The sequence below is a fragment of the Scyliorhinus canicula genome, chromosome 4, assembly GCF_902713615.1.
Source record: "Scyliorhinus canicula chromosome 4, sScyCan1.1, whole genome shotgun sequence".
NCBI classification, from domain to species: Eukaryota; Metazoa; Chordata; class Chondrichthyes; order Carcharhiniformes; family Scyliorhinidae; genus Scyliorhinus; species Scyliorhinus canicula.
The window spans coordinates 159,313,244-159,385,332 of record NC_052149.1 but is presented as its reverse complement, the minus strand read 5'-3'; the positions used below and the strand labels follow the sequence as shown (position 1 = coordinate 159,385,332).

At 48.4% G+C, this 72,089-nt stretch overlaps 1 long non-coding RNA gene across 2 annotated transcripts; it reads left to right on the top strand.

Moving 5' to 3' along the window:
- Window positions 1-34,405: 34,405 nt before the first annotated feature.
- Window positions 34,406-69,133, top strand: LOC119964170. 2 transcript variants are annotated; one of them, XR_005460267.1, is made up of 4 exons: window positions 34,406-34,538; window positions 38,327-38,399; window positions 68,649-68,802; window positions 68,911-69,133. It is a non-coding gene; the product is annotated as an uncharacterized LOC119964170 (long non-coding RNA). The 2 variants fall into 2 exon arrangements; XR_005460266.1 differs by having other exon boundaries at window positions 68,649-69,133.
- The last annotated feature ends 2,956 nt before the right edge of the window (window positions 69,134-72,089 follow it).

The window sequence follows — 72,089 nt, the reverse complement described above, 5'->3', positions numbered from 1 at the left end:
GTTGGTGGCACAAATCATCGTAAATGACTATGATTTAGTGGCCATTACTGAAACATGGTTAAAGGATGGTCACGACTGGGAGTTAAATATCCGAGGGTATCAAACTATTCGGAAGGACAGAGTGGATGGTAAGGGAGGTGGTGTTGCTCTGTTATTTAAGGATGACATCCGGGCAATAGTAAGGGATGACATCGGTGCTATGGAGGATAAGGTTGAATCCATTTGGGTGGAAATCAGGAATAGTAAGGCGAAAAAGTCACTGATAGGAGTAGTCTATCGGCCACCAAATAGTAACAAGATGGTGGGGCAGGCAATAAACAAAGAAATAACTGATGCATGTAGAAATGGTACAGCAGTTATCATGGGGGATTTTAATCTACATGTCGATTGGTTTAACCAGGTCGGTCAAGGAAACCGTGAGGAGGATTTTATAGAATGTATCCGCGATAGTTTCCTAGAACAGTATGTAATGGAACCTACGAGGGAACAAGCGGTCCTAGATCTTGTCCTGTGTAATGAGACAGGATTGATTCATGATCTCATAGTTAGGGATCCTCTCGGAAGGAGCGATCACAATATGGTGGAATTTAAAATACAGATGGAGGGTGAGAAAGTAAAATCAAATACTAGTGTTTTGTGTTTAAACAAAGGAGATTACAAGGGGATGAGAGAAGAACTAGCTAAGGTAGACTGGGAGCTAAGACTTTATGGTGGAACAGTTGAGGAACAGTGGAGAACCTTCCAAGCGATTTTTCACAGTGCTCAGCAAAGGTTTATACCAACAAAAAGGAAGGACGGAAGAAAGAGGGAAAATCGACCGTGGATATCTAAGGAAATAAGGGAGAGTATCAAATTGAAGGAAAAAGCATATAAAGTGGCAAAGATTGCTGGGAGATTAGAGGACTGGGAAATCTTTAGGGGGCAACAGAAAGCTACTAAAAAAGCTATAAAGAAGAGTAAGATAGAGTATGAGAGTAAACTTGCTCAGAATATAAAAACAGACAGTAAAAGTTTTTACAAATATATAAGACAAAAAAGAGTGGCTAAGGTAAATATTGGTCCTTTAGAGGATGAGAAGGGAGTTTTAATAATGGGAAATGAGGAAATGGCTGAGGAACTGAACAGGTTTTTGGGTCGGTCTTCACAGTGGAAGACACAAATAACATGCCAGCGACTGATAGAAATGAGGCTATGACAGGTGAGGACCTTGAGATGATTGTTATCACTAAGGAGGGAGTGATGGGCAAGCTAATGGGGCTAAAGGTAGACAAGTCTCCTGGCCCTGATGGAATGCATCCCAGAGTGCTAAAAGAGATGGCTAGGGAAATTGCAGATGCACTAGTGATAATTTACCGAAATTCACTAGACTCTGGGGTGGTCCCGGTGGATTGGAAATTAGCAAATGTGACGCCACTGTTTAAAAAAGGAGGTAGGCAGAAAGCAGGAAATTATAGGCCAGTGAGTTTAACTTCGGTAATAGGGAAGATGCTGGAATCTATCATCAAGGAAGAAATTGCGAGGCATCTGGATAGAAATTGTCCCATTGGGCAGACGCAGCATGGGTTCGTAAAAGGCAGGTCATGCCTAACTAATTTAGTGGAATTTTTTGAGGACATTACCAGTGCAGTAGATAATGGGGAGCCGATGGATGTGGTATATCTGGATTTCCAGAAAGCCTTTGACAAGGTGCCACACAAAAGGTTGCTGCATAAGATAAAGATGCATGGCATTAAGGGTAAAGTAGTAGCATGGATAGAGGATTGGTTAATTAATAGAAAGCAAAGAGTTGGGATAAATGGGTGTTTCTCTGGTTGGCAATCAGTAGCTAGTGGTGTCCCTCAGGGATCCGTGTTGGGCCCACAATTGTTCACAATTTACATTGATGATTTGGAGTTGGGGACCAAGGGCAATGTGTCCAAGTTTGCAGATGACACTAAGATGAGTGGTAAAGCGAAAAGTGCAGAGGATACTGGAAGTCTGCAGAGGGATTTGGATAGGTTAAGTGAATGGGCTCGGGTCTGGCAGATGGAATACAATGTTGACAAATGTGAGGTTATCCATTTTGGTAGGAATAACAGCAAACGGGATTATTATTTAAACGATAAAATATTAAAGCATGCCGCTGTGCAGAGAGACTTGGGTGTGCTAGTGCATGAGTCACAGAAAGTTGGTTTACAAGTGCAACAGGTGATTAAGAAGGCAAATGGAATTTTGTCCTTCATTGCTAGAGGGATGGAGTTTAAGACTAGGGAGGTTATGCTGCAAATGTATAAGGTGTTAGTGCGGCCACACCTGGAGTATTCCACCAGTGCAGAGACACACACCAGTCAACATTCTTGGTCAGGCTTTGCAGAAACTACCTGGTGAGCATCACTCATCTGCCGATGCACATCAGATGGAGGCAAAAACATCCAATGGAGACAGCAGTTGGAGTTCTGCTGGATCCCAGGACTCAGCCTGGTCCCAGCCAGATATCTGCAGATGATAGGACACTGCCATGACATTCAGGAGGGGATGCCATTGACATTCCAGCAACTGCAAGGCCGATTAAGGGAGTCCCAAAGCCTTCAGGCACAGGAGATGATGCCAGAATTACATGGCAACCCAGTCAACACTGCTAGGGTGGTGACGGCAGTGGAAAACCTGGAGCACAATGTCTGCGACTTGATTGGTGGTGTCCAAGGCATGCCTCAGTTTGTGATGACCGTGGCTGAGGGCCCCAATATCATGCCTCAGTCAATGAGGGAAATGTCCCGAGGCATTCCAGAGCGTGACCCAGGCACTGAGGACCATTGCTGAGCACGTCAACACCATGGTGCAGACAGACAATGGGATGCTTCCAGGACTGGCAGTACGGGATGACTGATGCTTCTGGAGCTCGCTCCAGCTGCTCCTTCATCCCATGGAGCGACCTGGGACCCCACGGGCACCCCTAGGGAGGATGAAGTGCTGAAGCCCATCCCATGGCCATCCACCAAAGTGAATAAGGTGCTCTCGAAGCTCTTCTAAATCCCTCCCTCCTGACACCGGTGCATCTCAAGGGCAGCGGCCAGGATTAGGGTGGCACGGTAATGCCTGTGACACTGGTAAGTCGGCTGAGGTCTTCCACCTCCAGGCTCTCCAGAGGGCGACCACTCAGGGCATCAAAGGTAACAGGGCACAGAAAGCAGCAGACTGCCTCTACTTCTGATGTGCATCCTGGGGACACACGTACGCTAAACAGTAAACCGCAAAAGATAAAGAAGTGGGAGGAGCACTGGTGACATCACTATCCATTGCTCGGAGAAATACAAATCTGTCACATAGAAATGTGAGGGTTGTGGAGGCTGCATCATTAGAAGTATGTTAAGTGGAGATGGATAAATATTTGATAGATAGAGGAATAGAGGGCGATGGGAAAATGGCTCAGACAAGGAGTTGAGGCCAGCATTGATCAGCCATGGCTGTATTAAATGGCGGGGCAGGCTTGAAGGGCCCAGTGGCCTACTCCTGCTTCTATATATTGTATGCTTGTGTTCATTAAAACATTTCACACTTGATACATGTGAAGCCTCTGTCACATCTTCAGTCTTCACAGCGGACCACCATATTCCCCACACCCTGTTCCTCCCGCTCCCCCTTTCCTGCCCCCCACCCCCACCCCACCCCCACCGTGGTCCAAGATCAAAAGCCCACGAAGCAGACTCTGTCATGAGGATGGGTGTGAGCGCACTCTCAGCAAAAAGACAGGAGTCAGACTTAATCAGACATTGAAGATCACCAGAGCTTTCCTCACAGCAAGTGGTCATCATTCTCCTGCCTTGTATAGTGACCTGTCGACAGTCCCATCAAAAACCCATCACCCTGGAGTGATGTTACCTAGACCCTTATAGAGGAGGAACAGAGTGGCCGGGGTCGGGGTGGGGGAGGGGTGGTTGTTGAAGTGACGGACACAGCCTCGTCTCAGGAGAATCTGGAGATGATGAGTCCTCTGGCTTCTTCTCGGGAGGGCTCCCCAGCCCCTCCTGGTCTTTCTCCTACGAGGCCGCATGTTCCTTCTCCTCTTTGTTACGCATGGGTTGGTTTTGCTCAGTTGCCTGGACAACTGGTTTATGATGTGGAGTGAGGCCAAACGCTGATTCAATCCCTGTACTGGCTGAGGTTATTCATGAAGGCGCCGCCGTCTCAACTTTGCCCATCACCTGAGATGCGATGACCCTCAGTTTAAATTACCATCAGTCAGCTCTCCCCCTCAAAGGATAAAGCAGCCAATGGTCATTTGGGAGGATGCCAATTTTACCTATGAGGGCAGAACGGTAGCACAGTGGTTAACAATGTAGCTTCACAGCGCCAAGGTCCCAGGTTCGATTCCCGGCTGGTTCACTGTCTTTGTGGAGTCTCCACGTTCTTCCCGTGTCTGCATGGATTTCCTCCAGGCGCTCCGGTTTCCTCCCACTAGTCCTGAAAGACATGCTGCTAGGTAATTTGGCCATTTTGTATTCTCCCTCAGTACACCTGAACAAGGGCTGGAATATGGTGACTAGGGGATTTTCACAGTAACTTCATTGCAGTGTTAATGTATGGCAACTTGTGACAATAAAGATTATTAAAGTTCTGTCACTCCACTGCTGTGCCTGATTGTGGAGGGCACAGCAGACCAGTACTAAGCAGGAGACCCTCTGGGGCTGTACAGAATGGTCAATGCAACGTAACTGCATTTTGAGCAGTCCGACACATCACTCAATGACCGCACGGGTGACGATGTGGGCCTCATTGTAATGGGTCTCCGCCTTGGTCACAGACCTCCGCACTGGCGTTAACCATGACATCCTTGTCACCCAGGAGCCAACCTGTCATCCTGGGGTGGTCCTCGAAGACACCAGGGATCAGAGTGCCCCAGGATGTAGCTGCCATGCATGCTCCCAGGGTAATGTTGGCACATGTGCGACCATTGCCTCTGGAAACTGTGCAAAATCTGAACTTTCAGGTAGTGAAACCCCTTCCTGTTAATACAGGGCACTCCCTGATGCTCCACTGTTCGCAGGGTGATATGCGTGCCATCGATGGCCCCCTGAACTCAATGGTGGCAAATCTGCAGCCCTGGCATCTTAGTGGGCCTGGCCCATGTCAAAGGTGATATAGTCTGATGCCCAGGCATAGCGAGCATCTGTCATCTCCCAGATGATAACTGAGAAATGCCACATAGGTCCCTCCCGAGCCCCAGAATGACCTGGTGGCATAGAAATTTAGGGATGCAGTGACCTTCACGGCCACTGGGAGTGGGAGTGCTCCTCCTCCACTGGGTGCCATTTCCCAAGAGCGTGTCACTGGTGCTGCACTGTCTCTGTTCAAACGCAGTCCTTTGCAACATCTGTTGTCCGTCAACTCAAGGACCAACAACTCCTGCACACCCTAGCACTTTGCTGGCCTCCTCTTCTGGCCCCTCCTCAGCCTGATAGGTAGCTGGGTCTTCAGCTACCTGTCTCCCACACACATGTGTTGCCACCTCCAGCCTACGTTGGCCTTGCTGCCTGCTTCGACGTCTGGCTGCCTCAGCTGCAACAAGCACAGTGAGGGCACTGTCCCGTGTGATCCACACTACCAATCATTTTTGTATCTGGAAGGAATTGGAGAATGAGGCCAACAATCAGTTATGTCTTCCATCCTCAAACCCTTATATCTCCCAAGCCTCCCCCACCCTTACCGCAACTGTCCCACCTTCTTTCAGAATGCCATCCAGTGAGCCAGTTGTGCTGGCAAACCTCGCTCTGTACATTTACCACTGGCCAGGTCAGGACCCCTTAGATCCCAGACATCTGTAAGCAACATAGACACTTGTCTTTGGCCACAAGGCATTTCTCAGTAGTGAAGCCCTGCTCTTTTGTTTATGATTGTTGGCAGCTGTCTCTATGGTGCTTATGCAGGCACACCTTTCAGGCATCAAAGGTTGCAGGACATCTCGTCCACTAATAAAAGCAATTACTGTAGATGCTGGAATCTGAAACCAAAAGAGAAAATGCTGGAAAACCTCAGCAGGTCTGGCAGCATCTGTAAGGAGAGAAAAGAGCTAATGTTTTGAGTCCAGATGACCCTTTGTCAAAGCTAAAAGTATTGATATAGAGGAGACCACATTGGCAGCAGCAAATGCATGAGACCAAATTGAAAGACGTGCAAGTGAAACGCTGCTTAACCTGGAATGAGTGTTTTGGACCTGGGATGTTAAGCATGTAACATGTAACATGAAGGTGTTGCCCCTGCTCCAATTGCATGGGAAGGTGCCATGTGTGATGGGGGAGTTGTGTATGGTGGAGGAGTAGACTAGATTATCTTGGAGGGAACGGTCTCTGCGGAATGCTGAAAGAGGGAGTGAAGGGAAGATGTGTTTGGTGGTGGCATCATGCTGGATATGGCGAAAATGGCAGAGGATTATGCTTTGCATATGGAGGTTGGTGGTGAAATGTGAGAATGCGGGGACTCAAACCTTGTTCTGGGAGGGAGGGGTGGAGGCGAGGGCAGTGGCACGGGAGATGCACCGCAAGCTGTTGAGGATCCTGTCAACAAGTCTAGGTGGGAAATCACAGTTGAGGGAGAAGGAACACGTTTTCGAAGCACCACTTTGCAAAGTGGCATCATCAGAACAAATGTGACGGAGGCAAAGGAGCTGTGAGAAAGATATGGAGTCCTTACAGTATGTAGGGTGCGAAGAGCTGTAGTCCAGATAGCTGTCGGTATCAGTGAGCTTGTAATGGATATTAGTAGATGGTCTATTGTCGGAAATTGAGACAGAAAGGTCAAGCAAGGGAAGTGTCTGGGATGGACCAGGTGAAAGTGATGGAGGGGTGGAAACTGGAAGCGAAGTTCATTACTTTTTTCAGTTCCGGACGAGAGCATGAAGCGGCACCAAAGTAGTCATCGATGCACCAGCAAAGGTGTTGTGGGAGGGGACCCAGATACGCCTGTAGCAAGGAATTTTCCACATACCCCATATAAAGGCAAGCGTAGCTGAGACTCATGTGGGTAACCATTGCTACACCTTTGATTTGGAGAAAGTGGGATGAGTTAAAAGAGAAGTTGTTGAGAGATAAAACAAGTTTCGCCAGGCGGAAGAGAGTGGTCATGGAGGGGAATTGGCCAGGCCTCTTTTTGAGAAAGAAGTGAAGAGCTCTCAGGTCATCCTGGTGTGGGATGGAGGTGTAGAGAGATTGCACATCCATGGTGAACAGGAGGTGGTTAGGGCCCGCAAACTGGAAGACGTTAATATGATGCAGTGCATCAGAGGGATCCCGGATGTAGGTGGGGAGGGAATGGACCAGGGGAGTGAGGATGGAGTCAAGATAAGAGGAAATAAGTTTGGTGAGGCAGGAGCAAGGAGCATGCTGACACAATGGGCCTGCCGGGACATGCTTTTTTGTGGATTTTGGGAAGTAGGTAAAAGCGGGCTGTCTGGGGTTGGGAGACTATGAGTTTGGAAGCCGTAGGGGGAAGGCATCCAGAGGAAATAAGGTCATTAATGATGTTGGAGATAATAGCTTGATTTTCAGTGGTCTGGTCATGGTCCAGGGGGAGGCAGGAGGAAGTATCTGAGAGTTGGTGCTCAGCCTCTGCGAGGTAGAGGTCAGTACATCAGATGATAACAGAACCCCCTTTGTCGGCAGGTTTGATGATAAAGTTGGGGTTTGATCTGATGGAGTGAAGAGCGGAAAGTTTGGATGGAGAGAGGTTGGAATGGTTGAGGGGGCAGAAAAATTGAGGCAGCAAATGTCCTGTCGGCAGTTCTCAATGAAAAGATCGAGGGCAGGTAATTGTCCCAGCCCGGGGTTCCAATTGGAAGCAGAATGAGGAGGCACATGAAAGGAGCTGTGGAACGGGGGCAGAACTTTTGTTCAAAGAAGTGGGCACAGAGACGAAGGCGGTGAAAGAAGAGTTCAACGTCACGTCGAGCCCAGAATTCATTGAGGTGGGGACGTAAGGGTACAAACCTGAGTCCTTTGCGGAGAACAACACACTCAGCCTCATAGAGAGAAAGGTTGGAGGGTATGGTGAACACGTGGCAAGTGCTGGGGCTAGAGGAAATGTGGTACGAGGGATTGGGACTAGTGGAGGGCCGAGGATGGGCAGTGGTGTTGATAGGTTGTTGAAGCTTGCGTTCCTTAACATCTGCAAGAAACAGGAAAAGTTTCATGTTAAGGCGTCAAATGACATGAAGGATGAAAGGAAACTGGGGACAGGGACAACTTTGAGAGAGAGTATGACGGTGCTGCTGGTGAGAGATGTCGAGTTTCTTCATGAGGCGCCGCATGGCACTGAGTATGGCTTTCAGGATGTGGCGAGAGCAGCAGTTGGAAGAATGTTATATATCCTGAAGGTACCTGTGATCCAGGATGTTACATGCAAGGTGGAATTTAAGTTGAAATCTCCATGGGGTAAATCGGAGACAAAGACAGTCACTGAGGAAGGAAATATGGCTGTGGAGGCAAGTCTTGGTAAATGCCTTGTCCAACACAAAGAGAGAAATGGAAAGCAGTGAAGGTGGATAGCAGGGGAGGGACATAAGGACATCCCGTCAGAGAGAAGAGCAGTATTTCTTCTTCAGGGTAGCCATTCCTGGAATAGAAATGGCAGTGAGTTAAACACTGGATAAAAGCAATTACTGCGGATGCTGGAATCTGAAGTTAAAAGAGAAAATGCTGGAAAACCTCAGCAGGTCTGGCAGCATCGATAAGGGGAGAAAAGAGCTAATGTTTTGAGTCCAGATGACCCTTTATCAAAGTTCAATTTGGTCCACTGCATTCGCTGCTCCCAATGTGGTCTCCTCTATATCGGAGAGACCAAACGCAGACTGGGTGATAGCTCTGCTGAGCACTTTCGGTCTGTGTGCATTCAGGACCCTGACCTTCCTGTTGCTTGCCATTTTAACACAAGACCCTGCTCTCATGCCCACATGTCTGTCCTTGGCCTGCTACAATGTTTCAGTGAAGCTCAACGCAAACTGGAGGAACAACATCTCATCTTCAAGTTAGGCACGCAACAGCCTTCCGGTCTCAACATCGAATTCAACAACTTCAGATGATTAGCTCTACCCCCACCTCAACCCCTTTGTTTTCATTCCATTTCATTTTAACTGTCTTTTACCTTTTGTTTCTTTCTGGCATTTCTTTATATATATTTTTCCCCCTACTCTTTCCCCCTATCTTATCCCCCTTTCCTTACATTTTCTCCCCTTTGCTTCTCCTTTCACCCTCCACTTTTTCTTATTTTACCTCAAAATTACACCTTTAGCTTTGACAAAGGGTCGTCTGGATTCGAAACATTAGCTCTTTTCCCTACCTACAGATATTCCCAGGCCTGCTGAGATTTTCCAGCACTTCCTCTTTTGGTTCCGGTCCACTGTTCCTTCAATGAGGCACTTGCGAGTTTAAGAGTGTGAAGTGCGACCACTACTAACAAGACTAATCTCTCCTTTGAGATAGCCTTCAGTTGTGGGGCCCGCCGATCCGTGGGCGGGCCTGTGCCGTGGGGGCACTCTTTTACTACGCGTCGGCCGTGTCAGCCTCAGCGATGGCCGACACGGAGGTGACCCCCGCCCTGCACATGCGCGGGGATGACGTCAGCGCACCCACGCATGCGCGGACTCTCGGCGGCCGGTGGAGTTGGTAGGGGCTGGTTTAGCTGGTTAGGGGCTGGTTAGGGGCTGGTTTAGCTCACCAGGCTAAATCGCTGGCTTTTAAAGCAGACCAAGGCAGACCAGCAGCACGGTTCGATTCCTGTACCAGCCTCCCCAGACAGGCGCCGGAATGTGGCGACTAGGGGCTTTTCACAGTAACTTCATTGAAGCCTACTCGTGACAATAAGCGATTTTCATTTTTCCCTTCGGCCCCGACTGGCACAGCGCCAAAGGCCTTCCACGCCGGCCGGCCGGTCGCAAACCACTCCGGCGCCAGCCTAGTCCCTGAAGGTGCAGAGGATTCCGCACCTTTGGGGCGGGCCACTGCCGGAGTGGTTCACGCCACTACATCCGGCCGGGAACCCCGCCCCGCCGGGTATGGGAGAATCCCACCCAAGATGCTTGCTCAGTGTTAAAACCACAAGATTACATGTGTTTTGAACAAACACAAACTTTACTATGCAAGTTCTGAAAGATGAAAACAATTTGCAATCCTTCTACCCTAGCAGTCAGAGTATGTTTAAAGTACATGTGAATTAACAGGCATACTGTAGTCAGATACGCCATACTACAGAATAAATGGTAGATGTTACCAAACTTGATTCCATGGATTACTCAACAACCTGCCCAGGCATTTGTCACATCTCACTGAAACTTAATCTTTCTCAAATAGGTTTCCCAGCCAATGAATGAAAGGTAAGTAGGTGAGTTTTTTAACATGATAATAAGAAATCCAATTGATTTAACAGAAAGATTTTTTTTTTCCCCCTGGATAGCAAACACTTCTAGGGTCAGCTGATAATTTGATTTTTCTTTCAAATTAATGTAAAATCAATACTGAACTCCTGGTCATTTGAGCCACACGAGAAAACATTGATCAATCTCTCTCCTTGTGCTTTGATTGACCTTTTTTGTTGTTTGGTTGAACTTGCCTTGCGATTTTGTAGTTACATCCACTGGCGTTTCCCAGAGCAACCATGTCACTTCCAATCAGGTCACAGAATCAAATAAACTTCATGCCCTCCAGCATTTCTATGGATTTCATTGGGCCAGCAAAGCACTGAAGGGAAGAGGTGATACAGCGGCGACATTATAATCTCCAACATCTAAGACCTTCAAGTTTATCCAAGAGATGGGATAAAATAATCAGTTGATTTTACTACTTAAGCTAATTGGCAAACCCTGTTTCTATTTGCAACCCCCTGTATGTCAATGACAAAAGAATAATGTTCAGTTCAATGAAAATCATCATAGTCAGGGAATATGCAAAATACTCAAATTTAGCAATATCTAAATTGTGCATGATGACAAAATAAAGGTTAGTTCAAGGAGGATGGAGAAAGAGTGTAATCTTAATTTCAGATTATGGCGTAAAATGGATGATATATGATGAGATGCCCATTAGACTTCAGCGATTGTTGAAGGGAAGATCTGACTATTCGTTTTGAGTTTTGGAAGATGCACTGACATTCCAGTTATTATTGAAAGATAACTCCTGCAGTTTGCAATGAGATGCTTGGAAAGTACATTCGCTGTGGATTGACAGAAAAATATTTTAAAACACCTGATGCAACACAACTTCGACAAGCATCATAGAAATGAGGCCAAGTGTGTGTTCATGTGGGGGCTGGAGCTATATGTTTACTTATTTGTAGAGTCACGCCTTCAAATATGGACCCATTTCCCTTCTTTCATCTCAACCTTGAGTAAATATATAAGATGCAAACTTTTTCAGTGGCCAAGATACCAGTGAAGCTCTCCAGCAGTAAATGTAGATGTGTGTTTGCCACTCGCTGTAACATTTTCCCTTATTTAACTTGAAGGTAATAGCATCGCTGCTAGTTCTCAGAAATTCCTCCTGGAATTGAGAATCATGACTCAACACTTGGCACAATGGTAGCATGGTCAGATCTCATTCCAGTAAAATTATTGGGCTGCCATGTACTAAACACTTGCTGATAGATGGATCACCAAGGTGGAGGAGCGGGCATAGAAAATGGTGTTCCACCCAAAGTACTGAGCCAGCAGTTCTAATCTTAGTCACAGTATCACTTGCAGTAGCTTCTCTTCTCACTGTGACCTCTGGTATCCCACAAAGATGTACCCACCTAATTCTCATTTACACGTTGCCCCTGGAGTCATTTTAGATTGCATAGCTTCCATGATAACTGACTTTCGTGCCAGGATCATCAACATGGAAGGCAGAGAGCATGGCAGAAGAAAACAAGAAGAGGGCCGCACTAGCACACTGGCCTGTTTAACTGCAGTAATGGCCGAGAATGGGTGAGACCCTTCATCCAGGACTTGCGTGGGCATGACATCATGGAATTGTCAGCCGAATTTCTCTATTATTGCCCATAGGTACTCACAGCTGGCTGTGTCAAAAGCTTTGGTCAGGTCAACAGGCAGAATATCCTGATTGAAATATTGCAAGGTGATTCAGAAACATCCTGGTGAAGGTTTTTGCCAATGATGGACTTACTATCGAGACGGTTATGTCTTATGGTCTTACAGGAGAATGGGGATGAGAAAAATATCAGCCATGATTGAATGGCGGAGCAGACTCGATGGGCCGAGTGCCTAATTCTGCTCCTATGTCTTGTGGTCTTATGATTCATTGTAGTAGAGCCTGTGCCAGCTTCGTGCCTCTCTTCATTTGTACAGCCACTCCAAAAGGCAGGGTAATCGGCTTTGATTTCCTTGAGCTGACCTCCTCAGGTAGACGAGTCTCTCTGAGGGTTGCACAGGGCATTGAACTTAGCCAACTCTCTACCAACAAGACCAGTTCTTCTCTCAGGTCTCTAGGCTGGAGTAAGGCTGTGGCTTTCTCTATGACCCTGCACATGTTTCCTGCATGGATTGTTTCACCATTCATCTATTTTTTGAGATTGACGTATGATCACGTTGATGGAACCCCTGACAGCTGCAACTCGCTGGCCAGGGAGATGAAGCAGACGATACTTAGGGCACCTTTTCTAGCCCTTTCCTCATACCAAGGAGAGGTATGGTTCTGAAAAATGCTGTTCAGTCGCTGAGGGGCTACCAAGTTCCACTTCTGCTTTGTTTACTATGTCTTGTCAAGTCCTATGTGCTTCACAACACTATGCTGGCTCACATTCAAGACCGTTGGACCTTAGAATACTTCTGTTAGCCCAGTCCACAGGAACTGGTCTTCACATGTTAGGGTAGACAAATCATCAAGTCTCTCAGGGTAGGAGAGACGACAACTGACCTCACCTGGATTTTCCTGCCCAAAGTGATTTATCAGGGTGTCGCTGCTATCATATGTTAACTACTTGGAGCCACAGGTGAATACGAATATGGGATAAACCATTCCAAAGAGTGCGAAAATCCTGCCTGTAAAAGGGGCTACCACTTCCTTACACCCCTGTCTTAACATGATAAGGCAGTTTAAAAAAACAACTCCATCTTGGTTGTGTAAACATCAGAACCACACTTCAGAACTCAGCTTATGCACGGACATGGTCATTTAAAACAAATTAATTTAGAGCACCCAATTAATTTTTCCCCAATTAAGGGACAATTTAGTGTGGATCCACCTACCCTGCACATCTTTTGGGTTGTGGGAGCGAAACCCAAGCAAAGACTGTGCTAACTCCACCCTGACAGTGACCCAGGACCGGGATCGAACTTGGGACCTCGGTGCCATGAGGCAGCAGTGATAATCATAGTGCCACCGTGCTGCCCACACAGATAGTCATAAAGGAATAACTTGAGTGGACGGTGCTGCACAGACCTACAAACCAAAGTTACCATTTTTCCTCTTCAAATGAATTTTAGATGATTATATTCTTTATGATGGAACTAATTGAAAGCTAAGTATATATCCAAGGAAACAGATGCTCATGTCACCTGACTCATGCATTAAGGTTGTAGGTTTGGGGCCCAGGTCTGACACAGTAATTAATAGAATCGCAGCAGTCAATATGTTTGCTAACATTAGATGCATTATAACAACACTGCCATTATATCAAGAAAGCACTGAAAGTGTTAATTAAACATTCGAGGAGCATTACCTTGTGGTTAGAAATGATTGATGTTGTATCATACAAAATACGTTTAAACAGAGCACCTAATGTATATTCTTCTATAGCTTTAGGCTAGAAGTTCTGCTTCAAATGAGAAAGAAGTCCACTGTACCATGTAACAAAGTAAGCATGAATGGAGTCTGTCGACCGAGGTATCGATAAAAGTTGAAGGCACACACTGTGCTAACAGATGGGACTAAAATACTTCCTCCCACCTGATCCTCACTGTTACCTCTTACAATCAAATGGTCCCTTCAACCAGAAGCATCCATGAAGAGCCTATCAGCATCGTTCTATAATCAGTGGATGAATCAATCCTGCCAAGTTATTTTTCCTATTTCCATTGTTTAACTCAATGTTCCATATGGCAGCACTTCAGCAGGACAGCTGAAACTCAACCAATGAAAGCAAATGACTGTATGTAAAAAGGAAGACTAAATTTATTTGCGGGATAATTTTTAAAAAAAAATTTACCCAACTTCACCATTGTTTCTCTAAAATAATTTTACACAGTCTTTATTACGGGAAATAGAATAAAATATGTTTCGGGTACACAAAAGAAAATTGTAAGTGGGGTAAAAAGACGTTTCAACAGGCCACAGAGGATGAATGCAACTGTTAAAGTAGTAACTAAAGTTTGGACCTGGAGGGATAAATACAATAGGCACGATTTTCCATTTGCCGATGCCGAAATCGCGTTTGGCGATTGGCCGGAGAATCCGTTTTAGCGCTGAAATCGGGGGGCGGCGCCGTTTATCGGATGCTCCATCCCTTCAAAAACGACGTGTCCTCTCAATTTTCGGAGACCTCATGTGGCAGTTGTGGACTGTGTCCAGCGCCGACACAGTTGGCTGGGGGGGAGCTGTTTTGCTGACAGTGAGGCTTTGGCGGGGGCTGGGAGGACTGGTGAGGGGTCATCCGGAGATGGCGAAGAGGTTACAGGGGGCACTATCTGGCAGATCGAGTCCGCACTCGGCCGGTGCTATGGCGTATGGTGCAGTCACCGTAAATCGCTGGCATGCGCATCGGCGGCCACGGACACGGCCATTCTGCGTCCGTATCTGCAGGTAAAGTCGGGGCTTCATGTGGCGCGGCTGCTAACTCCCCACTGGGCCGAGCATCGGTGTGGGGGTGGCGCCGACCTTTTGGCCGAAAGACCCGAGGCTACCTCCAGGCATAGCTGCAAAATCGAAGAATCTAGCCCAATGTTTTTTGTAAGTTGGTGAAAATATTTGTTTTTATGTCAGCTCTAACTGGGCAACAACATTCCCCTGATTAACAGGTGAATGGACTTTCTAAGCTTCAGTTGTGCATTTGTCATTCCACTGGTAACACTCCCAGTGTCTCAAGGTTAATGCTTGCTTGCAAAATTATCTCTTCAATCAATTTCTTCACGAACACAGACTTACTTACAAATCTTTCCATGCAACTTGCATAGACCTGAAACTGAAGTTCCCAGATCCAGTCAGAAATCTAGGAAATTATAAAAATGTTGATAGATTTTTCTGAAAGAAAATGTATGACGATTATAATTGTATTTTTTGCATATATTGACAGTAAGTTTCAGGACTCATATACCATTTTTAAAACTGGCATATTGGTCATTTTCCTCCCATTAAATTCCACCATATCTACATCAGAACATAAGAGCAGTAAAAGGCCAATCGGCCCTGTGAGCATGATTTACCATTCAATAATATAATTTTTGATCTGGCTGTAGCCTTGACTCCACTTTCCTGCCTCCGTCTCATAACTCTTGACTCCCTTGTTGATCAAAAATCTGTCTTAGTCAGCCTCAAACATATTCAATGATCCCGCCTCCAGTGTTCTATGGGAAGGGGGAAGATTCTAAAGATTGACTACCCTTAGAGAAAAAATTGCTCCTAATTTCTGTCTCAGATAAGAGGCCTCTTGAAACCGGCCCCTAGTTCTAGGTTCCCCCCGTGAGTGGGAACATTCTCTCAGCATGAGAAAATAAAACTGTATGAGAGCAGAAGGAGAAACCATTGTGGAGGCTACCCTGGTTACAACTGAATAGATAAGAATGAAATTTTAGAGATGTGGATTCAAGGCTAGGGCAGTGGGGAATTTAGAGAACGTTTGACATATTGGCCAGGAGGAAGTGATAGTGATAACTGTACAGGTGGTCTTGAACTTAGACATCCATGAGCTCCTTACTTCTCATTTTAGTTGATGGTGAAGGAGAGAGAGGAGAAGGGTTCAGGAAGACAGGTTTCAGTAGGAAAAATAAATTTGCAGTTACTTGTACATTCCAGGGTGACTGTGGCATAACGAACAGTTTTGAAAGACAAAGGCAGGACCTGTTAGCATTTGTATTCCAGCCAAATCAGAAAACGAATGGTTAAACCATGTTGTTTGTAGGCACTCCTTGGACCAGAGGGAATGGATAGGTCAGACATACCATACTGAGTGGCCAAGGTGAGAAAGAGGAATGGTTTTAATGGAGACTAGAACATCAAAAGATGGAGGTTACAATGCGGACTAAAAGATTAGATGCTGCAGAAATGTGATGTCAAATGGAGGGCCAAAGTTGGAAACATGGGATGCAATCAACGCTCAATGTTGGGCCAAAATATGGCAGATGGAGTTTAGCATGGATAAATGTGAGGGCATCCATTTTGGCTGGAAAAATGGAAAGGCAACTTATTATCGAAATGCGGAGAACCTTTGGAGGGCTCCTGTGCAGAGGGATCTGGGTGTCCTCATGCATGAGTCGCAGAAAACCAACGTGCAGGTACAGCAGGTAATCAAGAAAGTAAATAGAATGTTGGCATTTATAGCTATAGGAACAGAGTATTAAGGTAAGGCAGTGTTATTGAAACTGTAGAAGGCATTAGTAAGACCGCACCTGGAGTATTGTGCACAGTTTTGAGGAAAGATGTAGTGGCATTGGAGGCAGTTCAGAGGAAGTTCACTAGATTGATTCCAGAGATGAAGGGCTGGATTCGCTCAAAATGGGACAATGTCCCCACGCCGGCATAAAAACTCTGACGTTTCACTCCCGAGTTTCCGATAAAAAAAATCATCTAATTTACTCACCTGCAGGGGGCTAGCAGGGATCCAGAGTGATTCACGCAGCTTTAGCTGCGGATTTGGGCCCACACTCTTCCAGTTTCGAGTCCGTGCTTGTGCACGGTGGCAGCCTCCAGTGGCTGCAAAATGTAGCCCCCCCCCCCGATCGGCACGCCCGAAGATCTGACCGGCCCGATCCATCCCCCAGCCGCTCATAAGGTGCCTCCCGGTGCACAATCACTCCGCCCCCCACCAGGGCGGCCATGGCCATGCGAGCTTCCCGAACAGTGATAGGTGATTAGAACCATGCATTCGGTAACTCGGCCGGTTGGGAGCGGAAGATCGCTGGGCGGGCCTCTGGCAATGGCTCGCCAGCCGCGCGGAGTACTCCGCGAACAGTGTTGCCAATCGGCACCAATAATGTTGCCAATTAATAATTATGTACTTTAGAGTCGCCAAGTATCAAATGATAGCACCACAAGGCTTTACCGGATATCAATCAAAGGACCACACAACCAGCTAGTCAGTTCAAGTTCAAAGATGGTTTATTTACACACAAGGATTACTTCGACAGGCAACACAAAACACGACAAGTTAAATTACACCTAACAACTACAATAACCTATACTTAACTTCAGGGCAACCGGCTTTATGCAAATGGATAAGGATCTTGTCCAGATCTTGCGTGGCTGGGTGGAAGAAGTGGCTCTGTTTCTGCTGGGCTCATCCATCTGGTAGCGATCGTTGGTCTTGAACTTGTCTGTTCTGGTCGTTATGCTACACTTGGGCTGGCATAGGCCGGTTCCAAGAGAGAACGACACATGGCTGTGTCTCTTTTTATCCCTCTGGGATTTCGTGCTGTTTGGGGCAGTCATTAGCTTTGCACCTAATAATTTGACAGGCTTCAATCACTGCCTTCAATTTTGGCCAATAATGGGGCAGGTGCCTTGATGGCTGTGCGTGTCCTGAGCAGTCATTGACCATGGCTGTTTGGGCTTTCTTAGCAAAGGGAGTGGCGAAGGTTAGTCTGCATCTGTATCGGTTACCTGAGTACAATCCTTTTGTTCTGGGGAAATGGGCCATTAGAATGCAAACGAGCGGAGGTTTCAATCGCATCTAGCTATCTGGGTTGCAAATACACACACAAGCTCTGAGTGTGTCTGAGTTCTGGGTTGGCAATAATTCCCATGGTCCTTTGCAGGTGGCCTTCTGAGATGGCTACAACATGCCGATTCCCGGGTCCCGGAGAATCGGCGAACTGGCGCTGGGTCCGATTTCGACGTGAAATTGGATTCACCGTCCCAGCGCTGTGCTAGTCAACACTAACTGTATATTATATGTAGTACAATAAGGCTCCTGTACTAGAGGTACATGGGTAAATCTCTGCCTGCTGGCTCCGCGCAGTAGTTGGCGTATGATGCACTATCAATTACTACAAGACGAGAGTAGAGAATAATCGAGGCTTTATCAAGCAGAGATGTGTGGCCTCCTGCAGCTACGACCAGAATGGGAGCAGCTCCATTGTGCACACACATTTGTATGCCACCTACTTGGCGTAGTGGTGACTATCACAGCGTATAAATGTGTGTGCTCACCGGAGCTTCTCCCATTCTGGGAGCAGCTACAGGAGGCCACACATCCTTGCTCAATAAAGCCTTGACTATTTACTACTCTTGTCTTTGTAGTAATTGATAGTGCATCAATTTATTGAGCAAAGATTATAAAATGATGGAACTTCGCATCAAGCCTGAGCGCCTACAGCTGCACCCTCAAACAGCCAATGCCACGTCGGCCTTTGACCACTGGCGAGCCTGCTTCGAAAGCTACCTCTGAAAATTGGCTGAACAGCCCTCGGACGCACAGAAGCTCTAGGTCCTTTATTCATGGTGAGCCCCGACATTTTCCTCTCATCCGGGATGCGCCCACTCACTCAGAGGTAATGGAGCTCCTGAAAGGACATTACATTCGGCCGGTTAACAAATTCTATGCCAGGCACCTCCTGTCCACGAGACAGCAACTCTCCAGTGAGTCCCTCGACGATTTCTGGCGTGCCCTGCAGATCCTGGCGAGGAACTGTGACTGCCAGGCTGTTTCGGCAGTCGAGCATACAAAACTTTTAATCAGAGTCTCTTTTGTTACGGGCATGGGGTCGACGTACATTCGGCAGCGCCTATTGGAAGTGGGTACACTTGACCTTGAGGGAACCAGGATCGAGCTCTCCACCTATAATTACGAGATTTTGTACCGTCTGGGAAGCTTAACGAACCCCCCCGATGTCCTATCCCGAGGTACATGTGCCAGCGCACAAGTGGACAGGCTCCGGGCCCTACACGATGGTCTCTGTCACCCGGGGGTCACCCAGTTCTTCCACTTCATCAAGGCCCGCAACCTGCCCTACTCGATTGCGGAGGTCAAGGCTGCCACCAGAGACAGCCAGGTCTGTGCGGAGTGCAAACCGCACTTCTACCGGCCAGATCTAGCACACCTGGTGAAGGCCTCCCGCCCCTTTGAGCACCTCAGCATGGACTTCAATGGACTTCCCTCCACCAACCGAAACACGTACTTCCTGAATGCGATTCCCCTTTGCCATCCCATACCCTGATATGACTTCTGACACGGTCATTAAAGCATTCAACAGTATCTTCGCCCTGTCCGGTTTCCCTGGTTACGTCCACAGCGACCGGGGATCCTCATTTATGAGCGATGAACTGCATCAGTTGCTGCTCAGCAAGGGCATTGCCTCAAGCAGGATGACCAGCTACACCCTCCGGGGAAACAGGCAGGTGGAGAGGGAGAATGAGACGGTCTGGAAGACTGTCCTGCTGGCCCTACAGTCTAAAAATCTCCTAGTCTTCCACTGGCAGGATGTCCTCCCCGACGCGCTCCACTCCATCCGATCACTCCTCTGCACTGCAACTAACAAAACCTCCCATGAATGTCTCCTTGCCTTCCCCAGGTAGTCCACCTCTGGGCTTTCACTCCCAATATGGCTGGCAGCTCCTGGACCCGTCCTCCTTCGTTAACACGCACGGACCCATAAGGCAGACCCGTTGGCCGAAAGAGTACAACTACTGCAAGCAAACCCACAGTACGCCTACCTGGTGCACCCCGATGGGCGCCAGGACTACCTCCGGAACCTGGCACCCGCTGGATCGCCACCCACGTCCCACCAACCAACACCCCTCCCTCCAGTTGTCCCGGCGCCACTCACCCTCCCCCCAGCACACCTCACCACAGCTCCCGCCCCAGGAAGATCCATCCTCCCACTGGTTCCACTCGGGGGCGATGAAGATGAGGACAACACGCTTCCAGAGTCACAGGTGACCAAGTTGATGCCCGCATCACCACCGAGACCGAGGCAATCACAACGAAGGATCAAGGCACCCGACCGACTTAACTTGTAAATTTTGCCTGAACTTGTAAATTTTGCCTGAACATGTAAATTTTTCCACCACCCCCGCTGGACTCTTTTTTAACAGGGGGTGAATGTGGTAGTCACCACTAACTGTATATTAGATGTAGTACGGTAAGGCTCCTGTACTAGAGGTACATGGGTAAATCTCTGCCTGCTGGCTCTGCCCAGTAGGCGACGTATAAATGTGTGTGCTCACCGGAGCTGCTCCCATTCTGGTAGCAGCTACACGAGGCCACACATCTTTGCTCAATAAAGCCTCGATTATTCACTACTCTCGTCTTTGTAGTCACGCGCCAAATGCAATTTCGGCAATGGACTGTGGAGAATCCACCCCAAAGGGTTTGTCTTATGAGGGCAGATTAAACAGTTTAGGCCTCTACTCTCCAAAGTTTAGAAGAGTGAGGGGAGATCAAATTGAGGTGTATAAGACAATAAAAGGTATGGATTAAGTAGATGTGGAGCGGATGCTTCCTTTTGAGGGGTATTCTAGAACGAGAGGTCATAGTCTCAGGATAAGGGGTAGCAAATTTTAAACAGGGTTGAGGAGAAATTAGTTCTCCCAAAGGGTCGTGAATCTGTGGAATTCATTACCCAGAGTGCAGTGGATTCTGGGACAGTGAGTATATTTAAGGATGAGTTAGACAGATTTTGAATTAGTAGTGTGTTGAAGGGTTACGGAGAACGGGCAGGTGGAGATGAGGCCATGATGAGATCATCCACTGCCGTATTGAATGGTGGAGCAGGCTCGAGAGGCTAAATTGCTGACTCCTGCTCCTAGTTCTTATGTTCTAAGAAAGAACTATTCTGTCCAATTCCACCTTTCAGCTCTTGGTCTGTAGCCCTGTAGGCAACAGCACCTCAAGCACAAATCTGGTATTCTTGATTAATAAGGGGATCAGGGGTTGTGGGGAGAAGACAGGAGAATGAGGATGAGAAACGTATCTCATGATTGAATGGCGGAGTAGATTCGAAGGGCTGAATGGCCTAATTCTGCTCTATCTTATGGCCTTATAAGAGAAGCCTCCCATGGGCTTTCCAGCGGCCAGTACGCCTCGCAAGATCTACTGGATCTTGTGAGATGTGGTGTTCAGGATCCCACCCACAATAGGCGTGATCAAACCTCATGTGCCAGAGTCAATTTTAAACCCATTTAGACATGCTCATCTGGGATCTACTGGGATCCCAGCAACTAACGGCCTACCAGGGAGTCCCCAGCTGGGCACCGTTCAATACTGCTCTCCACAAACATGGACCAGGCAGAATGACATTCGACCATCAGAGGCCCCTGGGTTGACAGGGACAGGGCAGGGTGGCTTCCTGGCCCTCCCCTTTGAACACATGCACCTTGGCCCTGCCAGTATAGCACCAAGTGGCAATGCAAAGCCGGCAGGAGAACTGCCAGGGGGTGAAACTCGCCATGGCCCAAAAAGGTGACTAAGTGTCGTTAGATAGCAGTGGGGAAATCGCTGGTGGGAATCTCCCAGCACAAATCCCAGGGAGCGATTAAGAGCAGATAAGAGTTCAGTGAACTCAGAGGAGGGAGGTTTCTGTTACTGAGGATGAGAAGCTAAAAAGCAATGAAGAATCTCTGTGAGAAAAATGTTTAAATTATACTTGGCAGGGTAGTAGAAAATAAGAACATTTAATGAGAGATGAGAGTAATGGAGAAGATGCCTGATTAATTATAGGCCATTTGACCCAACTGATCTGACCTGTGACTGTAAATAGCTGTACTTTCTCTGTAATTCCATATCCTGGCACCTTGTCCGTGCAAGCTCCAGCAGACAGAAAACCATCACATGGGATTATTTAAAAAGCTAGAAGTACTGCCATTGGTTAAGTCACTAAACACTATTGTCAATGGGACCCAGAGACTGGGGAAGAGGAAGACTGCTATTCCATCAGAGTGGAAGAAAATATTTCCTTCAGCAGAGAACTCAGATCTCAGGAACCCGGTCTCCGAAAGAAGGACTGGCCTAAATTTTCCAAGATCGGGGGCTGGATTCTCCATTTTTGGGACTACGTCCCGACACCGTCAGGAAAACTGTGGTCTTTTATGCCAGGAAAACTGGCGGCAAAAGGCCACAGATTCACCATCTTGCAGGGGACTCGCAAGCAGCTGTTGTAGAGCTCGCAGCTCCAGCTGCCAATACGGCCCCCCGCACCTCCGGGTCAGAGGCCGGGCATGCGCACGGTGGCGACCTCCAGCGGCCACGCCATGCTCCATGACGGACTCAGCCTGCGGACCTGGACTGCCGAAATAGTGCCCCGCATCAGCCACTCTCCTGCCCCGGACCGCCGGCACACATAGCCTTCAGTCCCGAATGAAGCACCCCCTGCCCTCTTATCGGCCCTCCCCCGACTGTGGTGGCCCCGTATTGAGTCCGCAGCCGCCACGCGAGGTTGCTGAATGGCAGGACAATGTTAGAACTACGCCGTTGAGAATTCAGCCAGTTGGGGATGGAGAATAGCGGGGCCGGCCTCAGGCAATGGGCTGAGGCGAAGGATACTCGGCGATTTTGAGGGGGGGGCGGAGAATTGCGAAACCGGCGCAACTCCCAATTTCATGCGCGAAAAGCGATTCTCCGCCCCATCGCTGAATGCGATTCGGCGTTGGGCTGCACAGAATCCAGCCCCATATTTATATAAAGGTTATGTAAAAATTCTCACCAATTTTTGTGCCAATCTTCCACTGAAGAAATTTTCAAGCGGTCTCATTTTCCGACAATAAGATAAAGCCTGGTTAAAAAGAAGCTTCAATAACTTTTGTATCTGGGAATACATCCTTGCTGGTTCTGCGTCACGGGATGTGTAATGACATCAGCAGAGTGTTTGCATAGTCTTTGAGCAGATCACATCTGGATTGTATGAGCAACATCCTTACTAAACCTCTCATCGGGTTTTACAAGGACCCAGAGCGTGGGCACCTCCTTATATTTTCTTTTTGGGCAACAAAGAAATATAACAATGTGGCTGTTCTATTCTGCAGAGGTCTCTCACTTTCGGAGCGTCTTTTGCCTTTGTTGCTCCTCTCAATTAATATGCAGAATAGGGGTATGCAGCTAGTAAAGGCTATTTAATCCCTCTGACTGCATAAAGAAGGAATCCAAAACTGACAGCATTTTGATTAAATATAGGACAGGTCTCAATAAGTAAAATGCAAAAACAAACTTCATAAAATGGCTGATACCTAGGTGATCTTGAGCAGCTTCTCCTGCTCTTCCTTTTAGACAGCCCCTTGGGATTCAGGGTAATATCCTCCCACTCAGATTTGGTGGGTTCTGAAATGGCTCAGCCCCGTGTGTATTCAGTCGGCTCTGCCATGTGTGGGGTAGGTGGTGCTTGAAATTTTGAGCAGGTTGCTTGTTGGAGGTTTGTGGGCTTCCTCCAACACCTCACCTTTACCTTTGTAGGTTCTGGTTTAGCACAATGGGCTAAACATCTGGCTTGTAAGGCAAAACAAGGCCAGCAGCGTGGGTTCAATTCCAATACCGGCTTCCCTGAACAGGTGCTGAAATGTGGTGACCAGGGTCTTTTCACAGTAACTTCATTGAAGCCGACTTGTGACAATGCATGATTATTATTATTATTACGTTCCTGCCAAATCCTCTCGTTATGCCCAATGACTTCCCAAACATACCTTCTCCATTTTGGTCAGTCTCAAGCCAGGATCGCCCAGCAGTCAAGTTCATCTTGCATTTTCGCTTTGGATCTGTATGATCTCGCATTTTCACTTTGGATTGAATCTATATGATCAGTGACAAAGGCTGATACTGACAGGAACAGTGCATAACGTTAAGATTTTACCTGTTGGCTTTAAGCCTGCTGTGACTCAGGTGGTTTTAAACATCCTGTGAACTTTTATCATGGACAAAGAACATTCAGTTGCCATTGCTATGACCAACCCAGCTTGGGGTTCCCCAAAAGTTATTGATCCATGCGAGACCCCTCGATTTGTCACTGTCCAGTTGAGGTACCCCCAAACTGTTACAAATCTTGTTGAGGAAGGAAGATTTTTTGTATTCATTCATTCATTCCCGTACCAGCCTCCCCGAACAGCCGCCGGAATGTGGCGACTAGGGGCTTTTCACAGTAACTTCATTTGAAGCTGACTTGTGACAATAAGTGATTTTCATTTCATTTTTCATGGAATGTGGCCGTCATTGGCTGTGCCAGCATTTATTGCCCAGCCCCAATTGCCCTTGAACTAAGTGGCTCCAAAGGGGATGGTTTAGCACACTGGGCTAAATCGCTGGCTTTGAAAGCAGACAAAGGCAGGGCAGCAGCATGCTTCAATTCCTGTACCAGCCTCCCCGAACAGGCTCCGGAATGTGGCGACGAGGGGCTTTTCACAATAACTTCATTTGAAGCCTACTTGTGAAAATAAGCGATTTTCATTTCATTTAATTTCATTTCACAGAGCATATTTAAGAGTCAACCACATTACCATGGATCTGGAGTCACATTTAGGCCACAGCAGGTCAGAATGGCAGATTTCCTTCACCAAAGGACATTAGTGAACTTAGATTTTTACAAGGTTTTTACAACAATCAACAATAGTTTCATGGGTCATCGTAAGACTTTTAATTCCAGATTTGTATTGAACTTAAAAAAACTCGGACGCCATTCAACGTTAAAAATTTCTACATTTCATTTTGGGTGTGTTTAGCGGGGTGTTCCTTGGCGGCCTCGTTGGTAAGATTGCAGCCCGTAGTCAACAACACTTAGTGCCAAAAATGAGCCCCCATGTGAATCTCGCCATTACTGGCTGTCTTGCCATCTGATTTGCCAGTCAGCCTCTTGCCGGTAACAAGAGGAAGCTTCCTCACCACTCACTCCCAGTCAACACACAAGGGCGGCACTGCGCAGACCTACTCCTTGCTTTGGCGATGCCAAACTGGCCTGGCTTCTCAATGTCGCTGATGAGAGACGGGTCATCCTGTTCCCCCGAGGGGGTCGGACACGCAGCAGCAGGGCCAGCAATGCCGCCTGGGAGGCAGTGGCAGTGGCTGTCGGTGCACGTAGCATGACCAAGAGGACCGCCATCCAACGTCGGAAGAAGACAAAGACCTCAACTGTGTTGCGAGGGTACGTTATGACCCCTCCCCTGACATCAGTTCTGTCTGCCACCCCTCTAATTCCCAAACACCCCCCACAGAGGCTGACACCTCACATCCTCCTCACACCAATCTTCGTGCATGTTCCTCAGGCCCCCTGGCACCCATAGCACAATCCCTTCATGTTTAAGTGCGGTACCCACACATGCCACCTGCTGTAGACTCCCCGACCCATCAAGCATGTGGCTCACAATTCCCCCTCTTTGTTCCCACAGGAGAAGCCCATAATAAATGGGAAAGGGATAAGATGAAGGGGCCAGGAGAGGCGGAGTAATAGAGGCCTGAGTCTCCACCCCTTATGAGGAATGGGCTCTGGAAATCGCGGGGTTGCCTGAGGAGAGAACAGTCACCAACAGCAAGGTCGGCCTACGCCAGAGAGGTGAGGATCCACTACCCCTTCACCCAGATCACCTGAATCAAGTGAATAGTTCATGTCAGACAATAACACAGGATCATGGAATCCCTACAGTGCTGAAGGACGCCAGTACAAATCTGCACCTACCTTCTGAAAGAGCACCCTACCTAGGCCCACTCCCCTACCTTAATCCCGTAACTCCACCTAACCTACAGATGCCTGGACACGAAGGGGAAATTTTAGCACGGCCATCCACTAAGCTGCATACCTTTGGACTGTGACAGGAAACCGGAATAGACGGAGGAAACCCACACAGACACAGGGAGAAAGTGCAAACGCCACACAGTCTTCCAAGGCCAGAATTAAACCCAGGTCCCTAACACCGTGTGGCAGCAGTGCTAACCTTGCCGCCCCAAATGATCCTTCCCTCTCACTAGCCATTGTCTCTCGTGGATAGGATGGGTATAGAGGGATAGGGCAATCGGAAGTGCTGAAGGTTTTGGCCAAGGGTGGTATGACCAGTGCAGGCTTGGAGGCCTGATAGGCCTATTCCTGTGCTGTGATGTTCTTTGTTCTTTGTACCTCCATCTGATGAGGCTGTCCATCCAGAATCATTCTTCTCACTGCCACCCAAGAGACATTCTTGGAGGAGAGCTCCAAGGAGACCGGCACTGAGGCGGCACAGCTATCACCCCCCCCCCCCCCCCCCCCCCTTCCACCAGGGCAGAGATACACATCTCAGTGAGTGACATTAGTGGGTAGGCTTCTGGGGCTCAATCTAAGCACTATATAGTTGCGGATCCACATCAAATGGAGGCAAGACCATCCAAGGGAGATAACAGTCAGAGGTCTGCTGGATCCAAGTACTCAGCTGGGTCCCAGTCAGATGCCGAGCCTCTGGACAAGGTTCTCCCAGAATTGATGCAGGTGATAGGCCAGAGCCATAACATTCAGATGGGATTATCGGGTATATTCCAGCGACTGCATAGCCAATTGGAGAAGTCCCAAGGACTTCAGTCGAAGGAGATGTTGCTGACCATGCATGGCATTGAGACCAACACTGCTAGGGTGGTGATCGCTGTGGAAAACCTGGAGCACAAGGTCTGTGGCTTGAGTGGTGTTGTCCAACGCATGGCTGAGTCTGTGACGACCATGGCTGAAAGACTCGACATCATGTCCCAGTTGCTGAGAGTCATGTCCCAGACACAAATGGACATTGCTGAGGCACTCCAGAGACTGGCCCAGTCACAGAGGAGCATCGCTGAATGCATCGATACCATGATGTAGACAATGGGGAGCCGCCAGGATTGACAAAGCCAGGTGAATCAGAAGCCTCTGGAGCTCACTTCAGCTGCCACTCTGCTCCATGGAGATCACCAAGGCACTGTCAGGGAGGAGGAAGCACTGGAGGCCAACCCGGGGCCTTCCGCCAAGGAGATGGCGGCGGTCTCCAGTTCTACTAAACTCCCCGCTCTTGACACCGGTGCTTCTCAAGGACAGAGGACAGAACAGGGTGGCATGGCAGCGCCACTGACACCGATAAGTCAGCCTGCCCCCCATACCCCCCACACCCCAGCTCCAGGCCCTCCGGAGGATGGCCACCAAGGGCATTAAAGGCCACAAGGCATGGAAAGCAGCAGGCTGGGACAAACCTAGACGTAGCAGTAGACCACGAAGATCAAAAAGTTTGAGGAGTACTGAGTGGGCACTTTGGGGGGGGGGGTTACTATCTGTATCTGAGCGAAATGGAAATGTCAATAATTCACGATTGGAATATTTAACACCTGATACATGTGAAGCCTCTGTGTCATTAATATTCACAGCTGACCTGCCTGCACCCCCCATCCACTTTTACTCTCCGCTCCCTCCAGCGTCCGGACACAGTGGTCCATGATCAAAAGCCCCCGATGCAGACTCCGTTCAGAGGCTGTGAGTGCCTTATGAGCAAAAAAACTGAGGAACACCAGAGCTAACCTCTCAGCGAGTTGTCATCACTCTCCTGCCCAGTATATTGATCCGCTGACAGTGACGACACTGGCCCATCGCCCTGGGTGATGTTACACAGGCCCTTGGAGGGTGTAACAGGGTGGCCGGGGACAGAGTGATACGATGGGCAGGGAAAGGATTGGGTGAGGAGAATGGGGGAGGGATTAGGGGAGGAGGGAATGTGGGGAGGGGGACAGGACGTAAATGGGGCAGAGGAGGATAGGAGGTAAATGGGGACGGAGGGTTTGGGCTGAAGGGCATAGCCCCGTCCTATGTGGATGTGGTGCAGGTGAGGGCCTCCCTGGTCCTCCAGCATGCTGGACCTTTATCGCCGCCTGTCCGCCATCTTCCAGCTCCTCTTGCCTCTCCTCTCTGGGCTCGTCATCCAGCCCTTCCTGGCCTGACTCCTGCTCTTTAGACAAGGCTGCATGTCCCTCCTTCTCTTCTCACATGTCGGCCCGCTGCTGTCCACAAGGACGTGACACAGGTGTCGCACTGTCTCTTTGTTGAGATGGAGTCTCCTACGGCACATGTTTCCATCATCTCATCGAAAAACCATCAAGCTTGTACACCTTGGGCCATCGTTGGTGTCCCCCTCTGGGCTCCTACTCGACCTGATGGGCGGTCAGTTCTTCAGGGTTTGTGGTGGCTCCTTGCACATGGGATGTCGCCTCCAGCCTATGTCATCACTGCTGCTGCCTTTTCCAACAAACACTTTTTAATCTGGAAGGACTTGGAGAAGGAGAGAGACCAATAATCCATTTGGACTTCCATCCCTGGACACCAATTCTCACAAGCAGCCCCCCACCCCCACTTGCCATGACTCTCAAAGCTTCACTCAGAGAGCCACCCAGAGATCCAGGTAAGGCTGGCAAACCTTGCTCTGCACATTCACCATCAGGTGCCCTGAACACATCAGACCTCTGCCGGGAACATGAAGCGGACCATGCTCCGGTGCCCTCCCCTGATCCACGGACTTACTCTTTCGTCACGAGAGAAACCCGGTGCTGAAGGCCTGCTCTTTAGTGTTTGGTTGTTGGCAGCTTTCCCCGTGATGCTCCTCAAGTTCAGGCACAGTATTCAGGCTTCAAAGTTTCCTTGTGATGCCATGCACTAATGATCCTCTAAGGCATGGTCTGTGTACCCTAGAGTAGGCATTTGAGAATTGAGGAGAGTGAAGTGCTCTCACAACTAACAAGGCTAATTCCAAGGCTGGAGGATGCTAACAGTCAAAGAGAGTCAAATTGACTTTCATCATTGAAGGTACAGCAAGGCTCTCTCTGTCCTGGAAGTGTTTAGTGGGACAGACTGGCTACAGCTTGCCCCTGTTACGTGCCTCCAGAATATTTAAAGATGGCTTGAAGGTCTCATAGATGCAAAGCCCCTCACCCCGTCCCCAAACCACACCCAGCTCCTGTACGCGGATGGACTTCTCCACCTGCGCCCGCAGGTGCTGGACGCCAGCCGTCATCCCCTCCCATTGTCCCAGGGTCCCTGCCTGCATCTGCACTATGGGTGGGACTGGATGTTCCAGAAACCCGTGACCCATCTGGGCGGCAGCTAGTTCCTGGGGCCGGGCTGCCCTCTGACCGTCCGGCCCCTTGGCTGCTCCTATCTCCACCTGCTGTACCGGACCGACTTTGTGGTGCACTAATGATATGCCTACTGTACTTTCAGGCCGGGCGGAAGCCATGATTTTGTCCTTGGGAGGGGGGGGGCCTGGAGAACCCCGATTTGGTGTGAAACCAGAGTCAGCCTCGATTTCAGCGTCAGAAGCTATTCTCTGCCCGATCGTGTTTTGAGATTTCAGCGTCGGCTAATGGAGAATCCAGCCCAATTTCTCTGGTTTGTTTTTCAGCTGCAATTCTTTTGCTGCTTGGGGCTGACTTCCCTAGTCTGAGAGAGATTTCAGATTACACCTGCAAACAAAATGGCTATTTTGCAGTGGCACTGCTGGCTGCTTCTGTTACTGTATCGCATACCTTCTGTGTGGAAAAACTTCGAGCTGCTTATCCTCACAACACAGACAGACAGCCCTTGTTTCAGCCAGCTTTTAACTCCTTCTTTATGTGTTCCAAGTGGAAACTGGAATCCATTAATTTGTCTAAGCATTACACATCGGATCTTTTGAGATGAGATGACCATTATGTCCCTTTGTCTTGAACAGAGGTGGTAATTAGTTTTCAGGATCTTACAAGAAGTCCCTTTGCCTTTACTGCAGTGTTCTTCAAAGTCGGGGGCGCAACCCGCGGGTGGGTCGCGGGCTGGTGTCGAGAGGTCGCGGAGCCGTTGTCCACGGAGCTCCTGATCACACAACTCCCCGAGCGCAGCAGCCGGCTTTACATAACAACGGCTGCAAGCGGCCGCAAACATGTTAAAAAAAAAATTTGGCCACATTGCGCATGCACGCTGATAATCGGGCACGCATGCGCAGTGCGGCCGTTGTTTTTTAAAAACGGTTGCAGCTTTTTTATTTTATAAGTTATGTAGTGGTTTTTATTCATTTATTTTACTCATTTAAATTTTATTTTTTTCATTTATTTTATTCATTTAATTTTTTTACAGGTTCGGGGGGGGGTTTTATTCATTTTTTTCATTTATTTTACTCATTTTATTTTTTAAATTTTTTTTACAAGGTCGGGGGGGGGGTTTATTTGATAAAATTTTACAGGAAAAAAATTCAGAACTTTGGACAGATGGAGATGCCATACTTTCCGACACCAGAAGGCTTCACCTTTACCCAACAGGTTCCATTGGAGGAGCGTGTACGAGGGCCAAAGGGACCCAAAACCATTTCCTCCATTTTTGTCAGCAGCAAACAAGGTAAGCGAAAATGGTGGGTCGCGCAGGTCGGCCGGCATGGGTTGTGGAGGTCGGCTGGCGTGAGTCGTGAAGGTCGGCCGGGTTGGGTCCTGAAGGTTGGCTGGTTGGTAAAAATGGGTCCCCGGAAAAAAAGTCTGAAGAACACTGCTTTACTGGAGATGGCATCAGTCTTTGAATGCTTTTAGAAGTACCTTGCCTGGAAGCAGGGAAGTGTTCCAAAGAATCGCTCTGCAGCCATTCCTGTCAGTGGCTGACTGTACATTCTCAACGGAATTTGAGATTTGTGTCCATTTTAAAATATAAAACACAGGTCATTTTAAGTCCAATATCTCCATATGTAAGTCCACGGCTTTTTATCCATCATCATAATACCATGTGCTTTAAGCTTGTGCTTACATGTTTGGGCATTGACCTACTCAAACATATTTGACTCGATCAATTTGAACACAATGATATATCATTGCGCCCAACTTGGTGACGCAATGAAGCCATTAAATCTCGCGAGATTTGCGACATTCTGAATGACTCCCAAGATCAAGTGAGATCTCACGAGACGTTGCTATCTGGATCTCAGCCTCACTTTGCAAGATCCCAATTTACATGTCTAAATGTGCCACCCCTGCACTGTCAGGGTGCCTGGGGGGGGGGGGGGGGGGGTCATTGCCAGGCTGGCAGGCCCATTGCCAGGGTTACAGGCTGGCAGTGCCAAGGTGTCAGGTTTCACAAGGCAGCGATTGGGTCCGGGGGTACCCTGCCCTTAAGTGATGAAGTGAGAGGGAGCTGGAAGACCCCAGGAGAGGTAAATTGGGGCATTGGGGGTGGGGCCCAGAGGCCGCGGTGGGGAGTCCAGTTAATAATGGTGCCTGTAGCCATCTCAGGTGGCCACCTGCAAAGGACCATGGGAATTATGGCCAACCCAGGACTCAGACACACTCAGGGCTTGTGTGTGTATTTGCAACCTAGATAGCTAGATGCGATCAAAACCCCCACACGTTTGCATTCTAATGGCCCATTTCCCCAGAAGAAAAGGTCTGTACTCAGGTAACCGATACAGATGCAGATTAACCGGCGCCACTCCCTTAGCTAAGAAAGCCCAAACAGCCAAGATCAATGACCGCTCAAGACACGCCCAGCCATCAAGGCACCCGCCCCTTTATTGGCCAAAATCGAAGGCAGTGATCGAAACCTGTCGAATTATTGGGTCCAAGTTAAGGACCGCCCCAAAGAGCGCAAAATCCCAGAGGGATAAGAGACACAGCCATGTGTTCGGTCTCTCTTGGATCCATCCTATGCCAACCCAAGTGCAGCATAACAACCAGACAGACAAGTTCAAGACTAACAATCGCTACCAGACGGATGAGCCCAGCAGAAACAGAGCCACTTCTTCCACCCAGCCATGCCAGATCCGGACAAAGGCCTTGTCCATCTGCAGAGAGCCGGTTGCCCTGAAGTTAAGTATAGGTTATTGTAGTTGTTAGGTGTAATTTAACTTGTCGTGTTTTGTGTTGCCTGTCGAAGTAATCCTTGTGTGTAAATAAACCATCTTTGAACTTGAATTGACTAACTGGTTGTGTGGTCCTTTGATTGATATCCGGTAAAGCCTTGTGGTGCTATCATTTGATACTTGGCGACTCTAAAGTACATAATTATTAATTGGCAACATTATTGGTGCCGATTGGCAACATGCCCCGATCACCTCCTGCAGGAAATGAGGTAAGTGCAGCTTCTGTGGGCCCTTCCCAACCGAAGCTAAAAAAATTTCATAGCGGGATCATTCTCGGTACTGTAAGCGCCATGAATGAATCAGCTGGAGAGGATAATTTCTTGAGGAGGAAAGCTTGGATTTCGTACCTCAGTTCATAAACTCTGAGTCGCACGAGACCCTTTGACAGCCAACATACTTCTGTCTGGAACAATAAATGTGTGTGCTCAGCCCCCATATCGGAAAACAGAGTGTCAAAAAGACTGAGTATTGAGTGGGCTGCGTTTAATGAAATTCATAACTTTCACAATTCCTTTCAACACCACTTCAAGATCGGATGGAATTCCTTTCGATGCCAGTGCCTCACAGTGAATAAAATAATGATTCCAAACAATGTCCTGACCAGCTGCCTCCTTAATCCTTACTATAACTCCGCTGTTTTTCCCAGTCACGTTGGCTGCTCCATCATTTGGGATTCCTCTGCAACAAACCCAGTCGAGCCCGCACTTTCCAACCACAAAACTATTCAAAGGTTCAATAATTTCTGTGCCAGTCATGTGGGTTGGTAAAGTCAGGTAGCAAATCTGCGACAAATTCATTGTGCCAAACATACCTCACGTAAACTAGCAAGGTCTCACAATCTGAAACGTCTGTACTTTCATCCAGTTGTATTGAGAACGCCTGCCTGTTTTTAAACGAGAAATAAGCTGGGCTTCTAAATTCTCAGCAACAGCACAAATTCGGCTGCATTTTTTAATATGGTTGCGGCCTTCATTTCGAAGGCCGCTTGAAGCTGGCATTGTTAAAAGCTGGTTGCTGCAGCTGTTGCACGCAAATTTGCGCAATCGGGAGCACCGCAACAGACGGCACCCGACCCTCCCGTCACCCGCCCGCGACCCACCCTTGGGTCACGACCCCGACTTTGAAAACGCCTGGTATAAATGAGAAGCAAGATATTTTTCTGTACATATCTTAAAAAGCAGCAAAATGAATTGAGGAAATGTGTGCTTAAAGATACAGTTGTGAAAAATCAATGTAAATCAGGTACTGAACAGAAACGGGGATCTTTCCATCACCACCCCCTGCAACCCCTTCCCTCACAACTGACTCTATTCACCTGAGTATACAATGTGGTGTAATTTATAATTGCTTAATGGGTTCCTATAATGTAACTCTTAAAGAATGTTAACCTATTTAGAATATGTAGGTTAGGCGGTTCATTGAAATTATTTGTGCTAAAATTTTAAACAACTGCACTAATAATCGGATATATTGTAAAAACATAATTTCTCTACTTACATTCCATACTGTTTCAATAACTGTATATGATAAATGCTAATCTATAGTGAATCTGGTGTCTTGTATCTGGTATGTAGCTGGTTGATGTTCATGTTGAAGGCAGCACGGTGGCACAGTGGTTTGCATTGCTGCCTCACAGCTCCAGAGTCCTGGGTTCAATTCTGGCCTGAGGTGATTGTCTCTATGGAGTTGCACTTTCTCCCCGTGTCTGCATGAGTTTCATCCAGGTACTCCAGTTTCCTCCCACAGTCCAAAGATGTGCAGGTTAGATGGATTGGCTTTGCTGAATTGCCCCTTAGTGTCCAAAAGATTAAGTGGGGTTACTGGGTTAAGAGCACAGTGTAGAGGCATGGGCTTAAGAAGGGTGATCTTTCCAAGGGCCGGTACATACTTGATGGGCCGAATGGCCTCCTTCTGCACTGTAGGAATTCTGTGATCCAATGATGCCAAAAAGCTTTTGGAATCTAAATTCACTCGAACCTCAAATTGGTTCTACAAATTCTTTGACAGTCAATCCTCTTATGCTCTAACTACGGAGTCAACCAATTTATCAGTACCACTATAACTTAAAAATGAAAGTCTTTGTGGTCTATTTGTGTTCTTATGCAACTTTAGCATTGTTTTTAAAAATGACAATGAACAGCACATCTTCATACAGTCATAACTTTGAAGACAGCCAAGAGGAAATATAGGTATTGTTTGCAAAGTGCATTTCCAAAAGAGCACTTCAAGTGTTACATGAAGAGCTGAATTGAAAGTATGCAAAATAAAATCTGATTTAAATAAAATCAACAGCGATCAGGAAAATTCGAGAACATCTGATAAGTTCCACAAGAGCTCATTTAGCATTTTTCAAGCAGTGTTAGTTATAGTTTCATATTTTACTGTTGTTTCATTTCTCACTGTCCCATTTATTTTGTCCTACACATCACTGACATTACAGCAGTTATGAAATTCCTATCAAGAGTTTGCACTGTGGGTCTGCCAGATGTGTCAGATTATTCCAACATGAACTTGGTGTCACATCAAGCTTTTCCATGAAGTGCAGTAAAATGGCAATTACACAGTTTTCATATCATATTTTCTACAGGAAAATATTCTCGGGATAATTGATTTGTAAGTATATAATTACTCTAGTTTACTGAATTCCTACTATTTAACTATTTCCATTCAGACCAATTCAGATCATTTATTTTCCTCGGTAATGCAATGTGTCCAACCTATTCCATAAGATAAACTACTGGAAGTGATATTAATAGTTGACATTGAATTTCATGTTATATGACTTCAGAAGAATAAACGCCTTTTAACATCTATCATGAAGTATTCTCCCCCAGTGTGTCCAACATTGAAGTGGCAACATAAACCATTTTGCTAGGGCGGCATGTGGCGCAGTGGTTAGTACTGGGACTGAGGACCTGGGTCTGAATCCCGGCCCTGGGTCACTGTCCGTGTGGAGTTTGCACATTCTCCCCATGTATGTGTGGGTTTCACCCCCACAACCCAAAGATGTGCTGGTTAGGTGGATCGGCCACGCTAAATTGGCCCTTAATTGGAAAATAAAAATAATTGGCTACTCTAAATGCATAAATAAAAAGAAAACATTTTGCAGAGAACTGAAAACATTAATTTGATAATATCAAAACTCAGTCAAAGCAACTGAATAGAGAAAAAAAACTTTTAGTGGATTATGCACAGAAATATTGCTAGCAACAGTGACAACATGCATCGGTCCATCTGTGATATTCTGCACTGGAACAAGTCCTAACTCTCACATCTGAGATTTTTAAGCCACTTCCCAAAGAACTGTAGCCAAGGCGATTTTCCCATTGCATCTTTGTGGTTTTTCATCTGTGAGCTAGCTTCAGCAAGGTGGGCATAAACTAACGTTAAAGTCCCCTACCTGCCCTTCACGGTGGAACGGCCATCCACACCCTTCAGACGCCAGTAACTGACTCGGAGAAGAACAAAGTATTGCAGATTCTGGAAATCTGAAATAAGAGGAGACGTAAAATCATAGAATCATAGAATTTACAGTGCAGAAAGAGAACGTTCGGCCCATCGAGTCTGCACTGGCTCTTGGAAAGAGCACCCCACTTAAACCCACACCTCAACCCTATCCCCGTAACCCAGTGACCCCACCTAACCTAAGGACAATTTATTATGGCCAATCCACCTAACCTGCACATCTTTGGACTATGGGAGAAAACCGGTACACCCAGAGGAAACCCACGCAGACACGGGGAGAACGTGCAGACTCCGCACAGACAGTTTATCAACTTGAAATGTTAACGCTGTTTCTCTCTTCTCAGATGATGCCAGACCCTTTAAGCGTTTCCAGCAATTTCTTTTTTTACTTCTGACTTAGGCAGGAATGCTACCTCTAAATTAATGAACATTCTACAGGAATGGTTCGCAAATAGTCCTGGGGTGTTAACCTAGCATTTAATGACTACCTTCTAGTCTCTACTTGGCGGGTTTGTAATCTGCGGAACAACAAAGCTTTCTTCTCCAGAAAATCTACAACAATATCTTCGAAGCTGATTTAAATGCCTAGAGTCTCGTGGCTCTGAGAATAGGAGCATCTCAGTTATATAATACACACGTTGCACATCTTTGTAATTACAACTTATGGGTTTGTAGTTTAACTGAGATCAATAAACAGCTTTGACTGCAGTATATATGATCTGCTTTTAACAAGGAATCATTGAACAAAGCATCTTGTAAAATATCTTATTCAATAAAAAAAACTTTTTAGTGGATGACCTGGTAACCTTGTGGGTCTATGTGTAAATATGCTGTTCAGCAGCATGGTGAATGCAGCATTACACGCAAGATGCCCACACTGGGTTCTTCATGCCCAATTAATACAAAGTTATCTGCTCATTGGATTTGCAAACAACCAACAGGTTTATTTATTTTTTTAAATCCTGGGTTGTGAGCATCGCTGGCAAGGCCATCACTTGTTGCCCATCCCGAATTCCCCTACAATCGGAGTGTCTTGCTGGGCCATTTCATAATAATAATAATAATAATAATAGCTTATTGCCACAAGTAGGCTTCAATGAAGTTACTGGGAAAAGCCCCTAGTCGCCGGCGTCTGTTCGGGAAGGCCGGTATGGGAATTTAACCCATGCTGCTGCCTTGTTCCGCATTACAAGCCAGCTATTTAGCCTACTGTGCTCAACCAGCCCTCAATTTCAGAGTCAACCAAATGTAGGTCAGGCTAGGTAAGGATGGCAGATTTACTGATGGGACATGAGCGAACCTGATCAGTTTGTACAACATTCAATAGTCGTTTTTCATGGTCACCATTACCAAGCTAATTTCCAATTCCAGATTTTATTTTTGAATTGAATTTGAGTTCTAGCAGCTACCATAGTGGGATTTGAATCCATGGCCTCGAACGCTAGTCTGGATCTCTCGTTCAGTAACATTGCCACTATGCTATCACCTCCCCTTTTACAACCCTCACTCTCTTCAAATTGTAAATAGTGGCAGAAAATGCACAAAAGTATTGTAAAGATTAGACAGAAGTCCAAGCTTGGAAATTCTCCAAAAGGTGGGTTACAACACCCCTAGGCTAGTGTGTGGTCAATTCCAGCTTGCTTGACCCAGAGTCACAACACAAGTGAATTAACCAATAATTCTGAGATAAATACCCAAAGTCTTTGGTCCTTGGCTGCCCAATAATTACAGTCACCAGGTTTATAAATGTAAACATAATTACTGTTTATTCGTAACAAGAGCTATCATCAAATATGCAGCAAATACAACTGGTTAACTATTACCTAATTCCTTATTCCACATTTTTACTTTTCCCCACCCTCTACACACACACACTCACAAGACAGACAAACACAGAGGGGAAGAAAGATGTGAAAAATCATAAGTAAAAGGGAAAAAAAGAATCTTTGTTTTAGATGGTGGTTTCCAGCACCTTACACCTCTTCAAAACTTGCTTTCAGTTCATGGTATTATTGTAGGTTCATTCAAGTCTCTGTATTTTCAGAAATACAGCACTCACCGCCTTTCTGGAGAGAGAGAGAGAGAGAAAGTTCTTGTCTTTGTTTGCAGCCTCTAATGGTTTTCCTGCAGAATCATTAATTTAGGTTTTCTGCAGCCCCAGGAAAACAGTCTTTTTGGAGAGAAGACCAAGGAGAGAGAGACCTTTTCCCTGTGCTTTCAATGGACTAACTATAGCTCCTTAGGACTCTGAAAATCATTCCACCAGGATAGGATCCAATCACCACCTGTTACCAGGCAGAGTACGGCTTTTGGCCCATTTGTTGGCCACCAGCCAATCAATCAAACCCAATGCCCACTCTGGTGCTGATAAGTCTGAAGTTCCTGTTCAAACAAGGTATGGCAGAGTGTTCTCTCTTGTAACTACTGAATCTCTCATTCCTCTGCCGCTTGACTTATGCCCATTAATCATCCATGGATCAAAAATGATAAGGGCAAAATAAATTAAAGGGGAAATAAGAAATAAACAGGAAGCACCCTTACAGGAGTAGAAGGAAGAATAGAAACATAAAGTCAAAAGCAAATTACTGCGGATGCTGGAATCTGAAACAAATACATAAAATAGTGGAAAATCACAGCAGGTCTGACAGCATCTGTGGAGAGAGAAGGGAGCCAACATTTTGAGTCTGGATGACTCTTTGTCAAAGCTTCGTCAAACAAAACATAAATATATGTATGTTGGTCACTAACTTCCTGAATGGTAACAGATTAACTCCTGCCAGAATTTCAACTCAATATTTAAGGATAGGCCACTTATTAAAAGTAACAAGCGCAGGAATTAATTTTAACACCAGTCAAGAAATAAAAACAACACCCTGAATTTACGTAGGATTTCTGATTTGACATGTAATTACTAACACATCTTCTATTGTTGACAGCTCTGTATGGATTTGTAACAGGAACAACCCCAAGATCTTTCCTTGTGGATCCAGTCATTGGCTACGTTTTCAGGTGATCTATTTATACTTTTTTCCATCGACAGAAATGAGTGTCCTAAAATGCCTGCTACCATGAGCTGAATCCTTATTAGAGCTGGGAGGAATCTGTGGTTGGCCTCAGCTCACTCTCTTCAAATGACATTCCACATAATAGTGGGACTAAAAGGCTGCAGCACGCAGGTGCTCACAAAAGAGACTTTTTATATATCAAAAAGGATTATATTTTAGAGCTATAAATACATACTGCAAAAGAAGCTAAAGCAAAACACATTTGCAAAAGGTTACTCACAAAGAAATGACAAAATGTGAAATATTGTATAATTATGGCTACAGAAACAAAATTAAATATATTGGGCTACATACTATATATTCCTTTACAACCGAAGGATATGAGTAATGAGATCTGAGTAGAGCATGCAATTATTTTCAATTCTTTTTTATGGCTATCTGTCAGCTGTGATGGCTGACTACAGCAATAGTGTGTGCATTCAGCACATTTTATGTCTCTGAATAAAAATAACTGCCAGGTTGTTCATTTTTTGTTTTGGATAAAGGGGCCTCAGGATAAGTTGTATCTTTTGTGATGAATGTAAGAAATTGTTATACCTTAGAGATTGTTTTTGCAGTAATGTTATTTCAAAAAGCCTGGGTTAAAATGCTTCCAGACTGGACCTGTGAGTAAAAGTGAAGTAATAAGTGATTTTGCAGGGTAAGTGTTTTGCGAATAGATATTAAAAGCCATTTTACCTGTTTGCTGATAGCGAGATAGTGTCATGTTGTAACAGTTTGAGCCTGGCTAAAAAAATCAAGGCACATCTTGTAACAAGAGACAAAAGAATGCTGTGTGTTTGTGTGTAGCTGGTATAGCTAATGGGAGGGGCCAGGCCTGTCTGGAAAATGGAGTTCCTTCCAGGGCTGTAAGCTGAGCAGAAGGTTTTCAGGTTGGTCCTCAAAGGTTTCTCTCCCCAAGGACGCTGCACCAAGATAAGCAAGTAAAACCTGGTTAACTGTATATATTAGTTTTATTTGAAATATATGGGTTTGCTCAATTATAATTTTGAGGCAAGTTTCAGGAAGCAAGTTAAGAAATGGTAACTATTTATTTACTGTTAATGTGCTTAATTCTGTATTCAAATTAAAGTTTGATTTTAACATAAAAGCTGTCTACTGGTCAATGTTGTCGCTCCTGCGGGGCAGTATAATTTCCTCACAATTTTACCAAATGCAAAGAGTTCTTAACACTTCTGACATTGAATTCTGCTTTCAAATGATTTTAGCAACTTGGTAACAAAACAGATTAATTTTCTCAGTGAAAATTGCTTCTGATTTTCTTCCAATTGGTTGAAGGATTCTACAATCCATTCAGTATGTTATCTGTAGGTGTTGTGTTATTGTGTGTGCAAGTTGTCATAGCTGTCTCATTTCATCATGCTCTCCAACTGCTGAGCGGGCCTACTATCCAAGCTCAATATTTCACTCCATGTAAGCTCCACCATTCATCTTCCTGACTATCCCTCAATCTTACCATCTCTGATCACTTCCTTACTTCACTTTCCAACAACATCGTTCCCCCACCTCCCAATCCTACTGCCTACTGTGTCCACTCTGGAAGATATCCTCTCTCGCAAAACATTCACAAGCACATTATTTAATTCCCAATCGGGAAGTCAAAAGTGAAACATTTGCAAAAACATTTCTGCACTTTTACCGATTTGCTCAACCCCATCTCACCTTCGCCTTTGATGCTTTTGCCCCTATCAAAACCATCAGTCTCTCTCAGAGGTTGCTACCTCTGGTATGGCCCTTATCTTCGTCATGTAGAGTTTAAGGAACACAGAGTTGAATATTAATGACAAAAAATTGGTTTAATCATTCAGCATCTGACTGAACCTCGTAAAACACTATTGGTCCTGTTGTCCTCTGCTAAAACTGTTCATTATTCCAGGATCATAGTGGAAGAACGGGATAACATTTTTCTTTTCAGCTGCAAATCATCATCTTAAAACGTGCTTCCTGCCATACTTCCAATGAAGAAGATTGCAACGACTCCACCAGCTAGATACACTTTGGTTAGGAGACAGCGAGAATATTGTTTGCAGTTCTGGAATCCACATTACAGTAATTTGCTTTTATTTTTTTCCTCCTCCTTCGTTGCCAGTTCTTCGGCATCCTCCTCTTCCTCTGGTTCAATTTCTGTCTGCAGCACAATGTTCTGAAGGTCAGCTTCAGATCTGTCAAGGTACCTGAAGTGCATCTTGAGCATACCAATGGTTTGTTATTAGCTTGTGGTAGTGTGGTGCAGCATTCTCTGCTATCCGGCGGGGTGGGCCGTACCGGCGCCGAGGAGTGATGTGAACCACTCCGAAGTCGGGCCGCCCGGAAGGTGCGGAATCCTCGCCAACTGGCACCAAATAGCCTCTGCCAGGCAGTGCGTGTTGGCGCAAGCGTGGAAGCGCCAGCGTGTACTGGCGTCATCCCAGCACATGCGCAGGGGGGATCTTCTCCGTGCCGGCCATGGCGGACTGTTACACCAGCTGGCGCAGAGGGAAAGAGTGCCCCCACGGCACAGGCTCGCCGGCGGATCGGTGGGCCCCGATCGTGGGCCATGCCACTGGGCCAGATCCCCCCGCGCTCCCCCGAGGACTCCGCAGGCCGCCCGCAGAGCCAGGTCTCGCCGGTACGGACCTGGTGTAATAAACGCCGATGGGACTGGCCGAAAATGGGCGGCCACTCGGCCCACCGTGGGGCAGAGAATCGCGGGGGGGTGGGGGGTGGGGGGGGGGGGGGGGGGGGGGGGGGGGGGGCACTGACAACAGCTCCCAATCCGGCGCAACGCGATTCCCGCCCCCGACAAAAAATGGCGGCAGAGAATCCGGCAGCCGGCGTCGGGGCGGGATTCACGCCACCCCCTCCGGCAATTCTCTGGCCTGGCGGTGGATTGGAGAATCCCGCTCAAGGTTCTTACTGTATCTCTCCTCTTGTACTTTGTAAAGTTCCTTTATGGATTCAGCCAAGTCTTGAGAGGTTGGCCCTCATCTCCCAGGAGTCACTTGCTAAAGCTGAGCAGAGGTGCGAAAACCTGAGGAAATGTGACTGCTGCAGAATGAATGAATTCAAGGCAACTCACTGAATATCTAATCCAGTCATTCATCAGCTTCCAGTGGGCATAAACTAACTGGAATTGAGGGAACCCCTTCTGATTTAAGAAAACTCCAGAACTGATCAGAAGGTGCCTTGATTTCCATGTGCACAATCAATGACTCCCTGTTCCTGTGGGAATTCAGTCACTTCAGCAAATGTGTCCAAACGTACAGTGCCAAAGTGAATGCAAGTGCCATTCTTGGCAAACAAGGTATCTAACAACTTGGGCGTGACCTGGTGGACAACACTTTGTGAGATCCTTGTGATATCACCAGCAGATCCCTGGAAGGGGCCAGAGGCAAATACACTCAGGGATGTGGCAACACTGATGGATTCTTGGAAGAAAGTCTGAAAGACACTGTAGATATCAGCAACAATCCACTGTGAAAACCTGAGACTCCTGACGCACTGCTACCCTTTCATGTTGAAGGAGATCACCCTCTCTGGACCCTGTACTGTGGGTATCACCTCCTTTGAACTGCAGCTCTCTGTCAAGCCCATCTGGAGCAGCATGTTGCTATGGATGTTGCTTGCTCTCGTTGCTGTTACTGGGTTGGAGGATCAGTTGCTCCTCCTCAGAGGGCAGATGACTTGTTGCTTCTATGTTGCAGTGAAGGCTGACAGCAACAAAACTGGGATGAAGGTGAGTATACTCCAAAGCAGTTGAAAGCACTTCGGAAAGTTTGAAACTGAACCTCAAAGTAGTGAATTCAGGCTCACAGAACAAATCCTGTAAGCACAAGTTTTTCACTGCCGCTGGCTACAAGGTTGTAATTGCACTCTTAAAGGTCTCCCAGCGTGTCAATTTAATTGAACAATCACTCTTCACACTACTCTCATCTCACTGACCCTGCAGGGAGCTCAGGAAAGCCATACACCGGCTGTAGCAGGGTTAAATGCAATCTTACCTGCCTCTTTGTAAACTGTAATTATCTACCCGACAGGTAACTTCCCACCACCTGAAAAACCACCTGCGTTAAACCCAGAAATGGGCCATGTTAGGGCCCCTGACCCAACACCACTTTTGGGGGCCCTGAACTCCGTCATCCATATCCGAGCTCACCTCTCCCTCAGCGGCTAAGATTCTGCCAGTAACTTTTTGTTTCTCTCTCCGCTGGTGCTACCTGACCTACCGAGTACTAACTTTCAGCATTTTCTGTCCTTATTGCCCTTCGCAATGTGTGGAAACTGATGGAACTACAGCTTTGACAGGGATTTTCATGGTTTAGTGTTTTTTGAGAGACTCAGATGAACAGATGGTGGTCGTGTTGGACAGCCATGGGGAAGGTCAATGTGAATGGTCACATGGTCACTTGTAGTCAAGCTGTAAAACTTTGCTGGAGACAAATTAACCACTTAAAGGGTTATAGACACTGACACATTCACTCTCTTTGAGCCAGTATGATTACATTCAAACCAAATAACCGAGGCTGGAAGTAAAATTTGATAATTTACAGCTTTTCTTAATAAATATATTGAAAAGTAGGTGTAATTTCTAACTGACAAATTTGGCAATGATTAATAACAGCTATGTTTATGTAGCCAGTTTTTTGATAAGTCTTCAGCACTGTGGCTCCAAAGATGGAATTTAAGGCAACCTGTCTTCATTTGGCATTATCCGTTGTTACGATTCTTGAGATCCCCTCCAGTCACTCAGTCATTTCTTATTTGGTCCATTTCTTGAGTCATCTCACCTGTGCAGTTTCTTGCAGCATTTCTTTTTTTCAGTGACACTGGCGTTTAGTAGCACTTTCTCACCAAACGTCCATTTATCTACTAAGAGTGTCATCATCTCTCTGACGCTTTTAACTATTTAAAGTGATAACCACAATGAAAAGGTCAAGATTCAACAAAGACCCTTCCTGCTGGTACTTGCTCCAATAAAATCCCTCTTTTTCTTTGTCCACTGGCACGAGATGCATAGGAACATTTAGAATGTAGGTTTATTGTATCAAATTACATTTCAAAAGAAATACTGGGCACGATTTAGTGCAAACGTTTCCATGTATGGTATTGAGCGGGAACTGCCGTGAGCTTCCCGAGGCCAGCGAGGCCGCCACCACAATAAAACATACTCCCCATACCCCTGTGATGTTGTATGAAATAAGTAATGGCATGATGGGACAACTGGTCAACTACTTGGTACAATGTAAGAAAAGCTGACTTTGCATGACTTAAAGCCTGAATAAGATCAGAGAAGGTCAAGCTGTTCCGAAATGCCTGACCTCCACAACTTCTGATAAGACTAACTTGTCATAACCCAAGGCAGTCTAAATAAGACAAGATAAGGTCAGGAAGGAATAAGTCTCCTTCGACCTTTTAATGTTCCATCAAAGGACAAGATAATGGTATGAGTGATGAGACAAACAGTCCTGGAAGGTGAGCAAGGTGATGCCTGTTTTATGATATTGCTTATGTTTATACTTCTGATCGAATTCCTGACGACGCTGTAGTCACGTAATCCTGATTCTGATAATGTATAAATACTGAGCAAATTCTCTGTGAAAGCGCAAACTTAGGAAGGAATCAGCAGTAATACTAACTGCTCTCTGACCTCAGTTTCAGCCATTACTACATGCAGTCTGTTCGTAAATAAAGTCTTGTTATTTTTCCATAACGAGTGTTGTTGAATCTTTCTACCAGTCAGAAGCGGGAAAAATATTGACTTCTACACTCCCCATAACCCCATACTCTCCATTCCCCCCCATACACACTATCTTCCCCCAACAAAACTCCCACCTCACCCCCACAATGAACAACACGTGCAGTTCACAATGCCCCTCTGTGTCACCACAGGAGAAGCTGGCCCACGACAGATGGGAGGGGAGCCTGATGGGCAATGGGTGTCGAACATCAGAGTCCTCACCCCATATGAGGCACAGCTCCTGAAGGTCACACGGGTGGCCGAAGACTGATCTGTCACCAATGCTGCGGTTGGCTTAAGGCACAGGGGTCAGTTTACATTAGCCCCAACCCAGATGACCTGTCACATGTGAGTTGTTATACCACACAGAATGACCCATCCGTCCCATTGACCACATGTCTATTTTCTCGCAGGATCCTCATCTGATGGTGCGGCCCAAGCGGGTAGTCACAACTGTCATCTCCACCCTCAACTAATGCAGAGACTCACAACTTAGTGGGCAACGGTAGTGGACAGGCTTCTGGGATACATTCTGGTGAGCACCACACAGTAGCTAGTGCACATCAGGTGGAGGTCCTATCTGGTGATTGGTTGTACTGTGTCGTGTACGTTCATTGGTTATCCTGTGTGTCAATCACTGCCTGTCTGCATCTCATGATATACATGAGTGGATATTATGACAAGCCAGGTCCTCAGCGGGCACCCCTTATCCCAAAGAGCCAACCGACCATCCTGAGGTGGTCTTCGAAGAGGCTGTGGATGTCTATCTGCCCCAGGATGTTGCTGTCATGCACACTCCCTGGGAAGCCTGCACACATGTGCATGATGTTCATCTGGTGGCCGCACACAAGCTGGACGTTCAAGGAATGGAACCGTTTCCAGTTGATGTCGGGCATTCCCTGATGGCTTAATGTGCGACATCCGTGTCATTCACTCCCCCCTGGACCTGAGGCATCCCAGAGATGGTGGAGAATCCGACTGCCCAGGCTCCTATTGGGCCTGGTCCATATCAAAGTTTATACAGTTCACTGCCCAGGCAAACAGAGCATCTGTGACCTCACGGATACACTTGTAGGCTTTAGCTTGTGAAATGCCGCACAAGGCCCCGCTTGAGCCCTGGAATGATCCTGAGGCGTAAACGTTCAGGGCTGCGGTGACCTTAACGGCCACCAGGAGTGAACGGGTGTCCTGCTACTCCATGTGGTGCCAAGTCTACAAGGCCACAAAACAGATGCTTCACCATCCCCTTGGTAAGGTGAAGCCTCCTGTGGCACACTCTATCAGTCATCTGTTTGAAAGATGAGCGACGCCTGTGCACCTTGGGCCGTCGCCCACCTCTCCCTTTGGGTCCCTCCCTGGCCTGATGGGCAGTCGGGTCTTCAGAGTGTGGGGCAGGGCCCACACATGGGCTACCGCCTCCACCCTCTGTCGATGCTGTTGCTGCCTTCTCTGGCTTCTGGCCGCTTGGCCTGCCAGCATCACCACCAGGGCAGCATCCGTCGTGTCCAAGGTATCATTCCGTGTAATGCCTATAAGGATTAGGAGAGGGTGTGAGACTGACACCCCCCAGCACCCACCATTCCCCCATTACCTTCCCCTCCACACCCCCTGCCATCCCTCAGGCCCTGCCCACACACTCTCGGCCACAGCAGAAACCCACACCCTCTACCACAGACACCTGCACATAATGTTATCTGGGCGCTGATCCCCTCACCGGTGCCTGGGTGTTCAGATGTTGGCCGCTGCATCCGTGTTGTTGCCTTCTGCAGTGTTCAGGCAGCATTCAGGCATCATGGTCTAATTGGAATGCGAAGCAATAACTCTCACATGCTATATGGCACCTCTCCACGGGAATACCACTTGAGAGCTGTGAAGTGCTCACAGTGCTAACTACAATTGCCAATTTCCAATTAGCAGACTTCAGCCACACTGCTGGGGAGGCTTTTAGATCACTGGAGGCTATTAGATAGGGGGTTGCTCTCATAAATTAGATGAAGATTGGTCTTAAGTGGTGATTATTGGTTTTTCGCCATGCTATACCAGGTTCGTGATTTCTCCGAGAGCGGGCCGGTTAGATCGGAAATCGATAGCACCCAGCGCGGTGCTCGGGCGCGATTCTCCCATCGGGTGGCTAAGTGTCGACGCCGGCGTTAAAACGGGAGTATTTTACTCCAGTGCCTGTTCCAGGACCCCATTCTCCAGCCCACATGGGGCTAGCCCGGCCACACCACTCCAGCTGCCGATCCCTGTGTCAACTCGGTGCCACGGGGTCCGCGCATGCGCAGTTGACCTTCTTTGCCGCGCCGGCCCCGACGCCAAGTGGCGCAGGGTTACAGGAGCTGGCGTGGAGGAAAGCGGGCCCCCAGATAGAAAGGCCAGCCCGCCGATCGGTGGGCCCCGATCGCGGGACAGGCCACTACGGAGACCTCCCCCCCACAGGCCACCCCGGACCCTTCAACGCCGTGGTTACGCTGGCTCAGAGGATGTAAGAACGGCGCCGGCGGGATTCGCCTTTTTATTGACTGCCACTCGGTCCATCCGGGCCGGAGAATCGGCACATATCCCGACCGCCGCTGCGTCAAGCTCTGCGGAGAATTGCGTCCCGGCGTCGAGGCGGTGTGGTGCGATTCGCGCGGCGCTGATTCTCCAACCCGGCGGGGGGTCGGAGAATTCCGCCCCACGTTTTTGGCCTCTCCCATGATCTAACAAATTTGTCGTGCTCTTGCTTAAGGCCTTATGTAACACCAGTCCGAACCTTTTCATCATTGGGCCGCACACTTGGCGGTACGAAATACACATGAGCTGTAAGCGGCCAGGAACGCAATTTCACACTGGCTGGTCAAACAGACATGCAGCATAAAACGTGCGCTGGGGAAGTATCAGCACTGGCAGGGACAGCAGAAAGATGGCGGATGTGGAGAAAAGGCAGGGTGAGGTAGGCACTTCTCATATGCTCCCTCAGGGGGGCGACACCTGCTGCGGAGCTGTGTCGGGTAGCTGCAGACCTGTAAAAAGATGAATTGCACTGGAGAAATGCTGCAAAGTGTGTTGAGCACACTCGAGCACAAACCCAGTCTCCAGGCACCTTTTAAAACCTGTATCGAGGTTGCACCAAAAATGTAAGGGGCACATGTCTAATGCCTTCTTGCCAACCATAAAGCAGACAGGCCACATACAATGGCATTCACTTGGCCCATTAATAGGCTAAATTGGCTGCTTGATTGTTGGTGGGTGCGTTGATGATTCTCGCACACACCTGCTAAACGGAATGTCACGCGAGTGCGCGATGATGTTGGGACGCGTGTCCGACATCTATTTCACACACTTTTGGGTCGTACTTCCTGAGCAACATAAAATTATGGACACCATTACCATTCATCTTTTACTGTGTATCTATGGAAGCTTGAAATGCAGTGGCAGAGTTTCTAATGAAAACCACAGGAAAAACAAACCAAATCACCCAACGTAATAGTACACTTACTTTATAAAAAGGAAGATATACGCGTGAGTAATTTCAGGGCAGAAAATGTATTAGGAAGCAAATGTAATTATAATCTATTGAACTCTGCTCTTGGCAATTTATAATCTCACTGAACCCATCAGTTAGATTACTCACTTACAATAACTTTAATCTATTCTAATTTGGGTCCAATTATTACATCTGCTAGCCTATAAAATATGTGTACTTCCGCTGTGGTGTTGCTTAACAGCAAGCCAGGGAATAGGGGCAGGAATTCTCCATTCCTGCTAAGTGTCGGCGCCAATGGAAGGTCCGTGGGTGTATCACAATGGGAAAATCTACACTAACCCCTCAGCGATTCCAGTATCGGTGAGGGGCTAGTACCAGCGTTGTGTGAATCACCCACTTATCACGGGGAAAACTGATGGAGAATCACTGGGTTCCGGGTCACGCATGCGCAGGGCTGATCAGCTGCACTGTTTGCACTGGATAACATGTCGCCAGCCGTGCTGGACCGCGTACCCGCCCAACCCAACTCCGCAGCCTGCCCCCTGCCCATTCCCCACCGCTCCCTCCAGCCCTCACAGAAGCCCCCCAGCCACTGGCACGGACCCCGGATTCCGGCCGAGTGTGGCAGCGCTGGACACTGTCCGCAGCTGGCACGCCAGGTTCCCAACCATTGGGATCACACCACATGACCCGTGCCGTTGGGAACTTGGCCCATCAGGGGCGGAGCATCGCGGGTGGGCTGGCTGATGGCGCTCCAACGGTGTTGCGACTGCGTGTGGCACGCATCCCGATGATGCTGATTTGGAGGGGGTGGAGCATTGTGAACTGGCATCAAACTGGCGCCTGCCCCGATTCCGGCATCGGAAGCCATTCTCCGCCCGATCGCCGATCCTGAATTCGGCATCGGGCTGCGGAGAATTCCGCCCATTGTCTTTGTAGTCTCTGCCTTATCGCTCCTCTATTCCTCCTCATCATCAAAGACCAAGGAACTGATCATCGGCTTCAGGAAGTGTAGCACGACCCAACCCCACCCCCCCCATCTGCATCAATGGCAATGGCAAAGTGGAGCTGGTCGATAGCTTTAAGTTCCTAGGGATCACCATTACCAACAGTCTGTCCTGGTTCACTCACCTTAATGTAACAGTCAAGAAAAACCAACAACGCCTCTACTTCCTACGGAAGCTAAAGAAATTCGGCATGTCTGCATCAACTCTCACAAACTTCTACAGATGTGCGCGAGAGAGTTTAGGTACATACAGTATACCTGGCTTGCATCTCAAATTGGGCACAATCCAGCTACATCACAGCTTGGTATGGCAACTGCTCGGCCCATGATTGCAAGAAACTCCAGAGTGTGGTGAACTCAGCCCAACGCATCACACAAGCTTGCCACCCGCACATTGATTCAGTCTACACCTCAGGAAAGCAGACAGCATTATCAGAGACCCCACCATCCAGGCTTTGCCTTCTTCCAGACCCTTCCATCGGGCAGAAGGTACAGAAGTCTGAAGACCCGCACATCCATACATAGGAACAGCTTCTTCCTCACAGTTTCTTCCCCACAGCTACTAGACTCCTCAGTGACTCTCCCACGGACAGATCTGTTCCCTGTAAGAACACTATTCACAACCGACGCCCTATGCTGCTCTTGCTCATGTATTTGGGTTTTTTTGGCCCCTTGTTCCGCACTGTAACCAATCACTGTTTGTCAATATACCATTTGTCAATGTACTCTGTCGATTATTCTTTTTTGTCTACTCTGTACATACTGTGTACGTTCCCTTGGCTGCAGAAAAATACTTTTCACTGTACTTCAGTACATGTGACAATAAATCAAATCAAACCAAATCAAAATCATTTCTCCTCTATCAGGTAGGAGGTGGTAAAGGATGGCAAGGTAGCACAGTGGTTTGCACTGTTGCTTCACAGTGCCAGGGACCTGGGTTCAATTCCCAGCTTGGGTCACTCTCTATGCGGAGTCTGCACGCTCTTCCCATTTCTGCATGGGTTTCCTCCAGGCGCTCCAGCTTCCTCCCACAAGTTCCAAAAGACGTGCTTGTTAGGTGAATTGGACATTCTGAATTCTCCCTCAGTGTACCCGAAGAGGCGCCGGAATGTGGCGGCTAGGGGATTTTCACTGTAACTTCATTGCAGTATTAATGTAAGTGCAGTTGTGACACTAATAAAGATAATTATAACAATGACTGAGAAAGAAGCTGTCGCGCATGCAGGCCACATTTTGCACAGGGGTTTATATGGAGGAATGTGAGTCCTTAGAATCCTCTATGCTGTTCCTCATTCTCATTGCTCCCCCTGATCTTCCAACTTGCATACTCTCTTTCTGTCACACTTCCACTTCCATAACTATCCTACTTCATGATGTGGAGATGCCGGCGTTGGACTGGGGTGAGCACAGTAAGAAGTCTTACAACACCACGTTAAAGTCCAACAGGTTTGTTTCAAACACGAGCTTTCGGAGCGCAGCTCCTTCCTCAGATGAATGAAGAGCATTGTTCCAGAAACATTTATATAGACAAAGTCAGAGATGCTGGACAATGCTTGGAATGCGAGCATTTGCATGTAATCAAATCATTACAGATCTAGGGAGAGGGATAATCACAGGTTAAAGAGGTGTGAATTGTCTCAAGCCAGAACAGTTGGTAGGATTTTGCAAGTCCAGGCCAGATAGTGGGGGGTGGATGTAATGCGACATGAATCCAAGATCCCTGTTAAGGCCGCACTCATGCGTGAACTTAGCTGTAAGTTTTTGCTCGGCAATTCTGCGTTGTCGCGTATCCTGAAGACCGCCTTGGAGAACGCTTACCCGGAGATCAGAGGCTGAATGCCCTTGACTGCTGAAGTGTTCCCCGACTGGAAGGGAACATTCCTGCCTGGTGATTGTCGCACGATGCCCGTTCATTCGTTGTCGCAGTGTCTGCATGGTCTCGCCAATGTACCACGCTTCGGGACATCCTTTCCTGCAGCGTAAGAGGTAGACTACATTGGTCGAGTCGCACGAGTATGTGCCGCGTTCCTGGTGGGTGGTGTTACCACATGTAATGGTGGTATCCAAGTCGATGATCTGGCATGTCTTGCAGAGATTGCCCTGGCAGGTTTGTGTGTGTCGTGGTCGCTGTTCTGAAGGCTGGGTAATTTGCTGCAAACAATGAGGTTTGAGGTTGCGCGGTTGTTTGAAGGCCAATAGTGGGGGTGTGGGGATGACCTTGGCAAGATGTTCATCTAAGTTCCGCACGCATGAGTGCGGCCTCAACAGGGATCTTGGATTCATGTCGCATTACATCCACCCCCCACTATCTGGCCTGGACTTGCAAAATCCTACCAACTGTTCTGGCTTGAGACAATTCACACCTCTTTAACCTGTGATTATCCCTCTCCCTAGATCTGTATTGACCCAGCTGTTAGCCTGTTTAGGTACATACAGTATACACTGTACCTGACTTGCATCTCAAATCAGGCACAATCTAATTTCTAGGCCATTTCCATGGCTCCTTCCCAAACATAAAAAAACAGACAATGACAATCCTCTGAGCAATTCACCTCTCTCAAAACAAAATCAAAAAATGTCCAGAAGATTCCAAACAGCTAAGATATATGCTTTCAGAATATGAAGTGAACTTCAACAGCTGAAGTATAGCTGCCCCCATCGGGTGTGTTTCCAGTGTGTGGGTGGTGGGGGGAGGGGGGGATATAAAATAGGGTGGGTGGCACCGTACGATTGGCATGGGCAGGCCATTTTTATTCAAAGGTTTTTAAAGTGGCCGGGAAGAAGGGGGAGTTCGAATTTCAGGAGGTGCCCTTTGCACATCAGGAGCAGCCCCCTGAGATAGTACCCACCCCCTTTTATCCCAAACCATCTGCTCTATAAAACCAACCATCCTCAACCCCCTCCAGAAGCTATCCAAACCCTCCCCGCCCATTACCCTGGACTTAAATGGCTCAAGAATCCATTGGGCCTTTTCGGAACTAGTTTGAATCTGCTCTGCTGCTGCTTTTCGGAACTGCTTGGAAACTACAAAGTAGTCTTGTTGAAGTTACAAAGAAGTTCTTTGTCACATTACATGGCTATGCACAAATTTACAGTGGAGGGCAAAGGTATGGAAAGGACTCCACAGTAAGTCTTTACATGTTGCTACCTATCTCTGGAATGCCCTTAATAATAATCTTTATTGTCACAAGTTGGCTCACATTAACACTGCAATGAAGTTATTGTCAAAAGCCCCTAGTCACCATATTCCGGCACTTGTTCGGGTACACAGATGGAGGATTATGAATGTCGAAACCTGCTGATACAACGGCACTTCTTTCGGGACTTGTGGGAGGAAACCAGAGCACCTGGAGGAAACCCATGCAGAGACGAGGAGAATGTGCAAACTCCACACAGACTCCACAAGTCGGGAATCGAACCTGGGAGCGTGGAACTGTGAAACAACAGTGCTACCCACTGTGCTACCGTGCTGCCCCAGACTGTGACCCAAGCCGGGAATCAAACCTGGGACCCTGGCGCTGTGAAGCAACAGTGCTAACAACTTTAGCTCTAGGTCATGGGTCTTCTGGCATTACCATGTGGGCGGTACTGTACTCAGTCCCGTATTAATCCTTTGGGTACTGGATCCTTCTACTACAGGTTGCAGTGCCTACTAATGAGCTCTTAGTGCTGTTGGCACTACTGGAGTTGTCGGTAAATTGGATTGGCTGGCAGCTCCCCAGGCCGTGACTTCCTTCCCAGAGAGGGGTGAAACTCTCACTGTCAGGCAATTTAGCCTACCCCAGTGCACTATCGCTGCAGGACGGGCTGGAGGGGAGCGAATAGACTTCCCACCGACTTTGCTTCTGGGCTGGAGGGGGGTGATGAGCCATCAGCTCCATGGTAATAGGCAGCCCCAAGTCTTTTAAATGCAAGTACAAAATTAAGCCTAAAAATAGAATAATGAAACATGTATAAATGTGTTTTTATTTTCAACTATATATCTGGATAGATTAATGTTTCTATTAGGTTTCCTGAGGCACTAGTTTTATGTTTCAAATTTATAGAACATAGAACATAGAACAGTACAGCACAGAACAGGCCCTTCGGCCCTCAATGTTGTGCCGAGCCATGATCACCCTACTCAAACCTACGTATCCACCCTATACCCGTAACCCAACAACCCCCCCTTAACCTTACTTTTTATTAGGACACTACGGGCAATTTAGCGTGGCCAATCCACCTAACCCGCACATCTTTGGACTGTGGGAGGAAACCGGAGCACCCGGAGGAAACCCACGCACACAGGGGGAGGACGTGCAGACTCCACACAGACAGTGACCCAGCCGGGAATCGAACCTGGGACCCTGGAGCTGTGAAGCATTTATGCTAACCACCATGCTACCCTGCTGCCCCTAATGTTTTATGTTGTAAATTGCTGGCATCTAACAGTTGGATAGTGGGAAAAGTTTTTGCATTTCATAAAGTCACAACCTCACCAAGAAAACATGATGCCATACCATAAGGTGAGGAACCATCTGAAAGGAGAACCAATTCTACACATAAATAGGTGTTGTCCAATGTAGGTCAAGTTTCAGCTGTCTGAACCAAAAGTGACTCTTAACAATCAATATAAATGGGGCAAATCCCATCATAAGCAACAATTGTTGACTCCATTTAATCTTGAATGCTTGCTGGTCAACCTTGTGCAATTATGCCAACAATATTTAATATGTGTTATCAGATCCACAGAAAGTTACTGAGGAAAACAAAACACTTTCATAGATCTCATATTAAAATGAGAATCCTAAAATAGGTTCACTTCATTGGCTTTTATTAATGTAATCCATTTCTAACTGCATACTTACAAATACTTCCATTTCTTTAAAGATTTCTCGAGTTCTTATATCGAGAAAAATATTTGTATTGTAATTTACAAAAAAATTACATTTTCCATCTTTTTGGAAGAATTGGATAACTATAACTTATGCCAATAGGATGGGAATAGAGGGATATGGACCCTGGAAGTGTAGAAGGTTTTAGTTTAGACGGGCAGCATGGTCAGCGCAGGCTTGGAGGGCCGAAGGGCCTGTTCTTGTGCTGTACTTTTCTTTGTTCTCTTTGTTCTTTATAGTGGATTTTTTACATTCACGATCATCATATAGTCATTGTTAAGAGGTCCATATTGAACCAATTCTAATTTCAGTGTTATACCAGTAAAGCTCGTCAATCCTGCTCAATATAGTTGTTGACTCATGTTCTAGCCCCGAAAACTACTATTGTGCCAATAACAACTATCCAGTCTAAGAAAGAGTATAAAGGGCAGAATGTAATTTACTGTGCTCGCTTTTGAAAAAAACATATTTTGAACTATGTTACTTGCAGCATAATGGAGGTCAGAATGAATAAGAGATTCTGCCCGTTGCAGTATTCAACACCCAGTGCTGTTTACTTATCTCCTGTTACTCCCAAGAATCCAAATTTTAATTTTCTAAATACTGATTTCCGAGGCTCGAGGGTTGCAATATGTTGCAGCAATGATACTGGTACTATACCACTGGTGGTTCCAAGGGTATCAGTAGAAGAGTTTGTTTAGGTGGATAGTTTGGTTGGAATGGAAAGACATGGCTCAGGAGGATGCTCTGCTTAAGCCCATGATCCAGTAACAAAAGTATAAATGATTGTCCTAACCCAACCATGCCTCAATTTGGATGAAACTTAGAAATGATCAATCATCTTAATCAGATTCCATTCTAGAAATGCAATCTCCAGTTTACTCCGGAGAAATTTGAGGCTATCTCTATCAAACTCCCACCTTAAGCCAATAAAATGAAATAGAAGCTTGACTTCTTTTGGCTGACACACTTCCATTTATATTAATTCATGGTATACGGATGCCAGAACGTTACTCAGAAGTTCTCCCAAACCTTTAAGTAAGAGCTGGCGCTTGTTTTTAGTTTGTGCTGTGATAACCTCAGCCAAAAAAATAATCTCCGTTTGACATTAAACAGGAGAACCAGAGCGGTCGTCTGGACTAGATTTGATCATCTAAGGGGCACAGAAAGGCATTTTCCAGATTCAGATCCTTACTTTATGGCATTTCATCTCTCCCAGGATTTCACATGGCTTTTAGTTGGGATGTGGAGGTGAGAGATTGTGATGAACAAGTGGCGGAATTCTCCAGTCGTCGGGATTCACTTTTCCCGCTAGCAGCGCACCCTTGTCAGCGGGTTTAATGGAGGCGTGGGGTGGATTCAATGGGAAATCCCATTGACAAGCGGTGGGAGGATAAAATCCCACCGCCAGCGAATGGTGCACGTTCCCCCATTGATGGGGGACCGGAGATTCCAGTCCAAGGCATCACTGTTGTGTGGGATAGGCTGGATGGACTGGGTGTGCAACGTTGTTCACATGTTCAGTTAGCAACGGAAATAATGAATAAACTGCGTAAATGATAATTCCTGCCTCCAAAGTCCTGACAGCACAATATTCAATCTAAAAGCTGAGGAGAAGCGTGGAGCTCCTCCAATGGCTTAGTCATTACAAGCCTGGCCATGTACAATGTGAAGAAATCCCAACTATGAAGTTCCCAGTTTTGATGCTCAGATTGTGCTGAGTTATTTAGGGCTGGATTGAAGCCCATTGAAGCCACCCTACCCACTGTGAAACCTGCAGGTCTGGGTGCGCTGCCGGTAGGAGAAGAGAATACCAACGGCCAGAGAATTCCGGCCTTAATCTCAATTTGGTTATTGGTAAGGATGCCACATATTTCTCAATACCCCAGGGATTAGAGAAGTAAAATAACTATCCAGTGACTCTTGCACAAACTGGTGTGGATTGGCTGGAGCTCCACTGTGATTACTTTCACTGTCCAATAGCCTGTTGACACTCATTGCATAAGCGAACAGCTGAATGGATTCTTACCTCAGGAACTGGAGGAAAACCAAATCACAGCAAACGACATGAACGTCGGCCAGGACACAGAGAGAATTTACTCTTTGAATGAACCACTACGTGAACCTGAATGGGCTTTACATCCTGTTATATGCACAGCAACTCCAGCACTGAGACAGTACTTCATTTGGTAGTGCTCCAGCATCTGAATGATAAGTTGTGGATTCAAGTTCCACTCCAGAGCCATGAGCACAAGAATCTAGACTGATGCTTCAGTGTCTTTGTAAGGAAGTGCTTGGATGTTGGATGGGCCTTTTCTTTCAATGAAGCATTAAACCAAGGCTCTGTCCGCTCTCTGAGTTAGAGTTAAAAAAATCTCATGGCAATATTTGGACGGAGAGTTTTGGAGCTATCTCCAGTGCCCTACCTAATCTGTAGCCCTTAATCAAGAAGAATTATGGGGTTGTTATCATATTGTTTTTTGTGGCAATCTGTTCCATGGGGTAGAATTTAACGGTTGACGTTTGCAATTGGTGGGCAGAATCAAAAACGATCATGAATACTGGTCTCACTGGTGTGGAATCAGAGGAGATAGGGGAAGCATTAAATGGATATTTTTCGTCAGTGTTTACACTGGAGAAAGACAATGTTGTCGAGGGGAATACTCAGGTTCAGTCGACCAGGCTAGATGGAATTGAGGTTCAAAAGGAGGAGGTGTTAGCAATTTTAGAAAATGTCAAAATAGATAAGTCCCCTGGGCCAGATGGGATTTATCCTAGGATTCTCTGGGAAGCCAGGGAGGAGATTGCAGAGCCTTTGTCCTTGATCTTTATGTCATCTTTGTCGACAGGAATAGTGCCGGAAGACTGGAGGGTAGCAAATGTTGTCCCCTTGTTCAAGAAGGGGAGTAGAGATAACCCTGGTAATTATAGACCTGTGAGCCTTACTTCGGTTGTGGGTAAAATGTTGGAAAAGGTTATAAGTGATAGGGTTTATAATCATCTTGAAAAGAACAAGTTGATTAGCGATACTCAACACGGTTTTGTGAAGGGTAGGTCATGTCTCACAAACCTTATTGAGTTTTTTGAGAAGGTGACCAAACAGGTGGATCAGGGTAAAGCTGTTGATGTGGTGTATATGGATTTCAGTAAGGCGTTTGATAAGGTTCCCCACGGTAGGCTATTGCAGAAAATAAGGAAGTATGGAATTGAAGGTGATTTAGCGGTTTGGATCAGTAATTGGCGAGCTGAAAGAAAACAGAGGGTGGTGGTTGTAGAAGGATGGGTTAGTAAATTTGCAGATGACACGAAGGTCTGTAGAGTTGTGGATAGTGCTGAAGGATGTTATAGGATACAGAGGGACATAGATAAGCTGCAGAGCTGGGCTGAGAGGTGGCAGATGGAGTTTAATGCGGAAAAGTGTGAGGTGGTTCACTTTGGAAGGAGTAACAGGAATGCAGAGTACTGGGCTAATGGCAAGATTCTTGGTAGTGTAGATGAACAGAGAGATCTCGGCATCCAGGTACATAAATCCCTGAAAGTTGCCACCCAGGTTAATAGGGCTGTTAAGAAGGCATATGGTGTGCTAGCCTTTATAAGCAGGGGGATTGAGTTTCGGAACCACAAGGTCATGCTGCAGCTGTACATAACTCTGGTGCGGCCGCACCTGGAGTACTGCGTGCAGTTCTGGTCACCACATTATAGGAAGGATGTGGAAGCTTTGGAAAGGGTTCAGAGGAGATTTACTAGGATGTTGCCTGGTATGGAGGGAAGGTCTTACGAGGAAAGGCTCAGGGAATTGAGGTTGTTTTCGTTAGAGAGGAGAAGGCTGAGAGGTGACTTAATAGAGACATATAAGATAGTCAGAGGGTTAGATAGGGTGGACAGTGAGAGTCTTTTTCCTCGGATGGTGATGACCAACACGAGGGGACATAGCTTTAAATTGAGGGGTGATAGATATAGGACAGATGTCAGAGGCAGTTTCTTTACTCAGAGAGTAGTAGGGGTGTGGAACGCCCTGCCTGCAACAGTAGTAGACTCGCCAACTTTAAGGGCATTTAAGTGGTCGCTGGATAGACATATGGATGAAAATGGAATAGTGTAGGTCAGATAGGCTTCAGATGGTTTCACAGGTCGGCGCAACATCGAGGGCCGAAGGGCCCGTACTGCGCTGTAGTGTTCTATGTTCTATGTTCTGTGTTCACTCAACACCGATATAAACCCACGATATTACTTTGGCAGCCAGCATGAATTATGCCTGCATTGGGTGAGAAAAGGCCAGCGGGGGCCAGCATGAAGCAGGTATTGTGTCCAATGGCAGCCCGCCGTGAACTCTGAAAGCAGCACCCACAAGCCACTGATGAACTTCCGGCTGCAGAATGGCTGCAACAGGAGGCCACAGAGACAGGAGGGAAGATCCGGTGGCCAGCAAGTACCTCATTTGATGACTGCCGTAGAACAGTGGGCAGCACGGTAGCATTGTGGATAGCACAATCACTTCACAGCTCCAGGGTCCCAGGTTCGATTCTGGCTTGGGTCACTGTCTGTGTGGAGTCTGCACATCCTCCCCGTGTGTACGTGGGTTTCCTCCGGGTGTTCCGGTCTCCTCCCACAGTCCAAAGATGTGCAGGTTAGGTGGATTGGCCATGATAAATTGCCCTTAGTGTCCAAAATTGCCCTTAGTGTTGGGTGGGGTTACTGGGTTATGGGGATAGGGTGGAGGTGTTAACCTTGGGTAGGGTGCTCTTTCCAAGAGCCGGTGCAGACTCGATGGGCCGAATGGCCTCCTTCTGCACTGTAAATTCTATGAAACTATGAAACCCTGGTGAAGGCAGTAACGGAATGGCGGGACATCCTGATGCCAAGGGGTGAAAGGAGTAGGCCAGCCTACCTCATGAAGAAGGGTTGGACCAAGGTGGCAGCACAGGTCAGCGGCCATGACCCTGTCTGGAGAATCTGGACCAAGTAATCCTCTGTGCACTTGGCGTGGCTGAGTAGTGAACGGGCATTTTGCTGAATTAAGTACTGTGGGGGTTGTTGTGCCTGGTTCTAGACAAGCTTATGGGTTTCTGGTAGTCTCAGAGCACACATGTACCAATGTGTCCCAAGGCTTTTGCCCATAAAAGTTTCTGGTGTCCAGAGTGGGGGGAGGTTCCCTGCGAGAAAGAGCGATATTCTGAATAACGCAGTGGACAACCACTATGGGTGACTCTCATTCAAGCGGGTATTGCAGAGTGTCCCCCGGGTCAGTTGAGGCATCTCAACCTTATCTTCAGAAGCCCAATGGTCCTCTCCACCACACTTAGGAATATATGCGCTGGTTGTATCTTTCCTCAGCATCATCAGCCACCTTTTCAGAGGGTAACCCTTATTGCCAATCATCATGTTAGGCATCACGGCTTCCCATGAGAGCCAGAGTCTCCTGTGGCACTGGGACCTTAGTTATGACAAGATACTTTGATCGGTGCCTGTAAACCTTAGCAGCAGAGTGGGGGCGGGATGAGGGGTGGTTGGGGGAGCTGGGCGGGGAGGTCTCCTTTGCCTCTCGGCTGGCCTTGATCAGCCTGTGCCTGGACCTGTGCCCGACGGGGATGTCTGCGACCACCTGGCCTCTTCAATTCTTGCTGCCTCCCCTCCTCAGTGGAGGAGGTGTTCCTTGCTGAGTATACAACACACATCAGCAGGTTGGCTAATGGGGCTCACTCATGCACAAAGGATGATGTATGGACCTAAACTTGATGTTCTTTGAGATCCATACTCTGACATGCCCAACACAGAAAACACCCTATCAGCACTGCAGATTACCAACTCATCTCACCCCAAACTCATCGGTCAGTGTTTGCAGTAGTTCTATCCCACCCTAACAAAAAGAACACATTTGGTTGGTCCTCCTGTCCATATTGCCCATGGTACGAGCTTAGAATTGCACGACCGATGTTGCATTATGGTAAATTGGGGTTTCAATCCCCTTAAATACCTCCTTTATTGTCGGCGGATGGGCTGCCATGCCTCCAACATTACGGCAGTAACTACGATTCAAAACTACTTTGTCGGCTGCAAAGCACTTTGAGATGTCTTGATCAAGGATCATGGAAGGTGCCAAATAAATGCAATGCTTTCATCAGTGAACTAAAATCCAGCCCCAGTTACATGTTCAAGTAGGGCTTGAACCAACAAACTTGCACATTAAAATCTGACAGATGAAGGCAAGAATAGAAATTGTAAGTGCAGTGAAACATGGGCTTATCATTACTTAAGCTGGTATGCCCAACATTCTGTCACTTTTATTACAGAACAAAGTGCTCTCCATCAATGTGGAACATGGAACATATTGATGGGAGATGTCAGTGTTGAAGACATGACATTTATTTTCCAGAAGGACCTGGGGCAATCCCAGAAAATTTTAATTTCTCATACTTTATTGGATGCGTTCTCTGACATCTTGGTGCTAACTGTATCCTCGCTCTCAGCCAACAATAATTCCTCTCTGAAGGACCACAGACTTCAATCCAACTTTACAGGGTGCAGTAAATGTCGCCCCAGATCACCATGTTAATTTGCGGACTGAAATTTTTACAGCAGCACATCTACAATACCAACAACGATCTGTATTTATATAGCACCTTGACAGTAAAATGTTCGAGGAACATTATGAGGCAGAATTTGACACCGCGCCATAAAAGGAGATGTGAGAGCAGATTACAAGATGGGTCAAAAAGATAGATTTTAAGGAACGTCTTAAAAGAAGAAAGATATGTAGGGGGTCGGGGAAATTTAGGGAGGGAATTCTAGAGATTAGGCATTAGCAGCCAAAGGCATCGCCACCAATGCTGGAGCATTTAAAATGTCAAATACTCAAAAGATCTCAAAATTAGATAAGCGCAGATAGGTTTGCGGGGCTGGAGGAGATTACCGAGGTAGAAAAGGGCACGGTCATAGAAGGGTTTGAAAGCAGGGATGAGAATTTTAAAATTGACACATTGCTTAGCCAGGAGGCAATGTAGCTCAGCCTACACTCTGTAAGGACTCCATTATATTTAAAAAAAACTTTGCAATTCAGCAAGCAGAGGGAAAATGGATGAACAGGACAGACACGGGCAACAGGGTTTGGGAATGACCTCAAGTTTATTGACATTAAAAATGCAAGGTCAGCCAGGAGCACACTAGAATAATCAAGTTTAGAGAAAACCAAGGCATGGAAAAAGATTTCAGCAGCAAATGAGTTGAGGCTGGAATTGACCAGTGTTATGGAAACGGGAAAAAATGGAGTTCTCCAGCTAAAACTCAAAATGGATTTGTGGTAATACTGCCAAACCTATATTTCATTATGGTACGTTTACAAATCTGTGACATTTGTCATTCAATGTTCCAAACCCTATTAAATTGAAAAGTAAATTATGTCTGGAAATCTCCAACCGTTGGAATACTCTGGGCGAAATTCTCCGACCCCCACGACGGGTCGGAGAATAGCGGGAGGGCCTTCCTGACATTTTTCCCGCCCTCCCGCTATTCTCCCCCCACCCCCCGCCCAACTCCCGACCCGAATCGCTGCCGTCGTTTTTTTACGGCCGGCAGCGATTCACAGCTGTTCGATGGGCCGAAGTCCCAGCCCTTTACGCCGTTTTTACGAACGGCAAACACACCTGGGGCTGGATTCTCCGTAGGCCTTCGTAACGCGGGTTGCCTGCGAAAAAAATCGGTGCGCACGACTCCGGCGTCCGGGCCTTCTTTTAAGCTGGCAATCTCCGGTCCCGGAAGGGCTAGCAGCTGACTGACGCGATACGCGTCAGTTTCACCAGCTGCGGAAGTGGTGAGACCCGGCGTTTTTTGGAGGGAGGAGGGAGGAGAGAGACAGACCCCGGCATTTTGGGGGGTGGGGGGTGGGGGGGTGGTGGTGGTGAGACCCGGCATTTTGGGGGGGGGGGGGGGGTGGTGGTGAGACCCGGCATTTTGGGGGGGGGGGGTGGTGAGACCCGGCACTTTGGGGGGGGGGTGTGAGACCCGGCATTTGGGGGGGGGGGGGGTGTGAGACCCGGCATTTTGGGGGGGGGGGGGGGGGGCAGACCCGGCATTGTGGGGGGGGGGGGGGGGTGAGACCCGGCATTTTGGGGGGGGGGGGGCATTTTTGGGGGTGGGGGGGGTGAGACCCGACATTTTTGGGGGGGGGGGGTGTCGGCAAAGACGAGGGGGGGGGGTTTGGGGAAGCGTGCGAGGCATAGCAGGGCGGGGCGACGGATGCCCGGGGCCAACTCACCGTCGCCCCCCCCTCTGTACGCCGCTGCCCCCTACCCCAACCCCCCCTCACCACCCCTACCTCACCACCCCTACATGCCTCCCCACCACCTCACCTCCCTCCCCACCACTCCTACCTCCCTCCCCACCACTCCTACCTCCCTCCCCACCACTCCTACCTCCCTCCCCACCACTCCTACCTCCCTCCCCACCACACCTACCTCCCTCCCCACCACCCCTACCTCCTCCCCACCACCCCTACCCCCCTCCCCACCACCCCCACCCCCCTCCCCACCACCCCCACCCCCCTCCCCACCACCCCCACCCCCACCCCCCTCCAATGCCGCCCCCCATCTCTCGCAACGCCGCAACCCCCTCCCCCCTCAACGCCGGGTCTCCCCCCCCCTCAACGCCGGGTCCCCCCCCCTCAACGCCGGTCCCCCCACCCTCAACGCCGGGTCCCCCCCCCCCCAACGCCGGGTCCCCCCCCCCCCCCCAACGCCGGGTCCCCCCCCCCCCCAACGCCGGGTCCCCCCCCCCCAACGCCGGGTCCCCCCCCCCCAACGCCGGGTCCCCCCCACCCCCCAACGCCGGTACCCACACCCCCTCCCCGTCCCCCTCCCTCTGAAGGCCGGTACCCACACCCCCCCCTCTCTCCTCCTCCCCTCTCTCCTCCTCCCCTCTCTCCTCCTCCCCCCTCTCTCCTCCTCCCCCTCTCTCCTCCTCCCCCTTCTCTCCTCCTCCCCCCTCTCTCCTCCTCCCCCCCTCTCTCCTCCTCCCCCCTCTCCTCCTCCCCCCCTCTCTCCTCCTCCCCCCCTCTCTCCTCCTCCCCTTCTCTCCTCCTCCCCCCTCTCTCCTCCTCCCCCCCCTCTCTCCTCCTCCCCCCCTCTCTCCTCCTCCCCCCCCTCTCTCCTCCTCCCCCCTCTCTCCTCCTCCCCCCCCTCTCCTCCTCCCCCCCCTCTCCTCCTCCCCCCCTCTCTCCTCCTCCTCCCCCCTCTCTCCTCCTCCTCCCCCCCTCTCTCCTCCTCCCCCTCTCTCCTCCTCCCCCCCTCTCTCCTCCTCCCCCCCTCTCTCCTCCTCCCCCCCTTCCTTCCTCCCCCCCTTCTTCCTCCCCCCCCTTCTTCCTCCCCCCCCTTCCTTCCTCCCCCCCCTTCCTTCCTCCCCCCCCCCCTTCCTTCCTCCCCCCCCCTTCCTTCCTCCTCCCCCCCTTCCTTCCTCCGTTAGTGGGGGGGGGGTGCGGCGTTGGAGGGGGGTAGGGGTGGTGAAGGGGGTAGGGGTGGTGAAGGGGGTAGGGGTGGTGAGGGCGGGTTGGGGTTGGGGCAACGGCGTGCAGAGAGGGGGGCGACTGATGCCCGGGGCCAACGCACCGTCGCCCCCCCTCTGCACGCAGCTGCCCCTACCCCAACCCCCTCCCCTCACCACCCCTACCCCCTTCACCACCCCTACCCCCTTCACCACCCCTACCCCACTCCAACGCCGCACACCCCCCACTAATGCCGCACCCCCCCCCCACTAACGGAGGAAGGATGGGGGGGAGGAGGAAGGAAGGGGGGGGGAGGAGGAAGGAAGGGGGGGAGGAGGAAGGAGGGGGGGGAGGAGGAAGGAGGGGGGGAGGAGGAAGGAGGGGGGGGAGGAGGAAGGAGGGGGGGGAGGAGGAAGGAGGGGGGGGGAAGGAGGGGGGAGGAGGAGGAGAGAGGGGGGAGGAGGAAGGAGGGGGGAGGAGGAGGAGAGAGGGGGGGTGTGGGTACCGGCCTTCAGAGGGAGGGGGACGGGGTGTGGGTGCCGGCGTTGAGGGGGGGTACCGGCGTTGAGGGGGGGGGTACCGGCGTTGAGGGGGGGGGGGAACCGGCGTTAAGGGGGGGGGAGACCCGGCGTTAAGGGGGGGGGGGGGGTTGCGGCATTGCGAGAGATGGGGGGCGGCGTTGGAGGGGGGTAGGGGTGGTGGGGAGGGGGGTAGGGGCGTTGGAGGGAGGTAGGGGTGGTGAGCGGGGGGGTGGTTGGGGTAGGGGGCAGCGGCGTACCGAGGGGGGGGGGCGACGGTGCGTTGGCCCCGGGCATCCGTCACCCCCCCTCTCTGCCCGCCGCTGCCCCCAAACCCCCCCGATGCCGCAACCCACTCCCCCGATGCCCCCCCGATGCCGCAACCCCCCGATGCCGCAACCCACCCCCCCCCGATGCCGCAACCCACCCCCCCCGATGCCGCAACCCACCCCCCCGATGCCGCAACCCACCCCCCCCGATGCCGCAACCCAACCCCCCCCGATGCCGCAACCCACCCCCCCCCCGATGCCGCAACCCACCCCCCCCGATGCCGCAACCCACCCCTCCCCCCGATGCCGCAACCCACCCACCCCCCCCCGATGCCGCAACCCACCCACCCCCCCCGATGCCGCAACCCACCCACCCCCCCCCCCAGATGCCGCAACCCACCCCCCCGACACTGAACGGCGTCAACCATCATCAATGGTTGACGCCATTTTAAATCAACTGTGATTTTCGCCGACGTGACCCGTGGCCACGTCGGCGGGACTTCGGCCCATCCGGGCCGGAGATTTAAGGTCAGTGCAAAAAAAATGAAATCCCGCCGGCGCCAGCTGTTTTCACAGGCTGCCGGCGGGATTTGCACAACGCCGGTTTTTTACCGGCGGGAGAATTCGAAAACCTGCGGGAGCGGAAATAACGCCGCTTCCCGCCAATTCTCCGACCCTGCGTGGGGTCGGAGAATTTCGCCCCTGGTCTGGCCGTTCGTAAAAACGGCGACACAAACTCGCTTTTCATAACCATGGCACCGATTGACACGGCAGTACCACGGCCGTGCCAAGGGTGCCATGGGCCCGTGATCGGTGGGCACCGATCGCGGGCAGTGGGCCCGATGCCCGCGTCTCTTTCTCCTTCCGCCGCCCCGCAGTATCCATTCGCGGGGCGGCTGAGGGGCAACCCGGCCCACGCATGCGCGGGTTTCGCGCAAATACGCAATGACGTCATCCGCGCATGCGCGGGTTGGAGTCTTCCAATCCGCGCATGCGCGGCTGACGTCATATGACGCGTCAGCCGGCGCTAACTCTGGCAAGCGGGCTTAACGATATTCGTTAAGCCCGTCATGCCGGAGCCTACGGCGTCGGGCTGCTGGCCCCGACCGGGGACCAGAATCGGTTCCCGGTCGGGAAGGGGCGCGCTGGCGTCAAACCCGCCCGGGTTTGACGCCAGCTTTACGATTTCTCCCGTTTTGGGAGAATCGCGCCCTCTGTTTCTGCCAGCAGCATACACTCCCCCCCCCCCCCCCCCCCCCGTGGGTTTCCTCGCAGCGTGGGGTAGCTTCAATGGGAAATCCCAATGACAAGCAACAGGAGTAAAGAATCCCACCGCCAGCGAACGGCACCATGCAGAGAAACACGTGGCTGGGGAGAATCCAGCCCTATAAATAGAAACATACACAATTATATCTCCAGTAACAATTGGCGCAGTTTTAGTAATCCTGGCTTTGAATCAGATGATTGCGTGCTCAAGGCTCAATCTATGGATCTGAGTGCATAATCTAGGCTCATATGTCAGTGCAGTGCTAAGTGCTCTCGTACGTGAGATGTCTGCCCTCTCGGATGGATGCAAAGCAGCCCACTGTACTTTTCGGAGGGAGTCCTCCGAGCATCCTGCAGCGCCACATTAGAACAGTGACTATGCTTCAGAAATACTTCACTGGTTATGAATTATGTTAGAATGTCCTTAAAATTCAAAAGGCAATTTGTAAATACAAGGGACAGCAGCTTTTACTGAGTTGTCTTGTCTTATTTCCAAGCATTTTAACAAATCGACCAAAATAGTGCAAACCAGTACAATTTTAAATGCAAATTCACTTCAGCGCAATTGAAATTTGCGGGAGTTGCGTTAGTTTTAAAACCATCATATTAGAAGCCAACCTTGCCACAAAACTGTCCACACTCTTCTGGAGTAAACTAGTCAGCAATTAAGCTGACAGATGGAATTTTTCTACCCCCAAAAACGCAGCCCGTCACCGGGACATGATTTCTGACAGCCATGGTCGCCATGGTCTTCCAGCCCCGCCAGTGTCCATGGCATTTTGTGTGACTTGCCTGTCCCACTGCCGTGGAATCCGCCACAGGGGATCGCCTTCAGCGGGATCAGAAGATCTTGGCGGCGGGACTGACTGGAAAACCCCGCCAAATGTTTTAGGCACAAGGAAACTAATTGGCACATTATTAAAGCTTTTCCATTTTAGAAAGTTAATACTGTACACTATGTAACCAGCAAATGGCTGTGCGTTGTATTTTCAAAGCCCGGTTAATTATTTAAAATTGAGTTACTCACAGGTGGTTGCCTCGACACTGGTGAGAAATGCTAATTTTTTGTGAAAACCGCATTTTCGACCATATTAATAAAACTGCACCAAGTAACCACTCTTAGTAATACTGCAGCCACCTGGGGTGGCCACTGCCCAACACAACATGGAAGATTGCAAGGAATGCAGGTAAAATGGACATGTTGTAAAAAGCAAGCAGCTTGCAGAGCGCTTGTATATTGGGACGGCTGCAGAAACCAGTTTTGACTGCTGCAGAAACCAGACAGCACTATAAAAAGAAACCAGTTAACATACTAATGAGGCGATACCGGGCGATCCTCAGATACAATGGAAACAAGTTAAACAGAGATCGATACATTGAATGGAAGGCCAGACCTTTCGGCGCCAGAGAAGCCCAAAACAATAAGTCCCAAGAACCGCCCCAGTGACCGAGGAACTGCCCCATGATTGGGGGGTTCAAACATATCGATTGGGAAGAGACCCAATCGATTCTAAGCAGGTAAGGGAGTCCGCCCAAAGGGGCGTGGATCCCCTGGGACCTATAAAAGATAGGTCCCACACATGGTTCAGTCTTCTGATCCAGCCCTCCAGCCCTTCTCTCTCTTTGACCAACACTCCTCCATGGACCAGTTTTTGCCAAGAAGACCTTGAACGAGAGAGAGGAGAGGGTTCGAACAGCAGCTGCCAACAAGTAAGTGCCACACAACGATCGCTACCAGAGATAGGCACTCCTGACCCCTTTTTACTCATACCAACCTGAAGTCTGCAGACCAGAGCAGAGCAAGAGGCCTTGTTCCCTGACCCAGCAGTTCCTTCGAGATAAGCATTAGTTTATTTAGCGGTAGGAGTAAGTTTAATCCTTTTAGCGTGTGCATGGGTAGTTATTATAATTGTATTATAATAAACTCAGTTGTTTGGATTTACTAATTGGTGTATGGTTTTATTGCTTTGAACTTCACCTTGAAGCTTGCGGCGGTGTCTTAACGACACCTGGCGACTCCAGAGCTTAGAAAAGAAACAGAGCCAAATTGAGTGTGAAGCACACTCACCCAGAACGACCAACAATACAAAGGAATAATTTCAATGATTTAAAATATTATATTTTACTGCTTTATTACGCTGGTTCATGGAAGGTTTTATGTTTGATGGTTCGCAAGTAAGTTTGAATGAAAACTTGAGAAAAACAAACTTTTCAACGTTGACACAATTTTGAGCAGAATTTGCATCAAGATTGTTGACTGTACTGATGTGTTATCTGTGTTGGTCTAACATCGACGGCAACTGGATGCAGTAAAATGAGAAACAGGCTTCCAACACAGGAGAATGTCCAACATTGTTTTATTGAACCATTTGATTGCTGTACATAATCTGCTGTGGGTTGAAACTCTATTAACCTAACTGATAACCTCCTACTGGCTTGACCAGACTAGCTCTCTATCACATGGTGATGATGTTCATTCGCCTGTGCACTGCGACTATCTCCCTAGCCATGTCCTGTGAGAAAGCGAGAGCCTTAATGCCCTGTGGGCTTTATAGTGGTGGTGTCCTGTCTGGTCATTGGTTGTTCCGTGTCGTGTGTGTTCATTGGTTATTCTGTGTGTCAATCACTGCCTGTCTGCATCTCATGATATACATGAGTGGATATTATGGCATGTACCTTGACCAGAAATTCTTAGCTAAGTTCTCCTTTCTTTGAATTCATTTGATTTGGATTTATCACTAAACTTGAAAGTCTGTCATTCAGGTAAAACATCCTCTCATTCCCATTACTCCTTGGTTTTGTTTGCAATAAAATTCAATGCATTTACACCGACTGAAGTACAAACCACCAGCAAGCAGATTGCCCAATGTCCGACCCATTTTGCGACCTTGAATGGAGTCTTCCTCAAATTTCAAAACCTAAGTTTAATTAATCGAACACCAAAACGTCTGCAAGGATAATCATTTTGTTTGAAGGTAAGGTCAGTCATATTAGAAATAAAGGACATTGTGAGGCACACTTTTATACAATCCTGATATATTCCAAGCTGAATGAGGGTGGAGGTCCCAGAGAGCCCGTACAATTGTCACTATTTGTTTTCCTCGACCACTGGTTAAATATTAAAGGTCTTCCAACTTTCCTATCTGTTCAGCTGAAAAATAGCGGCTTGATAGGATGCTTGATACAGTGGAGGAGGAGCCGAACACCCTCTTCCCCTGGGTGGGTGTGCGGCTCCAGTTCGTTAATATGAACCGGGCCTGGAAGGAGGTGGCCAAAATGATCAGTGCTGCCAGCCGCTCCAAGCTGATCGGCAGGCAGTGTTGGAACCAGATGCATGACCTTCTGAGGGCAGCTCAGGGGAGTAACCACCTCTGAGCCCCTGGCATCACACCTGTTCCTCACTCCTTACATCACACTCCCACTCCCACAGAGGCCAATTAAACCCAACCTTCCTGCATCTCCCTCACATCCCACCCTACACCAAATCCCAACACCTGTATTGTCCTCTTTGGCCAGGTGCCTTGCATACACATGCCACCAGCTGCAAATGCACAGTGTAACTCACCTCCTTGTGTCTAACCATGTCTTTTATGTATCCCCCAGGAAAAAGCACTCTGTAATAGGAAAGAGCAGAAGATCGGAGAGCGCATCACAGACCTCAGGGCTCTCAGCTCCACGGAGTAGAGGATGCTGGAGCTAGCCGGGGAGGTGCAGAAGAAGGTCATCTCAGATGCGGAGGTCGGCATGCGACAACCAAGTGAGCTCTCAAAGCAAAAGGATATCTCCTCAGCAAGTGTGTCACCCCCCTCTCCACACACCACTCCTTCCCAAGATCTCACCATGTGACTTGCCTTTTCTCTTGCAGAATCACTTTCAGGCAATGCTGGCCCGTCAGGGGTCTCTCACCCAAAACCAGATCCCAGCACCACTTTGGGGAAGACACCGACCTTTCATCACTGCTGTTTCCTGCATGCTCCACCATCACAGAGACTATCATCTTGGTGGGGCACTTTAGTGAAGAGGCTCCTGGGTCACCTTCTGGTGCGCACATCACACATGCTGCAGCATATCAGGAAGAGGTAGGGACACCCAAGGGAGAGAACAGTCGGAGGAGGGCTGCCTGATGCCAGGATCGCACTTCTGGAAAGTATGATCCCATCACTGGTGGAGATGCAGATGCAGATCAGGGTCCACAGGAGAGGGTGTCAGCAACTTTCCAGCACAGGCAGGTGCAGCTGGACGAGTCCAAATGTCTTCAGGTGCAGGAGATCCTCATCGAAATTTACAGTGCAGAAGGAGGCCATTTGGCCCATCGGGTCCACACCGACTTTTGAAAGAGCACCCTTCTTAAGCCCAAGCCTCCACCCTATCCCCGTAACATAGTAACCCCACCTAACCTTTGGACACCATCGGGCAATTTAGTGTAGCCAGTTCACCTAAACTGCACATCTTTGGACTGTGGGAGGAAACCGGAGCACCCGGAGGAAACCCATGCAGACATGGAGAGAAAGTGCAAACTCCACACAGTCACCCGAGGCTGGAATTGAACCTGGGTCCCTGGAGCTGTGAGGCAGTAGTGCTACCAACTGTGCCACTGTGCCGACACCCTGGCCTACACTGAACAGGTGACATCTGCAGTGGAAAATCAAGAAGTCAGAGTCATGGGTGACGACATCCAAGGCTTGGGCCATACTGTGCAGTCGTTGGCTGAGGCTCAGGACAGGGGAGCCCAGTCGCAGGCAGCCAAGTACCGGGCCCACATGGACATTGCTGCGGCACTCTAGGGCTTGGCCCATTCACAAAATGTCACGGCATTGAGAATATTGGCTGGGTGCTGATTGACCTGGGCAGTGACAGTGGGACATGACCGAGACAGTGAGGGTCATGATTCACTCTCTGTCTCAGCAGGCCTCCAGGACTGGCAGCGCCAGGTGACGGTGGAGCCTCCGGAACTCACTATGGCCCACCTCCACCCCATGGAGTATCCCGAGGCTTGCAAGCACCCCGAGGGAGGAGGAAGTTAACAGGCCCAATCCGGTGCTTCCTGCAAGGGAGGTGCCTGAGCACTCAGCACTTCTGAATGCCCCCCACCTGACACTGGCATATCTGATGGAAAGAGGGCAGAAGAGGATAGCACCACGCCATCTGTGACACCTGAAGATCGATGGGCCCATCCAGGGGTCAGGGCACAACAATGTATAGTCATGATTAAACACCTTTTCACTAATAGTCCTACCTGCCTCAATCCTTTGTCTAAGGGTGTGAGGGCTGGGCTGGGTGTAGATGTTGTGCTGGGCAGGGGCTGTGGGAGGTTGGTGGCGGGGGCTATGTTGGAGGAAGGGCCATCGCACGGCCCCCAGGACACTTGAACGTTCCACCTGGGGTCACCCTCAGACGTGGCAGGTAATGGGGCCAGAAAAGTGAGACCGCTTTGTAGGACAGCTTACCCAATGAGTGACCCATCACAGCTCACCATTTCCATAACCGACCCCCCCACCCCCAACCCCCCAAAGGAAATCAGGGCCCGTGAGATGGACTAGTCAGTACACATGGAGGGATCATCTGGACGGACAGAGGAATGTGATCCTGAAGGCAGGAGCCAGACTTTATCAAACAATGAGGAGCACCAGAGTTCACCTCACAGCAGGTCGACATCATCCTCTGTCCCGTAGACAAGACCCGTTAAGTCTACCTAACCAGGCCAACACCCTATGGTGATGTTGTCGCACACTCGAAAGGGGGGAGGTGGAGCTAAGGTGATGGGATGGAGGGACAGGGGTGGTGCAGTGAAGGAAGGAGGGACAGGGAAGGTGCAGTGATAGTATGCCATGGCGGGCAAAGATTGCTTTGGCAAGTTGTATAACACACCTAACTGTCGAGTTTGCCAACTGTGCAACCTCTGGATAGTTTGAGAAATAGTCCATGGCTACAGGTAGTCTCGTCCATTGAAATGGAACAGATCCATGCCCACTTTCTGCCACGGAATGGCAATGACGTTCCCCCACCTGCATCGGTTCTTTCGTCTGCCTGCATCGGAATTTCTGACAGGTGTCATATTGGTCGGCCAAACCTGCAATACCCTGGGTGATACCTGGAAAATAGATTGTCTCTCGGACTCTACGTTTGCATTTCTCAACGTCCAGGTGCCTTTCATGAAGTTTCTTGTGCATTAGTGACCGCAACAAATGTGGGATTATGGTTCTGTGTTGCCTCAGGAGAAGACAACTCGCCTCACTGAGGTCCGACCGTCCATTGTAATACCAGGAGCAGGAACCTTTGGGCCAACCCTCTCTAATACATTTGAGCACCTTTTGCAGGACTACATCCTAAGTAGTTTCTGTCTTTATCAGGCGAGATTTTACATCTGAGACTGGAAGTGATGCAGCGTCGAGGTTGACATGAAGCATAATATCACCCTCCACAAGGCTGACCTCATTGATCTCGTGCCTCGAGAGAACATGTCAGCAACTGCGCGGTTCTTGCCTGCCGTATATATGAGGTCAAAGTCGTAGCACTGGAGCTTCATCATAAGGTATTGTATTCTTGGGGACGTTTGGCACAAATTTATTTGTACTATCGAAACGAGTGGCCTGTGGTCAGTCTCCACCTGGAACGTTGGCAGCCCATACACATAATCAGGAAACGTCTTGAGACGTGTGACCGGCCCCCGGCCCTGTTGAAAACTACATCTTTCTTGATTGAATCTCGCAAGTGGGACATTTGGGAGGCCAGGTTAGGGATGAATTTTCCCACAAAGTTTATCATGCCGAGTACACATAAGATGCCTTTTTGTCTGTGGTCCTTGATTTTTTTCACCATCCGGCTGCACATTTTTTGCCAATAACCTATCTCCTAAGAATGTGATGGAATCCACCCCGATTTGGCACTTGGTCGGATTTAGCCTGAGGCCATTTGTTTTCAACCTTTGCAGGACTTGCAGCAGCCTTTCATCATGCTCCTCACGTGTGGACTACCAGAGATTTCTCCGGTGCCTTAAGAGCGGCGTCAATGCAATTTAGCGGGAAACTGGCGCCCGTCACGATT